The sequence below is a fragment of the Martes martes genome, assembly GCF_963455335.1.
Source record: "Martes martes genome assembly, chromosome: 1".
Classification (NCBI taxonomy): domain Eukaryota; kingdom Metazoa; phylum Chordata; class Mammalia; order Carnivora; family Mustelidae; genus Martes; species Martes martes.
In genome coordinates, this window is record NC_137888.1 from 207,170,272 (window position 1) to 207,226,783 (window position 56,512).

The following is a 56,512-nucleotide window of genomic DNA, read 5'->3' on the forward strand; positions in this document are numbered from 1 at the left end:
TATGGGAGCAGCCAATTACATAAGAAAACTGTTAATCAAGATAAAGATTTATATTGATATGAATACATTAATAGTAGGAGATCTTAACATGCCGCTCTCAGTAATAGACAAATCATCCAAGCAGAAAATCAATAAAGAAACAAGAGTATTCGTCCTTTCTGATGGAAGCATAATACTCCATAGTGTATATGGACCACATCTTCCTTGGACGAATACCCAACTTTTGTAGCAACATGGATGGGACTGGAAGAGATTATGCTGAGTGAAATAAGTCAAGAATAGAGAGTCAATTATCATATGGTTTCACTTATTTGTGGGGCATAACAAATAACATGGAGGACAAGGGTAGATGGAGAGGAGAAGGGAGTTGAGGGAAATTGGAAGGGGAGGTGAACCATGAGAGACTATGGACTCTGAAAAACAGCCTGAGGGTTTTGAAGGGGCAGGGGGTGGGAGGTTGGGGGAACCCGGTGGTGGGTATTAGGGAGAGCACGGATTGCATGGAGCACTGGGTGTGGTGCAAAAACAATGAATACTGTTACGCTGAAAAGAAATTTAAAAATTTAAAAAAAAAGAAACAAGAGTATTGGGACACCTGGGTGGCTCAGTGGGTTAAAGCCTCTGCCTTCGGCTCAGATCATGATCCTAGGATCCTGGGATTGAGTCCCACATTGGGCTCTCTGCTCAGGGGGCAGCCTGCTTCCTCCTCTCTGCCTGCCTCTCTGCCTACTTGTGATCTCTGTTGGTCAAATTAATAAATAAAATCTTTGAAAAAAAAAAGAAAAAAGAGTATTGAATGACACATAGGACCAGATGGACCTCATAGATATATACAGAACATTTCACCCTAAAACAATAGAATACTCATTCTCAAGTGCACATGGAACCTTCTCCAGAATAGACCACATACTGGGTCACAAATCAGGACTCAACCGATACCAAAAGACTGAGATGATTCCCTGCATATTCTCAGATCATAATGCTTTGAAACTGGAGCTCAATCACAAGGAAAAGTTCGGAAGGAACTCAAACACCTGGAAGCTAAAGACCACCTTGCTTAAGAATGCTTGGATCAACCAGGAGATCAAAGAGGAACTTCAACAATTCATGGAAACCCATGAGAATGAAGACACTTCAGTCCAAAACCTATGGGATACAGCAAAGGTGGTCGTAAGGGGAAAATACATAGCCATCCAAGCCTCCCTCAAAAAAAATGGAAAAACCCAGAATACACCAGCTGTCTCTACACCTTAAAGAACTGGAGAATCAACAAAAAATTAAGCCAACTCCACACACAAGAAGGGAAATAATAAAGATTAAAGCAGAGATCAATGAGACAGAAACTAGAGATACAGTAGAATGCATCAAGATATTTCTGCATGTCCATGCTCATAGTAACATGGTTCATATTAGGTAAGATGTGGAAGGAATCCAAATGTCCATCAATGGATAAACATAATGGTGTATACAAAAGCAGTGGAATATTACCAAGCCTTAAAAAGGAAGGAAAATTCTGTCAGATGCGCCAACATGGATGAGCCTTGAGGATATTACCTTAAGTGAAATAAACCATTGCAAAAAGACAAAGGCTACATGTTCTCACTTATATGTAGTATCTAAAATAGTCAAATTCATAGAAACAGAAGATAGGGTGGTGATTTCCAGGAGGCTAGGAGAGGGGATAATGGGGAGTTGTTGTTTAACGTGTTGAGAATTTCAGTTTTACAAGATGAAAAAGTTCTGGAGACCCATTAAACAACACAATAAATATATACAAAATAACTGAACTGTAAACCTTTGAAATGTTAAAAAGGTAAGAAAAATGTATCAAATTTTGTATTTTAAACATGTGAATTTTATTATATATCAATAATACTTCAATAAAGCTACTATAAAAAGATATAACCACAAAAGGGAATGTTACTAAGTTGGGCTTTATTAAGTTGGAGAATTTCTTCTATTCATGAGAAAGAGATAGTTCACAATACCAATATCCTCCAAAGGACTCCAGAATATGTGAAGAACTTCCACAAACAGAAAAGAAACACAACCGAAATGAGAGTGGGGAAAAGATTTGAGTTTCACAAAGGAGGCCATGCAAATGATCAGTATGTGTAACATCATTAGCCATCAAAAAAGTGCAAATAAAAACCACGAAGAACCCTAAATGGGAAGAAGTTTCCTGTATTTCATATCAAAACAGGAAAAGGCCACTAATAGGAAAAAATGGTGAAATCGAGACAAAGTCTATATGTTCATGTAACATACTTCTCGTGGTTTTAATGTTAATTTCCTATTTGTACCAAATGTGTCATAGTTAAGTAAGATGCTAACATAGGAAAAGCTGAGTGAAGAGCATATGGGAATTCTCTATACTACTCATGCAACTTTTCGAGAAATCTAAAATTATTCCAAAATAAAGTCTATAATTTAGAAATTATAAAAATCAGAAAGCACTACACACCCTCTACATACCTGCTGGAATAGCCAAAATTTTAGACAAGAAAAGTAGTAAGCATTATGGAAGATGTGGACACTTAAACTCCTGCAGTGATGATGGAAACATAAACTGGTAGGACCACTTTAATAAAGTGTTTAGCAATGCTACCCAATTATATGTAACCTGTGACCCATCATTTCATTCTTATGAATCCCCCAAAATTGAGTGCCTGAGTGCATCAAAAATGTACAGGAATGTTTATGGAAGCTTGATTTATAATAACAAAAAAAAAACTGGAAATAATCCAAATGATCATGAACAGTAAAATGAATAAATAAATTGTAGGGTTTTTATACAATGGAATACTACCTAGCAATAAAAAAAAAAGCAGACTGGGATGCCTGGGTGGCTCAGTCAGTTAACCACCCATCTTTGGCTTAGGTCGTGATCTCAGGATCCTGAGATGGAATCCCGCATGGGGCTCCCTGCTCAGAAGGGAGTCTGCTTCTCCCTCTACCTCTGCCACTCCCCATGCTTGTGCTCTCTTAAATGCTCTGCCTCTTTCAAATAAATAAATAAAATCTTTTCTTTAAAAAAAGGTTTAAAAATAGGGAACATTAATCTATGGCCTCAGAAATCAAAATAGGAGTGACTTTTGTGGAAAAGAAAGAGAGAAATTGGACATATTTCTTAGAAACCATAATTCATTAAAATTAAACCAAAAAAGATAAAGAAAATTTACAGACCTATAATTTTTTCCAGCTTTATGGAGGTATAACTGACAAATAAAATGCATATACGTCTAACATATACAATGTGATGCTTTGATATAAGTACACATTGTGAAATGTTCACCACAATCAAGCTAATTAACATATACATAAATCACATGGTTCTTTTTTCTTTGGTGAAAAAAATCAAGATCTCCTCTATGAGCAAATTTCTAGAACACAATGCAGTATTCTTTTTTTTTAAGGATTTTATTTATTTATTTGACAGACAGAGATCACAAGAAGGCAGAGAGGCAGGCAGAGAGAGAGAGAGGTGGAAGCAGGCTCCCTGCTGAGCAGAGAGCCCGATGCAGGGCTGGATCCCAGGACTCTGAGATCATGACCTGAGCCGAAGGCAGAGGCTTTAACCCACTGAGCCACCCAGGCGCCCCACAATGCAGTATTCTTAACAATACTTGCCATGTTGTACATTAGATCACCAGGATTTACTCATCTGCATAACAGAAGTCCTATACACTTTAACAAGCATTTCTCCTTTGCCATCCTTCAAGACCCTGCTAACAACTTGCCTACTGTCTCCTTCTCAGAGATCAACATTTTTTTTGTTATGTTTTTTTTTTTTATTTCTTTTCAGTGTAACAGTAGTCATTGTTTTTGCACCACACCCAGTGCTCCATGAAATCCGTGCCCTCCCCAATACCCACTGCCTGGTTCCCCCACCTCCCACCCCCCCTCTCCTTCAAAACCCTCAGGTTGTTTTTCAGAGTCCATAGTCTCTCATGGTTCACCTCCCCTTCCAATTTCCCTCAACTCCCTTCTCCTCTCCATCTCCCCATGTCCTCCATGTTATTTGTTATGCTCCACAAATAAGTGAAACCATATGATAATTGACTCTCTCTGGTTGAATTATTTCACTCAGCATAATCTCTTCCAGTCCCGTCCATGTTGCTACCAAAGTTGGGTATTCCTCCTTTCTGATGGAGGCATAATACTCCATAGTGTATACGGACCACATCTTCCTTATTCATTCATCCATTGAAGGACATCTTGGTTCTTTCCACAGTTTGATGACCGTGGCCATTGCTGCTATAAACATTGGGGTACAGATGGCCCTTCTTTTCACTACATCTGTATCTTTGGGGTAAATACCCAGTAGTGCAATTGCAGGGTCATAGGGGAGCTCTATTTTTAATTTCTTGAGGAATCTCCACACTGTTCTCCAAAGTGGCTGCACCAGTTTGCATTCCCACCAACAGTGGAAGAGGGTTCCCCTTTCTCCACATCCTCTCCAACACACGTTGTTTCCTGTCTTGCTAATTTTGGCCATTCTAACTGGTGTAAGGTGGTATCTCAATGTGGTTTTGATTTGAATCTCCCTGATGGCTAGTGATGATGAACATTTTTTCATGTGTCTGGTAGCCATTTGTATGTCTTCATGGGAGAAGTGTCTGTTCATATCTTCTGCCCATTTTTTGATATGATTATCAGTTTTGTGTGTGTTGAGTTTGCATAGTTCTTTATAGATCCTGGATATCAACCTTTTGTCTGTACCTACCAGTGGAAAAGATTAGCGAGTCCAGATATGGACCCTCAACTCTATGGTCAAATAATCTTCGACAAAGCAGGAAAAAATATACAATGGAAAAAAGACAGTCTCTTCAATAAACGGTGCTGGGAAAACTGGACAGCTATATGTAGAAGAATGAAACTCGACCATTCTCTTACACCGTACACAAAGATAAACTCGAAATGGATAAAAGACCTCAACGTGAGACAGGAATCCATCAGAATCCTCGAGGAGAACATAGGCAGTAACCTCTTTGATATCAGCCACAGCAACTTCTTTCAAGATATGTCTCCAAAAGCGAAAGTGAACTTTTGGGACTTCATCAAGATCAAAAGCTTCTGCACAGCAAAAGAAACAGTCAACAAAACAAAGAGGCAACCCACGGAATGGGAGAAGATATTTGCAAATGACAGTACAGACAAAAGGTTGATATCCAGGATCTATAAAGAACTCCTCAAACTCAACACACACAAAACAGATGATCATATTAAAAAATGGGCAGAAGATATGAACAGACACTTCTCCCATGAAGACATACAAATGGCTACCAGACACATGAAAAAATGTTCATCATCACTAGCCATCAGGGAGATTCAAATCAAAACCACATTGAGACACCACCTTACACCAGTTAGAATGGCCAAAATTAGCAAGACAGGAAACAACATGTGTTGGAGAGGATGTGGAGAAAGGGGAACCCTCTTACACTGTTGGTGGTAATGCAAACTGGTGCAGCCACGTTGGAGAACAGTGTGGAGATTCCTCAAGAAGTTAAAACTAGAGCTTCCCTATGACCCTGCAATTGCACTACTGGGTATTTACCCCAAAGATACAGATGTAGTGAAAAGAAGGGCCATCTGTACCCCAATGTTTATAGCAGCAATGGCCACAGTCGCCAAACTGTGGAAAGAAGCAACATGCCCTTCAATGAATGAATGGATAAGGAAGATGTGGTCCAAATACACTGTGGAGTATTATACCTCCATCAGAATGGATGAATACTCAACTTTTGTAGCAACATGGACAGGACTGGAAGAGATTATGCTGAGTGAAATAAGTCAAGCAGAGAGAGTCAATTATCATATGGTTTCACTTATTTGTGGGCCATAACATATAACACGGAGGACTTAGGGAGGTGGAGAGGAGAAGGGAGTTGAGGGAAATTGGATGGGGTGGTGAACCATGAGAGACTATGGACTCTGAAAAACAACCTGTGGGTTTTGAAGGGGTTTGGGTGGGAGCCAGGTGGTGGGTCTGAAGGAGAGCACATATTGCATGGTGCACTGGGTGTGGTGCAAAAACAACAAATTCTGTTTCGCTGAAAAGAAATTTTAAAAAAACTGAAAAATCCAGAATACACCAGCTATCTTTATACCTTAAAGAACTGGAGAATCAACAATAAATTAAGCCAACCCCACGCACAAGAAGGAAATAATCAAGATTAGAGCAGAGATCGATGAGATAGAGACTAGACAGACAGTAAAATGCATCAACGTAACTAGTATCTGGCTTTTTGAAAGAATCAATAAGATCGATAAACCATTTGTCAAACTAACTCAAAAGAAAAGAGCAAGGACCCAAATTAATAAAACTATGAATGAAAAGGGAGATATCCCAACTAATGCCAAGGAAGTAGAAACAATCCTCAGAACTTATTATCAACAGTTACATGCAAATAAGTTAAGCAACCTAGATGAAATAGATGCATTCCTGGAAAACTATAAACTTCCAAAACTGAATCAGGAAGAAATTGACCACCTGAATAGACCGATATCTAGTAACGAGAATGAAGCAGAGATCAGAAACCTCCCAAAAAACAAGACCCCAGGACCTGATGGATTCCCTGGGGAATTCTACCAAACTTTCAAAGAAGAGATAACAGCTATTCTCCTGAAGCTGTTTCAAAAAATTGAAGCAGAAGGAAAACTTCCAACTCTTTTTATGAAGCCAGCATTACCCTGATCCCAAACCCGGCAAAGACCCCACCAAAAGGAGAATTTCAGACCAGTATGACTGATGAATATGGATGCTAAGATTCTCAACAAGATCCTAGAAAATAGGATCCAACAGCACACTAAAAAGATTATCCACCATGACCAGGTGGGATTCATCCCTGGGTTGCAAGGAAGGTTCAACATTCGCAAATCAATAAATGTGATAGAGCAAATCAATGAGAGAAGAGAGAAGAACCACATGGTCCTCTCAATTGATGCATAAAAAGCATTTAACAAGATACAGCTTTCATTCCTGATTAAAAAGCTTCAAAGTATAGGGATAGAAGGAACATCCTCAACTTCATAAAAGCAGGGAAGAATATCCAGTGGAAAAAAGACAGACTCTTCAATAAATGGTGCTGGGAAATTTGGACAGCTATTTATAGAAGAATGAAGCTTGATCATTCTATTACAACATACACAATGATAAACTAGAAATGGATAAAAGCCCTCAGTGTGAGGCAGGAATCTATCAATATCCTAGAGGAGAACATACGCATTAACCTCTTGGACATCGGCCACAGCAACTTTTTTCAAGACATGTCTCCAAAGGCAAAGGAAACAAAAGTGAAAATGAACTTCTGGGATTTCATCAAGATCAAAAGCTTCTGCACAGCAAAGGAAACAGTTTAAAATAAAGTTTAAAAATAAATAAATAATTAATTAAAAAAATTTTTAACAATCAAATGTGTAGTTATATAATTTGTCAATGAAAAGCTATCTTAAATAAATATTTTAAGTCATTTAACTGGAATATCAAATCAGGTATATTTATCTGGGAATTATAATTTGGGGACAACTCAGTAATTTTAAGGAACTTCAAAAAAAGAAAAAATTAATAAGGGTAATATAATGATGAAATAATGGGAATAACAAACATTTGCATGATTAACTTTCACAAAGGAAGATATAAAGAATGTTGTTTGTTAGGTATTTCCAGTAGACCATGTAATGTGTCATGTGGTTTACCTCTTTTTTTTAACATCTTAATTTATTTTTTCTCAGTGTTCCAAGATTCATTGTTTATGCACCACATGCAGTGGTCCATGCTTTACCTCTTTTATCTCATTGAATGATCCCAACACCTTAGTGAGAGTAAGTATTTTCAACTTACAAAAATCTTAAGGAGTATATGTGCCTGGTATCATATAACTAACTAGTAACTATAAATTTGGCAGCCTTCCCACCTCTAGGCATTCTTGTTTGATTGGAGTCACTAGAGTGAAAGCAATAAAGAAAATTAAAAATGAAGAAGAGTAACCTATATGGCTCAAATCTCAGGTTGTAGAAGGTACTGAGTGGTATTAGCCAAGCAGTGGTCTTATTCAATAATCCTGAACTGCATCATTGGCCAGGGACTAGCAGATTAACTCTTCTAGAAAGACCCTCTAAATAGATTCACCATCACTCACTCTCATCATTAGAAATTAGGAAACATCAGCAAGGAGGCTGGCAGTGCAAGAGTGGTAATACCAGGCAAAGAATAAAAAGCAGAACAGGGAGATCTGGTAATTTTAAATTGGTGGGAAAAAGGGGAAGAAAGCATTCAGGCTAGTTGTTTGCCAAGTCAGTTCTTCTAGGGTACATATTTTCTTCAACAGGAAATATTATTAGCCCACATCTCAAGTTCAAATTCCCCCACTGCTGAGGCTTCATGTTTCTGTACCATGAGGGGCAGGAATTTTGCATTTCATTCAGGTAGGTAGAATTGTGAGAATCTTCAACTAAAACCATTTTAGTGTTCCCTGTGCCTTTGGAGAAATGTCTTTTTCCTCTGCTTGATTCACAGCTTGTTCTTGCACTATTCTCCAGAAGGATTATTACCAAAAAAGACTTTTTTTTTTTCAAGAAGGAAGTGGTTTGAATTTGCAACCAAGGGAAAATTTGGGGCTTATTTTGGTATTTCTCAATTTATGATTATATTTTTTGTTATTAATACCTATAAATAATTTTGTTCTTAGAATAAATCATATGAAATAATATGGTGTCTTTAATTTGCCCCCAAATTATCCAGTGGGGGCAGGGACCAAGTAAAGGTTTGGATGAAATAAAAGTGACCATAAGTTTATGATTATTGTAGCAGGGCAATTAATACACACAGGCTGACTTGACTGTTTTTCTATATTTTACTGTGTTTGGAATTTTCTATTAAACTGAAAAAATATTTTATTATGTTATGTTAGTCATTATACAGTACCTCATTAGTTTTTGAAGTACTAAAAAAAATTTAAAATAAAGATCAACCTGCACAGAGCCAATGAGTGGCAGAACTAAAATTCAAATTTAATTACATTCAACTCCAAGACCAGGGATGTACTCTCAGGCCAGCTAGGAAGTGAAAATGGATTTAAGCCACTTCAAAAGAAGAAAGATCCTGACTGTAAAAAACTAGTATCTAGTACAGACAGATCTGAAATTTTCTTCATAACGGGTATGTCATAAAATGGATGGGAAAAGAGGTTCTAAAACCTGTGTCTATTACTTTCTATCTGTGCAGATTTTGATCCCTATACCAAAAGCTGCTGCTATCAATTCCTCAGGAGACTTCTGGAAGATAAAAGGGAGAGAAAACATATGCCCCCCTAGGTCCTCTGGGAAAGTCTAGGAGACTGTCCAGAAGGAAACACTGGACTGCTCTAAAAGCCATGGAGTCATAAGGGAGAGTTGCCTTACCCATGTTGTAGTAGCTATTTCTGTGGATGGTTTGAATTTCATTTCTCAACCATACTTACCTTCTCTCTCTGTTCTAGGGCTTTGTGTCCTGCTAATATCACTGGGAACTATTGCTAACAAGAACAGAAGTGAGTATGTGTAACAAACCCCATCCATAACCTGAAGCTGAGGAAAGGGACTTCACACTAGCAAAAGTCTTTTCTTCAGAATAGTCTTTTTCAGCTTTAAGAATTTGACCCTGCTTCTCCCCCAAACTTCAAAGACAACTCCTTGTATGATGACAAGCATTGCATCCTTCTCTTCCTTCCATCTCCTGTTCTCATCTGGGAGTTGGCATCTTCTGAGGGCCTTCAAATCCCTATATCCATTCTCCACAGCTCCCTGTGCTCGATGCCCACAGAATGCCCACTGCACCAATGCCACTTCCTGCCGCTGTGATCCTGGATTTGCTTCTCTGTCTGGAGAGGTCATCTTTAGCACCCCCTTGGAGGACTGTACAGGTAAAAAGACTGAGATACTGTAGAGGGGGTCATCAGAAGGAAGTCACCTGGGGGTGTCCAGACTCCTCAGCCCTTGAAGCAACACTGAAGTTCTTTGCCAAGGGCAGGAGATGAAAGCCAAGAGATGAGCAATCATGTCTCATGGTCAAGGAGTAGTGTTAAAAGCTTACGATTTGGAGCTGAACTACCTGAATCCCAGTATGTGAGTCCAAGCAAATTGTTTCATCACCCATTGCCTCAATTTCCTTATCTGTAAATAGGAATAATGAGATCAACCTATTTAGTTATTATGTGCTTTAAATCAATGAATGCATATAAATGGAATCCATAGAAACAGGAAGCAAATTGATTGTTGTCAGGTGCTGGGGGAGGGAGGAATAGGGAGGGGCTACTTAATTGGGTAAGGGGTTTTCTTTTTTTTCAAGTTTTTTATTTTAATTCCAGTATCATTAATATACAGTGTTATATTAGTTTCCAGTGTACAATGTAGTGATTCAACAACTCTCAGTGGTTCACAATTACTCAGGGCTCATCATGAGAACCATACTCTTAATCCCCTTCACCTAAGGGGGTTTTCTTATGGAGTGATAAAAATGTTTTGGAACTAGACAGAGATGGTGGTTGCACAACATTGTGAATGTAATAAATGCCAGTGAGTTGTTCACTTTAAAACAGTTGATTTTTTTCTATATCCTTTTTTTTTAATTTAAATTCAATTAGCCAACCCATGGTACATCATTAGTTTCAGATACAGTGTTCTTTTGTATGTGAATGCTACCTCAATAAAAATAAATAAATGATAAATTAATACATGTAAAATACTTAGAACAGTGTGTTGCACTTGATAAGAAACCAATACATTTTACTTTTGTTGTTAACGGTCATTACTTGGTCAAAGACAGAGGTAGCATGTTGAAGGGGGTGGTCAGGGAGGGCCGGGCAGCCATCAGAGATTTGGAATGTTCTACCAACCCTAGAATTAACTTGCTGGAAACTCCCATAATCTCAGTTCCTCCATCTAAAAATAACCACATGCAAGGATGGTCATTTGCCATTTGTAAAACCCTATTTCCAAAGTTAAAATTAATTTAAACCACCTAACAACCAGAAAAGTGGATATTGCTATTACCCCTGATTTATAGGTAAGAGAACTGAGACTTTAAGAGGTGGTTTGCTCACACTCACAACTGGTCATATGGCTGGAATATGGATAGGGAAAATTTGAAATCCACCAATCTCTGAAACAAACACTGTCCCCGGAGAAATTCAGATCAGCCCCTTGAGAAAGTCAATGTTGGTGCCATATTGTAAATGAGGAAACTGAGCCTGGAGAGGGGAAGCCACTTGTCCAAAGTCACACAGCTAGGATATGGAAGACTATGGACCCATAGTTCAAACTGTAACATTCTGATGTCTGTCCAGGTGGCCATGATGTCTGTCCAAGGTGACCCTTGGATAAAATATGAAATATTCCTACCATGGAATATCTATAGGCATTAAAATTATTTTTTATTTTGATGTGGAAATGTCATAAAATATTTAAAGTCCTGGGAGAATTTGTATATATCAAAAGGTGTGAAAAAAAATTTTAAAGCTGTGGTGTGATGCCATGGGAAATTGATGAAAAAATAATAGTGTTATCTTCATAACTGGTAATGCTGGGTGACAAGTACATGTGGAGTTATTATACTGTTCTCCATTATTAAAAAAATTGTTGCAATCCCAGTGGTTGGATATTTATGTATTCCTTGCATTTTCTGATTTCCTAATTTTCTACTGTAAACATGTAATTTCATTTGGAAAGAAAACGCAAGGGGTAAAATCACTGAATCTGATTGCTACTGATCCTACCAGAATTTTGGGAGTTCTTAGCAGTTGCCACTTATGTTCCAGATGTCAACGAGTGTGGCCCACCTCTATACATATCTTGTGGAGGTTTTGCACACTGTCACAATGTCGAGGGGAGTCACTACTGTGAATGTGCCTCTGGATATGAGCTCCTTTCTGGGGGCACCAAATTCCAAAGTGAGAAGGAGAACACTTGTCAAAGTAAGTAGCTTCCCATGTCACACATTTATCCCACTTCCACAACCAATCTCATGTTGTCAATTCTGAAGACCGTCTTGGAACCATTATACCTTATGTTAGAGAGTCCAAGAGAAAGCATCCTTGATCAGGAGCTCATTCTTCCAATTTCTTGTTCTTGTTTAGACTTAGAATGCCATGTTAAGGTATATCTAGAAGATAATTTACTACAACATCATATGCAATACTTAAAGATTGGAAACATATGACTTCCACTAATGGAAAATAGTTTAACATACTATGGTACCATTATACAATAATAAGCTTCAGAGCCTTTTTTTTATTTAACTTTTTCAGTGTTCCAAGAGTCATTGTTTATGCACCACACCCAGTGCTCTATGCAATATGTGCCCTCCTTAATACCCACCACTAGGTTCATCCATCCCACCACCCCCCTCCCATCCAAAATACTCGGTTTTCTTCTCAGAGTCCACAGTCTCTCATGCTTCATCACCCCCTCCGATTTCTCCTAATTCACTTTTCAGAACCTTTTTATCAACTTGTTTTTCTCTTTGATGGGCAGTTCTATGAATTTTTTAAAGATTTTTATTTTTAAGTAATCTCTGCACCCAAAGTGGGATTCAAATGTACAACCTCGTGATCAAGAATCATGTGTTCTTCCAACTCAGCCAGACAGGTACCCCAAAGAGTTCTATGAATTTTCACACATGTACAGATTTGGGTTATCACCACTACATTCAGGATCCAGACCCATTACTTCCATTATCTTGAAACACTCCTTCCTTCTGTTCCTTTATAGTCCTTTATAGTCACCCCACCCCTCTGCCCTGGCAGCCCCTAACCTACAGATGTTTTCTTTCACCTGTAGCATTGTCTCTTGAAAATTTTATATGGATGGAATAATACAATACATAGCCTTTTGAGTCATATTCCTTCCACTCAGTGTAACATTTTTGAGGTTCATCCATATTGTTTTGTGTATCAATAGTTTATTCCTTTTTTCCTCCATTTTTGACGTTTGTATTTTCCAGAAAGAAAATTGTCTGCAGTTAGCTTGGCTTTACAATGGCCTTTACAATGACTGCTTTCTTCTCCTATTTATCTGGATCTTGGGTTTGGTTAATAGTACAATTGCATAAAGTTATTTCCCTACGTGGACTGCAAAATTCTAATCTGTTGCTAGATACACACATCACTTTACTCCACAGACCATTGTTTTAGATAGATGGATGTAGTAAACCTCATTTCTGGCTCTTTGGTATAATCATCCTGTATTTTTAATAATATAGATGCCTGGACCATCCCTACCTGAGATATACTGAATCATGCTTAGACATGGAGCCCAATATGTGTATTTCTTTAAAGTTCCAATGATAATTTGGGTGATTAGTTCATTCATTTTTATTGCTAAGTAATATTCCATTGTACAGCTGTACCACAGTTGGTTTATTCATTCATCCATTGAAGGAACGTTGGATTGTTTCCAGTTTGGAGTGATCAAGAATAGAGCTAAATGACCAAACTATGGAAAGAGCCTAGATGTCCATCAACAGATGGATGGATAAAGAAAATATGGTGTGTATATGTATATATACATACATACACACACACACACACACACACAATTGAACACTATGCAGTCATCAAAAGAACAAAGTCTTGCCATTTGCAAAGACATGGATGGAACTAGAGGGATTAGGATAAGTGAAATAAGTCAATCAGAGAAAGACAATTATTATATGATCTCACTGATATGAGAAATTTGAGAAGCAAGACAGAGGATCATAGGGGAAAGGAGGGAAAATGAGACAAGATGAAACCAGAGAGGGAGATAAACCACAAGAGACTCTTAATCTCAGGAAACAAACTGAGTGTTGCTGGAGGGGAGGAGGATGGGAGGGATGTGGTGGCTGGGGTATGGACACTGAGGAGGGTATGTGCTATGGTTAGTGCTATGAATTGTGTAAGACTGATTAATCACAGACCTGTACCCTTGAAATAAATAATATATTATGTTATGTTAACATAATATATTATAATAATATATAAAATATATATTATAATATATAATATATATAATATATATTATAATATAATATATATAATAATATATAATATATAATAATATATTGTTATGTTAACATATATTATGTTAATTTTTAAAAAAGAAAGAAAAAGATGAAAGAAAGAAAGAGAGAAAGAAAGAAAGAAAAGAGCTAAATGAGATATCTCTTGATGAATTAAATTAGATTGCTTTCCAAGTTGTTTTAAATAGAAAAGCATGCTGTGGATGGTACCTATAGTACGCCAGTGGCTTTTTCTTCTCCCTTATCTTCCTTTTTTATTAATCTCAAACATGTTTCCATAAGTTTATTTTAATCTTAAAACTTTTCAAGTACTGGTCCAAAAAGTAAATACTACTTTTTAGTAGTATTTAGACAATAATTTCATCATAAGCATAATTTGATTGTCTACCACTGCTCTGAGCACTATGACAAGCACTATTACTCCAACACTAAACAATGCATAGGCTCTGTCTCCTGGAGATTTTACTCCAGTAGACAGACAGACCTGTAGGCAAATGCAGTATAAACCAAAGGTTTGTGAAAAGTAATAGTCACTCTTCACAAACCATCCACTTCATGGGTAAACAATGTCTTTCTCATCACTGTACCCCAGTGCCTAGCACAAAGAAGGCACACTGGAAATATTCATAAATCAATAACTGGAAAGAGCTGTGCCACAGTGATCAGAGCTGTGGTCACACTTTGGTGCTCACAATTGGCCTTGATTTTGACCTAGTTTTTACAATCTCTGGTATTGGTTTCCTCATCTCTAATTCAGGAGCAATAATACCTGAGATTAAGAGATTAAGTTTTTATTTAAACTTGAATATTAAGTTGTTTATCTTATAAAACTAAGTGCAATTCACTTTAGATGGAGAGGAGAAGGGAGTTGAGGGAAATTGGAAGGGGAGGTGAACCATGAGAGACTATGGACTCTGAAAAACAACCTGAGGGTTTTGAAGGGGTGGGGTGGGAGGGTGGGGGAACCAGGTGGTGGGTATTAGGGAGGGCACAGATTGCATGGAGCACTGGGTGTGGTGAAAAAACAATGAATACTGTTACGCTGAAAATAAATAAAAAATTTAATTTAAAAAAAAAGAAAAGCTTCACAGACTTAAATTACTTGAGGACTTATTAATCCATTATTCATTTCCAACACTAACCATTTTTTTACATAGTTGTTTGACCAATGTTTGAGAGTATTCAAATGGCTAAGAGACAAGGGGTAAACATTTAGTAACCACGAAAAGAAAAGTAAAATATTAAATCTTCCAACATTGAGAAATGTGATAGCAATGTATTTGCTTTGAAATTGGCTCACTGTTTCAAAGATTTTATTTATTTATCTGAGAGAGAAAAAAAATCATGTGTGAGTGAGGTGAGGGGCAGAGGGAGAAGGAGAAGCAGATTCCACACTGAGCGGGGAGTCCAACATGGGGCTCAATCCCAGAACCCTGAGATCAAGACCTGAGCCAAAGGCAGATGCTTAACCGACAGAGCCACCCAGGTGCCAAAATGGGTTCACTTTTTTTTTCTCTTTTCAGTGTAACAGAATTCATTGTTTTTGCACCACACCCAGTGCTCCATGCAATACATACCCTCCTTAATACCCACCACCTGGCTCCCCCAACCTCCCACTCCCCACCCCTTCAAAACCCTCAGGTTGTTTTTCAGAGTCTTAAACATAAATCTTACTGGGAACATGATGCTGTTTATAAGCTACTTACCATCCCTAAAGAAGAAAATTTTCTGATCTTAAGAGAAACATCTCTTACCTCACTGTCTAGGTTACAAACAGAAAAAAACTCTAGCAAGTATAGTCCAAATTCCACCCTCTTGGTTTGTAAGTCAACAAAAGAGTATCAAATTTCTCTTCTAATTAGAAAAGAAGGAAAGTTAAGTTGGGAGGCAAGTGGATGTGAAAACACCCACACTTATTCAGTGCTGTGACCACAATCACACTCCTTCCTCATTTTTCACTCACAAACTGCTCAGAGGAGGAACTTCCTTTGGGTGGGGAGATATCAGGGATGCTGGAGACATTCTGGGTCAAAAACAAGTTCCCTCTGGGTGTGGCACTTAGAACAGACCTCCAACCTCCCCCCCACACAGGCTATAGGCATTACAGAGGGCTATGTGAGCCCCAAGCCCTAAAGGGTAGAGCTGTGGCTGGAGCCATAGAAAATTGACAGGTGGCATTAAGCAGTGAGGTTAGAGGTTTTGTGAGCTGTCTAAGCCGATCTCCAGATTATCCGTCAGACTCTTGCAGCAACATGAGGGGCTGATAACAACACTACTTGGCTGGAAGTTGGCTGGATTCCCAGGCTCCTAATTGGACCACTGTTAGTTTCCTATTGCTGATATAACAAACTTAATAGCTTAAAACAGTATAAATATATTCCCTTACAGTGTTGAAGGTCAGAAGTTTTAAATGTTTCCTTCTAGAGGCTTGAAGAGAGAATTTGTTTCCTTGACTTTTCTGGCTTCTAGAAGCTGCCTGCCTCCCTTGGTACAGGGCTCCTTTCTCCATTTTCAAAGCCAACATCATACGCATCATCTCCTTTCTTCTCTGATCGTCCCTTTTATAAGAACCTTCGTGATTACATTAGAAACACCCAGATCATCAGAATATTCCCCCAACAAAATTCTTAATCACCAAGTTCAAAATTTCTTTTTGACAAAAGCTAACATAATCACAGGCTCCAGGCATAAGAACTTGAACATCTTTGAAAGGGCCATTATTTTGTCTACCATATTCACCATCCACCAAGCAGCTCTGACCTGAAATATCACACACTCACACATATATAAGAGTTCCCATCTTGCCAACTTTCCTTGAATGTAGAGGCCAGCCAGCTCCTCATGTGAAGGGCCTCATAGTAAATATCTTCGGTTTTGTGGGCCAGAAGGTCCCTGTCACAACTACTCAACTCTGCCATTATAGTATGAAAGCAGACATAGACAACACATAAATGAATAGGAGTGACTGCATTCCAGTACAATTCTGTCTATGGTTAATAAAATTAGAATTTCATGTAATTCCCATATGTAGAAACAGGCAACAGCTGGGTTTGGCTGTGGGCCATAGTTTGTCAGTCCCTGCTCTGAGGTGGTTCATGAGTTGGGAGTGCTGCCACCAGATGGTATAAATCCGTTTCAGCTATGATGGACTCCTGCATTGAGGAAGGTAGAGGGTGGTAACGCTGGAGTTAATGAGAAGAGGAAAGGCCTGAGCTGAGATAGGGGACTGATCCTCTCTTTTATGTCTTTAGATGTGGATGAGTGTATCTCTGGAAAACACCAATGCCACAACTCTACCCATTGCATCAATGTGAAGGTAAGCTATAGATGCTACTGTCACCATGACTGGGTGGCCAGGTCAAAGCCTCCGCATGGTCTGAAGCTCACCATCTGTGAAGGTATATAGTCCTGACACACATACGTACATGCACACTTAAGTATAACATGCATGTTCATGTGTGTGCACATATACTCTTACACGTGAACATGTGTGTGCATACGTGCATTCACAACACAAAAGCAAGCACATACATGCATTCAGCATGTACATACACACACGTGTGCGTGCACGCACACACACACACACACACCAGCAGTGCTTCTGCTTTTCCCTGCAGAGGTCCCCTTCTCCTCATGGACATCACCTTCTGGAGTCACCAGCCAGGTGAGTGAAATTTCAGCAGAAGACCAGAAGCAGAAAGATGTTCACCAACCATCTTGTGTCCACCCTCTTCAGGCTTTCTGACTCACTCCCATATCCCCTTTCCCTGGAGTCTCTCCCACTTCTTTGACAAAGTCCAGCAGTTATCCCAAGACTTCAAACCAGCCTTGGCCAAGAACACCATCCAGATAAAATTGGAAGCAAGAAAGAGAAAAGATATGAGAATCCCATAGAGATCTTTGATAGGAGTGGAGAAAAATCCTCATGTAGTGGGCACTGCAACTGGTCCCTCAACCATGGTGGTGAGAAGACTAGGGCACTCAGATATATAGAAACAATTTTAAAGACATCCAGGTGCACTAATTTATTTATCTACTTCCCTATTGCTTGTTCTGTGCTTCAGGATTTTGTCAATCTTGGAATTTTTGACCTGAGTTGACCTATAAGTAGCTGAGACCTAAGCAGCAAGAACCATTCTGGAAATTTCATTCAGTGCCAAATACCCAGTCTCTAGGGTCTGTTCTCTAGGGCTGAATGGACTTTGTGAAACCCCTTTGATCTATTTCCCACTGGCTCTGTATCTGCATCCCCCTAGGACCTCATGAAGGAAGTAGGTGAGCTGCTGGATACCCCAGGGGACCTGAAGACCCTGCCTCCCTCAAAGCAGCACTGTGTGGCCACTCACCTGCTCGTTGGCCTGGAGGATGTCCTAAGAGTGCTAAGCAAGTTCCTGGCCAATGGGCCGTTGACTGTGCATGCTCTTGCAGGCACAGGTAAATACACAAGTCTGTATCAGTCTCCTGATCTCCCTGTTCACCTTCTCACTCCTTCTTCCTAGAGACTGCCCCACTGGAGCCAACTGACCACACTCACATCACAGTATTTTATTTAAAAGAACTCATATTGAGAGACTGTGGACTCTGAGGAAAGAAAACTGAGGGTTTTGAAGGGGAGAGGGGTGGGGTTTGGGAGGGCCTGGTGGTGGGTATTAATGAGGGCACATATTGCATGGAGCACTGGGTGTGGTGCATAAACAATGAATCTTGAAACACTGAAAAAATAAAATAAAATTTAAAAAAATTAAAAATATTAGCAACTCTTCTGAAAATTAGCTAAATAAAATCAAGTGCAAGTCTAATCAGAAAAAAAAGAATTCATATCATTTTTAATAACGTGTTAAATTGCCTTTTATTTGTTTTAAGCACAAAAGCTTAAGATTTTTTAAATGATAAACAAAAATAAGCATACACAAACATCAGTAAGTCTATCATTACATCATTGATATAACATAAAACTGCAACAATTAGATAAAAATAAGGTATTTAAAAATAAACTCAACACTACATGGAAATGAAGAAAATGCAATGAATCTTGAAAAGTTGAAAATTACGTAATGTGATTTGATTTTTTTAAGTACAATCTTGTATTTTATTTTATTTTTAGTGTTCCAAGATTCATTGTTTTTTTTGGTTTTTTTTTAATTTTTATTTATTTTCAGCATTACAGTATTCATTGTTTTTTCACCACACCCAGTGCTCCATGCAATCTGTGCCCTCCCTAATACCCACCACCTAGTTCCCCCAACCTCCCACCCCCCGCCCCTTCAAAACCCTCAGGTTGTTTTTCAGAGTCCATAGTCTCTCATGGTTCACCTCCCCTTCCAATTTCCCTTAACTCCCAAGATTCATTGTTTTAAGTACAATCCTAAATAACATTGTATCAATGATTTTATTGTTGAAACACAACTGATTTCTCTTTGCAGTTTTCCCAGTTCTTTCAGCACCCATGCTACCCAGGAGATGGTAAGAGAGAATTAAAAGCTGGCCACAAATATTTTCCTCTAATTCCTGCATCCTCAAATAGTCTGGTCATTGTTTAATAATTTTTCATTGTTGTGGACTTCTTTGCACGCATTTTGAAAGAACTACAATCATTTTGTTGATGGTTTTATTTTTGTCTCAAAGAAAGTATTTTCAAACTAATTTTTTATTTGATTTTATTTTTTCTGTGTTCCAAAATTCACTGTTTATGCATTACACCCAGACTAATTTTTTAAAGATTTATTTATTTATGTGAGAGAGAAAGAACAGGGAGGGGAGGGGCAAAAGGAGAGGGAGATAGAATCCCAAGATCCAAACTGAGCTCAGAGCTTATATCAGAACTTCATTTCTTTTGATTGACAAATAGTATGCCTTCATAAGGTAATACACATTTGATTTATCCATTCATCAGTTGATGGACATTTAGGTTGTTTCTGCTTTGAGGCTATTATGAATAACACAGCAATTGACATTCATGTACAAATCATTGTGTGGATGTATGCTTTCATTTCTTTTGGGTAGATACCTAAGAATGGAATTTCTGGGTCATATAGAAACTCTACGTTTAACATTTTGAGAAATTCCCAGACTGTTTTCCAAAGTGGATGGACCATTTACATTCCCACCAGCAATGGATAAGCATTCTAATTTCTCCGCATCATTGCAAACACTTGTTATTTGGGAAAGTTTTGATATTATAGCCATCCCCGTAGGTATAAAGTGGTGTCTCGTTCTGGTCTTAATTTTCATTTACTTAATAACCAATGATGTTAATTATATTTGCATTTGCTTGTCAGCATTTTGTATATCTTCTCTGGAGAAATGTCTATTCAAATCTTTTGCCTATTTTTAATTTTTTTTAATTTAAATTCAACTAGTCAACATATAATACATCATTAGTTTCAGAGGAAGAATTCAACAATTCATCAGTAGTTTATGACACCAGTGCTCATGACATCATGTGCCCTCCTAAGTGCCCATCACCCAGTTACCCTATGCCCCCACCCAGCTTGCCTCCAATAACCCTGTTTGTTTCCCATAGTTAGGTCTCCCATGGTTTGTCTCCCTCTATGATAACTTCCCATTCAGTTTTCCCTCCCTTCCCCTTTGATTCTCTGCATTGTTTCTTATATTCCACACATGAGTGAAACCATATGATAACTGTCTTTCTCTGATTGACTTACTTTACTCAGCAAAATACCCTCCAAGTCCATCTACATCAATGTCAATGGTAAGCATTCATCCTTTCTGATGACTGAATAGTAGTCCATTGTGTGTGCATGCACGGGTGTGTGTGTGTGTGTGTGTGTGTGTGTGTGTGTGTGTCACATCTAAATGCTCCACATCACTTGGCATCAGGGAAATACAAATCAAAACCATGAGATACCATCTCAGAAGCTGGTACAGCCACTCTAGAAAACAGTATGAAAGCTCCTCAAAAAGTTAAAAGTAGAGTTACCCTATGATCCAGCAATTGCACTACTAGGCATTTACACCAAAGATACAAATATAGTGATCCCCAATTTTTATAGCAGCAGTGTCTACAATAACCAAACTGTGGAAAGAGCCCAGATGTCCATAAACAGATGAATGGATAAACCAGATATGGTATATATATATATATATATATATATATATATATATATATATATATTATCCACCTAGTTAACATACAGTGAAATATGAGTTTCAGGTGTACAATACAGTGATTCAGCATTTCCATACATCACCCAGTGCTCATCACAACAAGTGCCCTCCTTAATCCCAACACCTATTTCACCCATCCCCCCACCTCCCTTCTGGTAATCATCAGTTTGTTCCCTACAGTTGCATCTGTTTCTTGGTTTGCCTCTCTCTCTTTTTTTCCACATGACCACTTGTTTTGTTTCTTAAATTTGACATATGAGTTAAATCCTTTGGCATTTGTCTTTCTCTGACTGATTTATTTCACTTGGCACTTATTTCACTTGGCATAATACTCTCTAGCTCCATCCATGTCGTTGCAAATGATAAGATTTCATTCTTTTTTTTTTATTAACATATAATGTATTGTTTGCTTCAGGGGTACAGGTTTGTGAATCATGAGTCTTACACAATTCACAGCATTGACCATAGAACATACCCTCCCCAATATCCATAACCCAGCCACCATATCCTTCCTCCCCCCATCCCCCAGCAACCTTCAATTTGTTTCCTGAGATTAAGCATCTCTTATGGTTTGTCTCCCTCCCTGGTCCCATTTTGTTTTATTTTTTCCCTCCCTACTCCCTGCAACCCCTTGCTCTCCCTCTCAAATTCCTCATATCAGAGAGATCATATGATAATTGTCTTTCTCTGATTGACTTATTTCACTTAGCGTAATACCCTCTAGTTCCATCCATGTCATTGCAAATGGCAATATTTCATTCTGATGGCTGAGTAATATTCCATTGTACATATAAATAACATTTCCTTTACCCATTCATCAGTCGATGGACATTGGCCTCTTTCCATAATTTGGATATTGTTGATAATGCTGTTATAAACATTGGGGTGCATGTAGCCCTTTGAATTAATATTTTGTATTTTTTTGGTTTTTTAATTGGGTTATTTGTCCTATTATTGGGTTGTTAAGAATTCTTTATGTAATTTGGATACCAGAACTTGTGAGACTTTGAGCTGCAGATACCTACACCAGCTTTAACAGTAGTGTTGTATATATTCAAATTTATAAAATCTTTCAACTAGAATTAGAATTATCATAGCAACAGAAGACTTGCCTTGTCCATTAACATTTTTTCTCTTTTCTGGACATTATTCAAGTTTAGTAGGAAACTTTCTAAATAAGGGCAATCTTTGGAGACCCTTTGGTTTTCAGCTTTCAAAAATGCTCAAATAACAGTATTAGCCCAACCACATTACTCTCACATCAGTACTTAAAATTCCTATGGCTTATCAGCATATCAAAAAATCTAATCCCAATACTGTGAGCAGTAACCTGACTTCTCCCATCCTTCACCACCACCACAGAACTGTCCCTGAAGGTGCAAGAGCTAGGAATTGGGGAAGTCACCTTGGGCCAGAGCCATGCAAAGATGCAGCTGAACTGGGATGTGGCACAGGAGTCCAGCGAATTTGGTAATGAGTAAAATGGGGACTGGAAGACCATTGAGACCTTGCGATGGGGCAAGATGGCCAGGATATGCCACACACAGAATTAAAGATTAAAGGAAAGTGTAAATTTGTGGAACATAAGGAAGAACACAGAGGACATGGGGAGATGGAGAGGAGAAGGGAGTTGGGGGAAATTGGAGGGAGAGATGAACCATAAGAGACTGTGGACTCTGAGGATCTAACTGAGGGTTTTGGAGGGGAGGAGGTGGGAGGTTGGGTGAGCCTGGTGGTGGGTATTATGGAGGGCATGGATTGCATGGAACACTGGGTGTGCTGCATAAACAATGAATTCTGGAACACTGAAAAGAAATTTTAAAAATAAATTTTAAAACTTTTTTTAAAAAAAGGAAAGTGTAGGGTGGGTGGGGCTACAGAGGAAAGTCCATCTGAGGAGGAAGGGGCCCTGTTGGGCACCACAACATATAAACATTGTCCTTTTCCTACAGGTCCTTCTGTGGTGGGCCTCATCTCAACTCTAGGGATGGGCAGGTTGCTGGCTGGGGATCCCCTGGTCCTGGAGCCTGAGAATCAGGAAGTTCTGCATGGGGCACACAAGGGTGTGTTGCGAGAAGTCTCCCCTGTCCTGCTCTCAGATATCAACTCCATCTTTATAAGCAACAGGGACACTGAGAACCTCAGTTCCCCCATTACCTTAATCTTCTCCCACCACGTAAGTGCTGGTCAGATGGGTATATTCTATACCCACAGGATATGCCTGGGTCCTGGGCACAGCCTTGCTGCTCAACTCAGTCTTGGGGCTCTGGAGAGCTCCCCTGACAGTGATTGCCTCCACAGTAAAGTCAGCCCTTCCTGAGTCAGCCCTGAGTCAGCATCTCTGAGCACCAGGACCACCCACCAGCTCACACCTATGCCTTGTTCCTACAGTCAGTGGCCCCTGGGCCAAGGGAGGAGGTGTTCTGCGTCTCCTGGGAGCACAGTCAGAATAGATACGGTCACTGGTCCACCACGGGCTGCAGGATGGTAGACACCAGAGACACCAGCACCACCTGCCAGTGCACCCACCTCAGCAGTTTTGCCATCCTCATGGCCCACTATGATGTGCAGGTGAGAGCCCAGAGAGGGCCCATGGAGACAAGGATGCTAGGGACCGTAGGCACTATACAAGAACAGATGTGATGAGAGAGGTCAGAGGGGAGCCAGGGAGAGCAGCGGCATCAAAGCCAAACCGTCGTCCTCTCCTGAACGGGTGACAGTGTTACTTCTTCAGGGGACACAAAGAATTGAGATTCACAAAGGTGACAGCAGGTAAGGATCTACATGGAGATAAGAATGATAACTCTTTTAGTTAAATGGCTGGGCCTCAAGGAAATCCAGACAAATTCAAACAGCACCCTCAAAACAGTGTGTTTCCTCCTGCCACTTCACTGAAGAAGAGAATGAGTTGTACAAGTTTTTCCAGTTAAATTTTTGAAAAGATGAAAAATATGGTTTAAAATGCAAAAGGAACATGACCCCCAGTGATCAGAGTCTTTTTTGGAAGAAATCTCAGTTTCCTCTGAGCCCTTTTAGAGATATTCTATGAATAAACAAGCAAATACATACAGTATACAGTTTTATTTTCACTCAAGCCATTGCCTACCATTTTCACCCTTATGCATTTTACTGCTTAAAATACTTGTGAGATTCTATATTGATACATTAAAAAGTTTATTATTCATTTTTACATCTACATAACTTTCTAGTCCGTAGATTTGACTTTTGTTTTTGAAAATATGTCTTGAAATCTGTTTTTCAATATTCGCTCTCTTCATTGGTTGGGTTTTCTTTCTCTTTTTTAAAATTTAATTCTATTTTTTCAGTGTTTCAAGATTCATTGTTTATGCACCATACCCAGTGCTCCATGCAATAAGTACACTCCTTAATACCTACCACCAGGCTCTCCCAACCCTCCACCCTCCTCCCCTCCAAATCCCTCAGTTTGTTTCTCAGAGTTCACAGTCTCTCATGGTTCATCTCTCCCTCTGATTTCCCCCAACTCACTTCTCCTCTCCTTCACCCAATGTGCTCTGCGTTATTCCTTATGTTCCACAAGTGAGTGGAACCATATGATAATTGACTCTCTCTGCTTGACTTAGTTCACTCAGCATAATCTCCTCCAGTCCTGTCCATGTTGATACAAAAGTTGGGGGCTTTCTTCATTGAATGCATACAATGGCTCTCATTTGCGTTGTTCCCATATTTCTTTCTCCTCGGATTTCCTTTTACTTTTCTCCATTATTTCTCCTAAAATAATGTTTTATTATTATGTTCAGTTACCCAACATATAGCACATTATTGTTTTTGATGTAGTGTTCAATGATTCATTAGTTGCATTTAACACTCAGTGCTCATCACAACACATGCCCTCCTTAATACCTATCACCTTGTTACCCCATACCTCCATCTCCCTCCCTTCCATAACCCTCAGTTTGTTTCCTGGATTTCTTTGACAAGCATCCTTCAACTAACATCTTCTTTCATGAAGATAGAAGTGTTTTCTTTTTTTAATTTAAATTAAAGTCAGTTAACATACAGGGTATTATTAGTTTCAGGGGTAAAGTGTACTGACTCATCACTTACATATAACACCCAGTGCTCATTACTTCACATGCTCTCCTTAATGTCCATCACCCAGTTACCCCATCCCCCCACCCACCACTCCTCCAGGAACTCTCAGTTCATTTCCTAGAGTTGAGAGTCTCTTATGGTTTGCCTCCCTCTCTGTTTTCATCTTACTTATTTTTCCTTCCTTTCTCCTGTGTTCTTCTGTTTTGTTTCTTAAATTCCACATGAGTGAAATCATATGGTAGTCTTTCTCTGACTGACTTATTTCACTTAGCATAATACCCTCTAGCTCCATCCACATCATTGCACATGGCAAGATTTCATTCTTTTTGATGGCTGAGTAATATCCCATTGTATATTAACTTAATTTTGTCCATTTTTTTTTCATTCCTTTTCTCTATATCTCTTAAACTGTGCTTCAATAGAATCCATTTTTAATATGACCTCTTTACATTTTACCTTCATGACTATAGGGGTTTTTTTTTCTTCCATTTATTTACTGGGCTTTTGTAACACACAACTTCAGAAGATTTCTTTTCTTGATGCCTTATATCTCTGCTTCCACTTCTTGATTATAAAGGCAAGCACTTGCTTCCACATTTTGATTCGGGGTAAATAATGTCACAAATTTCAACTACTCCATGTTGACAATTATTTCATGAGTAATCCTTGCTGACATTTTTTTTCCTTCTTCCTCCTTTATTTTGTGATGTTTTGTATAGATCTTGTGTTTGTTCCTTTTGATCACTTATCATTAAGGTGGATGGTGTTTCCCAGAGGAGTGAGTTCCAATATAAGTATGTAAAAAATGTTCAGGACTATATTACAGGTTTTCATGGTTTTTATGTAAGTTTTTAAAATTCATCTAAGCAAAACTAAAAGCCAACAGTGGGGTTTTCATATACAAAACCAGTTTTTCTCCACAACTAGAGCCAAACTTCATCCTGCAAATATGGTCCTTTTGTATAATTAAACACTTAGCTTCAACTCCTCTGAAACTCAGAAGGATACTCCTGCCCACGCCATTCCCACTATTTTAATCATGAAACAGATTATTCATGTTTCCTCTGATCTGCATTTCCATCAATTTTCTCTGATTTCAGCATCTCTTCCAATTATTCCCTATTTTCAAAGAAAGTGGAAATGATGTTTTTGGTTTTCATTACACTTGTGACATTTGAATTATTTCCAAGAACAGGTGCATGTGTGTGCATGTGCAAATTTTGGACCACCATTTCCAGTACCAAAATAATTAACTTTTTCTTTCAAACAAGGATTTTCTTTAAAACTTGGTAAGTACTAGGATTTGGAATGAATCATTAACAATGCAAGGGGAGTCAGGTAAATATATATTTTTTCCCAGCCCAAGATTATAATTATTTTTTAGCTGAGCTGGTACAAATACTCATGAAGGTGATCTCAGGTCGTTGGGATGGGTAGAACTGAAGTATCACTTCCAGAAGAACAACATGTAAAACTAATAAACTTAGTTTCAGCATCAAAATGAAACCCTAATATTCAAAGCCTTGATTATCTTGAAGGAGGAATATCCTGTCACACAGGTACTGCTGAGTTTCTATGAGATTCACTTCTCTTCTAGACATCAGACCTTCCAGTAATTCATTTTGTTAAAAATTGACCTTATTGGGGTAAATATTATTGCAATAAAAATCAGATTATAAGTGTACACATCATGAGTTTTCCCAATTGTAAACACTCTGTACAACAACTCTCACTGAGCTATAGAACCCTTCCATCACCTCAGGAAGCCCTCAGTATACTCTCAGTGTTCCTATGCCTACCCACAGAAAACCACAGATTTCATTTTATTGCTATAGTTTACTTTTGACTCTCCCAGAGTCATTCAATAGAGCAGAATTATTCTCATTTGTGTCCAAATTCTTTTGCTCAGTATTCTATGAGATTCTCCCAAGTTACTGTGTGTAACTGTACTTCATTCGTTTTATTGCTATATAACATCCCAATATATGACTATTCCACAAATTGTTTATGTGTCCTCCAGTTAATGGACATTTGCATTGCTTGCAGTTAGGGTTACGTTGAATAAAGATGATATGAAGATTCTTAAACATTGTTTTTGTGGACACTTATTTTCATTTCTGTTGGGTAAATACCCAGAAATGGAATTGCTGAATCCTATGATAGGTGTATTTTAGCATTAGCGTATGTTTAACTTTATTTTTTAAAAATCCCAAGCTCCATTCCAAAACAGTTGTTACCTTTTATATTCTAAGAGAGCAGTGTATGAGAATTCCAACTGCTCCATTTTGCTGGCATTTGGTACTATCAGGTTTTTTTTAAGTTTTGCCATTTTAGTTGTGCTTTTAAAGATGTGACTGTGATTTCCTCATTGATGTGTCCCAGGAGGAGGATCCCATGATGGCGTTGATCACGTACCTGGGGCTAGGCCTCTCTCTGCTCTGCCTCCTCCTGGCAACCCTCACCTTCCTGCTCTGCAAAGCCATCCAGAACACCAGCACCTCACTCCACCTGCAGCTCTCAATCTGCCTCTTTCTGGCCCACCTGCTCTGCCTCATGGCCATCGACCGGACTGAGATCAAGGTACTGACATTGTTACAGAGGAGCCCCTGCACCCTATGGGATGATCAGTTCATGGAGAATTGATAAAGACAGCCTTGGGTGCTGGGGATGTTAGCGGGGTAAGTAGCCTATTTCACATTGACTAATGAACTAGAAGACAAATACTCTCCTGACAACTTGACCATATATATAAGTGTTCTCTCCAATGGCAAAGTATGGCAGAGGTCCTGGGGTCACCCTCCTCCCTGACAGTCCCCCCTCATGATACCTTTCACCTCCCCCAGGTGCTGTGCACCATCATTGCGGGTGCCTTACACTATCTCTACCTGGCTTCCTTCACCTGGATGCTGCTGGAGGGTCTGCACCTCTTCCTCACTGCACGCAACCCTACTCCAGTGTGAGCAGGGTAATGAAGAAGCTCATGTTCCCTGTAGGCTATGGAGTCCCAGCTATAATTGCCGCCATTTTTGCCTCATCCAGCCCTCACCTTTATGGAACACCCACCAAGTAAGTGCAAATTCCCACTGTCTTTCCCTTCTCCAGCATGACCATGGCCAACATAGAACCAATAGATATTCAATTCTAAAAGAACATGATAGACAGAAAAAAGTCTGTGATCTCTCCAAGGATTTCTACCTGATGGAAGATTGCAGTCATTGAAGTAACTGTTTTTATTTAAGTCCTTAAGATTTAATGATTTTTTACTTTCTTTAATTTTCTTTTTTTTAATTTTAATAAACATATAATGTATTTTTATCCCCAGGGGTACAGGTCTGTGAATCGCCAGGTTTAAACATTTCACAGCACTCATCATAGCACATGCCCTTCCCAAGGTCCATTTTCCCACCACCCTCTCCCGTCCCCCCTCCCCCCAGAAACCCTCAGTCTGTTTTTTGAGATTGAGTCTTTTATGGTTTGTCTCCCTCCCAATCCAATCTTCTTTCATTTTTTCTTTTCCTACCTCCCCCCAACACCCCCACATTGCATCTCCACTTCCTCATATCAAAGAGATCATATGATAGTTGTCTTTCTCCAATTGACTTATTTCGCTAAGCACAATACCTTCTAGTTCCATCCACATTGACGCAAATGGCAAGATTTCATTTCTTTTGATGGCTGCATAGTATTCTATTGTGTATATATACCACCTCTTCTTTATCCATTCATCTGTTGATGGACATCTAGGCTCTTTCCACAGTTTGGCTATTGTGGACATTGTTGCTATAAACATTCGGGTGCACGTGCCCCTTCGGAGCACCACGTTTCTATCTTTAGGATATATACCCAGTAGTGCAATTGCTGGGTCATAGGGTAGCTCTATTTTCAGTTTTTTGAGGAACCTCCACACTGTTTTCCAGAGTGGTTGCACCAGCTTGCATTCCCACCAGCAGTGTAGGAGGGTTCCCCTCTCTCCGCATCCTCGCCAGCATCTGTCATTTCTTGACTTGTTAATTTTAGCCATTCTGACTGGTGTGAGGTGGTATCTCATTGTGGTTTTGATTTGTATTTCCCTGATGCCAAGTGATGTGGAGCATTTTTTCATGTGTCTGTTGGCCATCTGGATGTCTTCTTTGCAAAAATGTCTGTTCATGTCCTCTGCCCATTTCTTGACTGGATTACTTGTTCTTTGGGTATTGGTTTGATAAGCTCTTCATAGATTTTGGATACTAGCCCTTTATCTGATATGTCGTTTGCAAATATCTTCTCCCATTCTGTCAGTTGTCTTTTGGTTTTGTTAACTATTTCCTTTGCTGTGCAAAAGCTTTTGATCTTGATGAAATCCCAATAGTTCATTTTTGCCCTTGCTTCTGTTGCCTTTGGCGATGTTCCTAGGAAGAAGTTGCTGCAGTTGAGGTCAAAGAGGTTGCTGCCTGCATTCTCCTCAAGGATTTTGATAGATTCCTTCCTCACATTGAGGTCCTTCATCCATTTTGAGTCTATTTTCGTGTGTGGTGTAAGGAAATAGTCCAATTTCATTTTTCTGCATGTGGCTGTCCAATTTTCCCAGCACCATTTGTTGAAGAGGCTGTCTTTTTTCCATTGGATATTCTTTCCTGCTTTGTCGAAGATTAGTTGACCATAGAGTTGAGGGTCTATTTCTGGGCTCTCTATTCTGTTTCATTGATCTATATGTCTGTTTTTGTGCCAGTACCATACTGTCTTGATGATGACAGCTTTGTAATAGAGCTTGAAGTCTGGAATTGTGATGCCACCGACTTTGGCTTTCTTTTTCAATATTCCTTTGTCTATTCGAGGTCTTTTCTGGTTCCATATGAATTTTAGGATTATTTGTTCTATTTCTTTTAAAAAATGGATGGGATTTTGATAGGGATTGCATTAAGTGTGCAGATTGCTTTAGGTAGAATAGACATTTTCACAATATTTGTTCTTCCAATCCATGAGCATGGAATATTTTTCCATTTCTTTGTGTCTTCCTCAATTTCATTCATGAGTACTTTATAGTTTTCTGAGTATAGATTCTTTGCCTCTTTGGTTAGGTTTATTCCTAGGTATCTTATGGTTTGGGGTGCAATTGTAAATGGGACTGAGTCCTCAATTTCTCTTTCTTCTGTCTTGTTGTTAGTGTAAAGAAATGCGACTGATTTCTGTGCATTGACTTTATATCCTGACACTTTACTGAACTCCTGTATAAGTTCTAGCAGTTTTGGAGTGGAGCTTTTTGGGTTTTCCACATATAGCATCATATCATCTGCAAAGAGTGAGAGTTTGACTTCTTCTTTGCCAATTTGGATGCCTTTAATTTCATTTTGTTGTCTGATTGCTGAGGCTAGGACTTCTAGTACTATGTTGAACAGCAGTGGTGATAACGGACATCCTTGCCATGTTCCTGACCTTAGAGGAAAAGCTTTCAGTTTTTCTCCATTGAGAATGATATTTGCGGTGGGTTTTTCATAGATGGCTTTGATAATATTGAGGTATGTGCCTTCTATCCCTACACTTTGAAGAGTTTTAATCAGGAAGGGATGCTGCACTTTGTCAAATGCTTTTTCGGCATCTATTGAGAGTATCATATGGTTCTTACTCTTTCTTTTATTAATGTATTGTATCACATTGATGGATTTGCGGATGTTGAACCAACCTTGCAGCCCTGGAATAAATCCCACTTGGTCGTGGTGAATAATCCTTTTAATGTACTGTTGGATCCTATTGGCCAGTATTTTGGTGAGAATTTTTGCATCTGTGTTCATCAAGGATATTGGTCTGTAATTCTCTTTTTTGATGGGATCCTTGTCTGGTTTTGGGATCAAGGTGATGCTGGCCTCATAGAATGAGTTTGGAAGTTTTCCTTCCATTTCTATTTTTTGGAACAGTTTCAGGAGAATAGGAATTAATTCTTCTTTAAATGTTTGGTAGAATTCCCCTGGGAAGCCGTCTGGTCCTGGACTTTTGTTTGTTTGGAGATTTTTGATGACTGTTTCAATCTCCTTACTGGTTATGGGTCTGTTCAGGTTATCTATTTCTTCCTGGTTCAGTTGTGGTAGTTTATATGTCTCTAGAAATGTATCCATTTCTTCCAGGTTGTCAAATATGTTGGCATAGAGTTGCTCGTAGTATGTTCTTATAATTGTTTATAGTTCTTTGGTGTTGGTTGTGATCTCTCCTCTTTCATTCATGATTTTATTTATTTGCGTCCTTTCTCTTTTCTTTTTGATAAGTCTGGCCAGGGGTTTGTGAATCTTATTAATTCTTTCAAAGAACCAGCTCCTAGTTTTGTTGATTTGTTCTATTGTTTTTTTAGTTTCTATTTCATTGATTTCTGCTCTGATCTTTATGATTTCTCTTCTCCTGCTGGGTTTAGGCTTTCTTTGTTGTTCTCTCTCCAGCTTCTTTAGGTGTAGGGCTAGGTTGTGTATTGGATACCTTTCATGTTTCTTGAGAAAGTGTTGCACCGCTATATATTTTCATCTCAGGACTGCCTTTGTTGTGTCCCACAGATTTTGAACCGTTGTGTTTTCATTATCATTTGTTTCCATGAATGTTTTCAATTCTTCTTTAATTTCCTGGTTGACCCATTCATTTTTTAGAAGGATGCTGTTTAGTCTCCATGTATTTGCATTCTTTCAAATTTCCTCTTGTGATTGAGTTCTAGCTTCAGAGCATGTGGTCTGAAAATATGCAGGGAATGATCTCAATCTTTTGGTACTGATTGAGACCTGATTTATGACCCAGGATGTGGTCTATTCTGGAGAATGTTCCATGTGCACTAAAGAAGAATGTATATTCTGTTGCTTTGGGATGGAATGTTCTGAATATATCTGTGATGTCCATCTGGTCCAGTGTGTCATTTAAGGCCTTTATTTCCTTGTTGATCTTATGCTTAGATGATCTGTCCATTTCAGTGAGGGGAGTGTTAAAGTGCCCTGCTATTATTGTATTACTGTCAATGTATTTCTTTGATTTTGTTATTAATTGATTTATATAGTTGGCTGCTCCCATGTTAGGGGCATAGATACTTAAGATTGTTAGGTCTTCTTGTTGGACAGACCCTTTGAGTAGGATATAGTGTCCTTCCTCATCTCTTATTATAGTCTTTGGCTTAAAATCTAATAGATCTGATATAAGGATTGCCACCCCAGCTTTCTTCTGATGTCCATTAGCATGGTACATTGTTTTCCACCCCCTCACTTGAAATCTGGGGGTGTCTTCGGGTTTTAAATGAGTTTCTTGTAGGCAGCATATTGATGGGTTTTGTTTTTTTATCCATTCTGATACCCTGTGTCTTTTGATTGGGGCATTTATCCCATTAACATTCAGGGTAACGATTGAGAGATGTGAATTTAGTGCCATTGTATTGCCTGTAAGGTGACTGGTACTGTATATTGCCTCTGTTTCTTTCTGATCTACTACTTTTAGGGTCTCTCTTTGCTTAGAGGACCCCTTTCAATATTTTCTGTAGAGCTGGTTTGGTGTTTGCAAATTCTTTCAGCTTTTGTTTGTCCTGGAAGCTCTTTATCTCTCCTTCTATTTTCAATGATAGCCTAGCCGGATATAGTATTCTTGGCTGCATGTTTTTCTCGTTTAGTGCTCTGAATATATCATGCCAGTTCTTTCTGGCCTGCCAGGTCCTGTGGATAGGTCCCCTGCCAATCTAATGTTTTTACCCTAGTATGTTACAGACTTCTTTTCCCGGGCTGCTTTCAGGATTTTCTCTTTGTCGCTAAGACTTGTAAATTTTACTATCAGGTGACGACATGTGGACCTATTTTTATTGATTTTGAGGGGCGTTCTTAGCATCTCCTGGATTTTGATGTTTGTTCCCTTTGCCATATTGGGGAAATTCTCTCCAATAATTGTCTCCAATATGCCTTCTGCTCCCCTCTCTCTTTCTTCTTCTTCTGGAATCCCAATTATTTTAATGTTGTGTCATCTTATGGTGTCGCTTATCTCTTGAATTCTCTCCTCGTGTTCCAGTATTTATTTGTCTCTCTTTTACTCAGCTTCTTTATTCTCTGTCATTTGGTCTTCTATGTCACTAATTCTTTCTTCTGCCTCATTTATCCTAGCAGTGAGAGCTTCCATTTTTGATTGCACCTCATTAATAGCTTTTTTGATTTCAACTTGGTTAGATTTTAGTTCTTTTATTTCTCCAGAAAGGGCTTTTATCTCTCCAGAGAGGGTTTCTCTAATATCTTCTATGCCTTTTTTGAGCCCAGCTAGAACCTTGATAATTGTCATTCTGAACTCTAGATCTGTCATGTTACCAATATCCGTATTGATTAGGTCTCCAGCCTTTAGTACTGCCTCTTGTTCTTTTTTTTGAGGTGAGTTTTTCCGCCTTGTCATTTTGTCCAGATAAGATTTGCTTTCTCCTGCTGTGGAATTCCGCTGTTCTTGGTGAGCGAAGTTGGTTTTGGCTGGGTTTCTTGTTGATCTTCTGGGGGAGGGGCCTGTTGTAGTGATTCTCAAGTGTCTTTGCTGCAGGCGGAATTGCCCCGCCCTTGCCAGGGGCCCGGCTAAGTAATCCGCTTGGGTTTGCTTCTGGGAGCTTTTGTTCCCTGAGCGCTTTCCGTAGAGTTCTGGAGGACAGGAATGAAGATGGCGGCCTCCCAATCTGTCGGCACGGAGGAGCCGAGAGCTTGAGGATCCGCTCCTCAGTGCACCCTCAGAGAAAAGCGCCCAACCGCCCTGCCTCCCTGGCCTGTGATTGCGCCTTGAGGAAAGCAGTCAATTGCTGGAACCTGGAGAAAAGTGCCTGGTCACTTCCGTCTCCATGGCCTCGGCCGTGCTCCGAGCCCACCCAGCCTGCAACCGGCACAAGGTAACGCGGGGGTGAGAACTCACTCCTTGGCATTGTCACTGTAGCCAGCTTGCTCTAATACCTGCGAGCTCTGCGGCACTCAGACACCCACGGTCCTTCTGTGACCCCGCGGGACCTGGGGTTATGCTGACCCCGCCTGGGTTTCCCCCCGGTTTAGCCTCTGGAGTGATGTCTCCCATTGGAGCAGACTTTTAAAAGTCCCGATTTTGTGCTCTGTTGCTCAGCCGCTTGCCAGGAGCCGGCCCTTCCCCCCGTGGTCTATCTTCCCGTCGCTTTGGATTCACTTCTCCGCAGGTCCTACCTTTCAGAAAGTGGTCGGTTTTCTGTTTCTAGAATTGTTGCTCTTCTTCTCTTCAATTTCTTGTTGGATTTGTAGGTGTTCACCATGGTTAGATAAGCTATCTAGCTGATATCCTGCTACCCGATGTTGTCTCAGCCTGCTACTTCTCCGCCATCTTGACTTCTCCAGTTTCTTTAATTTTCATCTCATTTTTTATTTTATTTAAATTCAATTAGTCAACTTATACTACATCATTAGTTTCATCCCATTTTATTTTTTCTTCTTCAATTTTTTAAATTTAAATTCCAGTCAGTTTACATACATCATTAATAGTAGTTCCAGGTTAGAATTTAGTAACTCACCACTTCCATACAATACCCGTGCTCATCACAAGTGCCCTCCTTAATCTCCATCACCCATTTAACCCAACTCCCTACCTACTTCCCTCCATCAACCCACAATTTGTTCTCTATAGTTAAGAATCTGCTTTCTGGTTTGCCCCTCTTTTTTCTTTTTCCCACTATGTTCATTTGTTTTCTTTCTTAAATTCCATACATGAATGAAATAATTTGCTATTTGTCTTTCTCTGATATGATTTGATTATTTTAAATATTAATTATGAAGAATACTATAATTGTGTAGTCTAAATTATCTTTTATATTAATAACTATATATAAAATATTAATAATTATAAATAAAATATAATGATTATAGATGAGTGACTATTTTATATCTTTTAGATTTAATTATTTCATTTTTTGTGGGATAGAGAGGCTTATTTTTTTTTCTTTGTTTCATGGACAGAATTTCATGATTCATCAGTTGCATGCAACACCCAGTGCTCATTACACAAGGTGCTCTTCTTAATGCACATCACACAATTAACCCCCCATCCTCTGTTCCTCCAGCAACCTTCACTTTGTTTCTTTTCTTTTACTTTAAATATTTTTTGAAGGTTTATTTATTTTTTTAATTTCTTTTCAGTGTTCCAGAATTCATTGCTTATGTACCACACCCAGTGTTCCATGCAATACATGCCCTCTATAATACCCACCACCAGGCTCACCCAACCTCCCACACCTAGCCCCTCCAAAACGCTCATAATGTTTCTCAGAGTCAACAGTCTCTCATGGCTCATCTCCCCCTCCAAATTCCCCCAATTCACTTCTCCTCTCCATCTCCCCATGTGCTCCGTGATATTCCTTATGCTCCACAAGTAAGTGAAACCATGTGATAATTGACACTCTCTGCTTGACTTATTTCACTCAGCATAATCTCTTCTAGTCCCATCCATGTTGATACAAAAGTTGTCTGTTCATCCTTTCTGATGGAGACATCATACTCCATAGTGTATATGGACCACATCTTCCTTATCCATTCATCCGTTGAAGGGCATCTTGGTTCTTTCCACAGTTTGGCGACTGTGGCCATTGCTGCTATGAACACTGGGGTACAGATGGCCCTTCTTTTCACTATTCCTGTATCTTTGGGTAAATACCCAGTAGTGCAATTTCAGGGTCATAGGGAAGCTCCATTTTTAATTTCTTAAGGAATCCCCAACTATTTTCCAAAGTGGCTGCACCAACTTGCATTTGCACCAACAGTGTAAGAGGGTTCCCCTTTCTCCACATCCTCTCCAACACACGTTATTTACTGTCTTGTTAATTTTGGCTATTCTAACTGGGATGATGTGGTATTTCAATGTGGTTTTGATTTGAATCTCCCTAATGGCTAGTGATGATAAACATTTTTTCATGTGTCTGTCAGCCATTTGTATGTCTTCATTGGACTAGTGTCTGTTCATGTCTTCTGCCCATTTTTTAACATGATTATCTGTTTTTTGAGTGTTGAGTTTGAGAAGTTCTTTATAGATCCTGGATATCAACCTTTTGTCTATACTGTCATTTGCGAATATCTTCTCCCATTCTGTGGGTTGCCTCTTTGTTTTGTTGACTGTTTTCATTGCTGTGCAGAAGATTTTGATCTTGATGAAGTCCCAAAAATTCATTTTTGCTTCTGTTTCCTTTGCCTTTGGAGATGTATCCTGAAAGAAGTTCCTGTGGCTGATATCGAAGTGGTTACTGCCTATATTCTCCTCTAGGATTCTGATGGATTCCTGTCTCACAATGAATCATTTATCCATTTCGAGTTATCTTTGTGTACGGTGTAAGAAAATGGTGGAGTTTCATTCTTCTACATATAGATGTGCAATTTTCCCAGCACCATTTATTGAAGAGACCGTCTTTTTTCCACTGGATATTTTTTTTCCTGCTCCGTCCAACATTATTTGACCATAGAGTTGAGGGTCCATGTCCGGGCTCTCTACTCTGTTGAACTGGTCTATGTGTCTGTTTTTATGCCAGTACCATGCTGTCTTGGTGATCACAGCTTTGTAGTAAAGCTTTAAATCCAATGAATACTGTTACGCTGAAAAGAAATAAAAAATTAAAAAAAAAAAAAGCTTGAAATCAGGCAACCTGATGCCCCCAGTTTTGTTTTCCTTTTCAACATTTTCTTAGCAATTCGGGGTCTCTTCTGGTTCCATACAAATTTTAGGATTGTTTGCTCCAGCTCTTTGAAAAATGCCAGTGGAATTTTGATCAGAATGGCATTGAAAGGATAGATTGCTCTAGGCAGTATAGACATTTTAACAATGTTTATTCTTCTGATCCATGAGCATGGAATGGTCTTCCATCTTTTTGTGTCTTTTTCAATTTCTTTCATGGGTGTTCTATAGTTCTTCGAGTACAGATCCTTTACCTCTTTGGTTAGGTTTATTCCCAGGTATCTTATGGTTCTTGGTGCTGTAGCAAATGAAATCGTTTCTCTAATTTCGCTTTCTGTGTTTTCATTGTTAGTGTATAAGAAAGCCACTGATTTCTGGACATTGACATTGTATCCTGCCACGTTACTAAATTGCTGTTTGAGTCCTAGTAGTTTGGGGATGGAGTCTTTTGGGTTTTCCATATAAAGAATCATGTCATTTGCGAAGAGAGAGAGTTTGACTTCTTCATTGCCAATTTGGTTACCTTTTATTTCTCTTTGTTGTCTGATTGCTGTTGCAAGGACTTCTAATGCTATGTTGAACAAGAGTGGTGAATGTGGGTGTCCTTGTCCTGTTCCTGATCTCAACAGGAAGGCTGTGAGCTTTTTCACATTGAGGATGATATTTTCTGTGGGTCTTTCATAGATAGATTTGATGAAGTTGAGGAATGGTCCCTCTATCCCTATAGTTTGAAGTGTTTTAATCAGGAACGGATGCAGGATTTTGTCAAATGCTTTTTCTGCATCAATTGAGAGGACCATGTGGTTCTTCTCTCTTCTCTTATTGATTTGTTCTATCACATTGATTGATTTGCGAATGTTGAACCATCCTTGTAACCCAGGGATGAATCCCACCTGGTCATGGTGGATAATCTTTTTAATGTGCTGTTGGATCCTGTTTGCTAGGATCTTGTTGAGAATCTTAGCATCCATATTCATCAGTGATATTGATGTGAAATTCTCCTTTTTGGTGGGGTCTTTGCCTGGTTTGGGGATCAGGATAATGCTGGCCTCATAAAAAGAGTCTGGAAATTTTCCTTCTTCTTCAGTTTTTTTTTTTAATTTTTTATTTATTTTCAGTGTAACAGTATTCATTGTTTTTTCACCACACCCAGTGCTCCATGCAATCTGTGCCCTCCCTAATACCCACCACCTGGTTCCCCCAACCTCCCACCCCCCCGCCCCTTCAAAACCCTCAGGTTGTTTTTCAGAGTCCATAGTCTCTCATGTTCACCTCCCCTTCCAATTTCCCTCAACTCCCTTCTCCTCTCCATGTACCCTTGTCCTCCATATTATTTGTTATGCTCCACAAATAAGTGAAACCATATGATACTTGACTCTCTCTGCTTGACTTATTTCACTCAGCATAATCTCTTCCGGTTTCATTGATGCTTTCTACTGTCTGTCTAGTCTCTCTGCTCTAATCTTGATTATTTCCCTTCTTACTTGGGGAGTTGGCTTAATTTGTTGTTGATTCTCCAGTTCTTTAAGGTGTAAAGACAGCTGGTGTATTCTGGATTTTTGAGGGAGGCTTGGATGGCTATGTATTTCCCCCTTCGGACCTCCTTTGCTGTATCCCATAGGTTTTGGACCGAAGTGTCTTCATTCTCATTGGTTTCCATGAATTGTTGAAGTTCTTCTTTGATCTCCTGGTTGATCCAAGCATTCTTAATCAAGGTGATCTTTAGCTTCCAGTTGTTTGAATTCCTTCCAAACTTTTCCTTGTGGTTGAGCTCAAGTTTCAAAGCATTGTGATCTGAGAATATCCATGGAATAATCTCAATCTTTTGGTATCAGTTGAGCCCTGATTTGTTACACAGTATTTGGTCTATTCTGTAGCAGGGTCCATGTGCACCCAAGAAGAATGAGTATTCTGTTGTTTTAGTGTGGACTGTTCCATATGTATCTATGAGGTCCATCTGGAGCAACGTGTCATTCAATGCTCTTGTTTCTTGATTTTTCTGCTTGGATGACCTGTCTATTACTGAGAGTGGTGTGTTAAGATCTCCTACTATTACTGTATTCATATCAACATGACTCTTTATGTTGTTTAACAGTTGTCTTATGTCATTGGCTGCTCCCATATTGGGGGCATAAATATTTACACTTGTTAGATCTTCTTGGTGGATAGTCCCTTTAAGAATGATGTAGTGTCCTTCTGTATCTCTGAATACAGTCTTTAGTTTAAAATCTAATTTATCTGATATGAGAATCGCTACCCCAGCCTTCTTTTGAGGCTCATTGGCATGAAAGATGCTTCTCTATCCCTTCACTTTCAGTCTGGATGTATCCTTAGGTTCGAAATGGGTCTCTTGTAGACAACATATGGATAGGTCTTGTCATTTTATCCAATCTGCAACCCTGTGTCATTTAATGGGCACATTTAGGCCATTCACGTTGAGAGCGATTATTGAGAGATTCATTTTTATTGACATCGTGTTACCTGTGAAGTCTTTGTTTCTATAGATTGTCTCCATATATTTCTTTTCAATTATATTCTTGGGTTTTTTCCTATTTTATACAACCCCCCTTAATATTTCTTGCAGTGCCAGCTTGGTGGTCACATACTCTTTTAAACCTTGCTGGTCGTGGAAGCTCTTTATCTCTCCATCCATTTTGAATGTCAGTCTTGCTGGAGAAAGCATTCTTGGCTGCATGTTCTTCTCATTTAGTGCCCTGAATACATCAGCCCTTTCTGGCTTTCCAGGTTTCTGTGGACAGGTCTGATGTTATTCTGATTGGCTTTCCTCTGTATGTAAGGAATCTCTTCCCCCTAGCTGCTTTCAAGAGCTCCTGTCTACAATTATGATTCATCATTTTCACAATCAGTGTCTCCAGGTCTTTCTAGATTCCATGATCTTGGGGGAGACCGTTCTGCCTCTAGTACATGAATGCTGGTTCCATTCGCCAGATTGGGAAAATTTTCATGCAGAATTTGTTCAACTATATCTTCTAGTTTTCTTTCTTTCTCCTCCCCCTCAGGGATTCCAATAATTCTGACGTTGGATCATTTCATGGAGTCATTTATTTCCCTAATTCTGTTTTCATGTCTTCAAAGCTGTTTGTTCCAGGCTTCCTCCTGATCCTTTTTCTCTATCAGTTTGTCCTACAGATCACTAATTCTATTTTCTGCCTCAGTTACCCTAGCTGTTAGAGAATTTAGATTGGATTGGAACTCATTGAGAGCATTAACATCATCTCTTTTGGCTTTCACTTCTGCCCTAATCAATTCTATTTTGTCCTCAAAGGCTTGCTCCAACCTAGCTATTGTCTGGATAATTGTTAGCCTGAATTCCCTTTCAGACATACTGTTTATGTCCATATCCAATAGCTCTGATGGAGAGAGCCCTGAATTTTTTCTCTGTTGGGCATTCCTCCTCCTAGTCATTTTGGGAGAGATGGCTGAACGAATGTGTAGCTGAATGTATCAACCATGTTACAGGCAAGGTGCACTCTGGAATGTTTCTGAGCAATGAAGAGTCCCTGCCAAAAAGAAAGAAAAAATAAAAAGAGAGAGAGAGACAGGGAAAAAAAGAAAAAATAGAAGAGAAGACACATCCCAAATGGACCCCAAAGGTTAGATTTATAAAGTATACAACCAGAAACAGACAAACAAAAAGACCAAGAAAAGTAGGTGACAAAAAAAATATAGAAAGAAAGAATCCCGTCAAAATGAACCCCAAGTATAAAATTTATATACTACCAGAACAAAAACAAATTCATACAAACACGGACAGAAGAAAAAGATGAGAGGGTTCTTATAAATTCTCAGTGTGGGCAAGGAAGTTTATTTTGGTTTTTCTTGGATGTATCTTAATATCTTTGTTAAAGGACTCAACTTTCCTGAGTTAAAGGGGGATTAAAACTGGTTTACGTATAGTGGTAGCATTGACTAGGGAAAGGGTATTACCTTGAAACTTAGCTCTATATGAATATTTTTTAAAAAAATAAAATAAATAAAAAAATAGAAAAGCAAAAGGAAAACACAGGTATATGTATCAAAAAAGTTAAGGTTAAAAGGTTATGGAATTTGATGTACTGAATATCTCTTTGTGATGGTAAATAGGCTAAAATTATATTAAAAAATGAAAAGAATGAGAATAGTAGGATCGAATTAAAAATAAAATATCTATGAAGTAGTGGTGGTTGTCCTCTTGTTTTTTGTTTTGTTGTTTGTTTTGTTTTGTTTTTTGGCTGGCTTTCTGGGGGAGGGGAATGCCAGGTGTTTGTTCAGGTAGTCCTGCTAGAGTTGAGTCCTCCTACCCCCAACAAAGCGTTGGGCTCTGAGGAAACCGGTTTTTCAGGCTTTCATTCTCTGGAGGGTTTCTTTGTTTGTTTGTTTGTTTTCTCTCCTTGGCGGCTTTTGGCAGTTCTTTGGCGGTTTAGAGGAAAGCAAACTGCACCCAGACCTCCAGCTCAGAGAAAAGCCTCAGTCTGTTCCCCTCTGGATGCTCAAGAGCACACAAGTTCCCCCTCTGTCACTGTTAGAGCACATCCCCAGTCACACTCTCTGGGGTCACAGGAACTCCTGCTTGTACCCAAAACCACAATAGCCGCGGCTACCTGGCCAGGGAAGTCCCAACCAGAAATAGCCCTCTGAGATTTTCATGCTGGCCCAGGCTGGGAGTGTTCAGAATCTCCCACTCCTAGAGAGCACCAGCTAGCACCTGCACGGACCTCTCTCAGGGAAGGGTGTGGAGCGAGACATAGACACTGGTCATGCAGCGTGCATGCAGAGTGCAAAAAGCTGTTGTTCTAGAGAGCGCAGGCTGACGTCCACACCAGATTCCCTCATGGGCGCTGCCACCCTGACGCTCTCAGGCACACCAATGGCTCAGGGACCAAGAACTGGCTTCTTCGCTGCACTCTCTGGTTCCACGACAGGGGTGGCCATCCTGGGTCTGTGGGCTTAGGTCCCAGTCCCTAACCACCCAATTCCACCAATTTCCCCTTAAGAGCTTTTGCTCTTTTTGAGTGCTTTCTACCAGACTCCAAGTTAATTCTGGTCCCCAATCACAGGGCACTCTCGTATTGGGGTATTACTTTCCAAAGGGTCGCTTCTGGTGGCTCCCTCCACTTTTGTTTATCTCCAATGTCAGTCCAATATTCCCACTCCGCTTTACCTGTCCACTGGCATCTTCTGCCCCCGTAGAGATCCAGAAGTGTATTATTCTAATCTCAGGCTGATTTCATGGGTGATCAGAGTTCTTTGGTAGGTAATCAGCTCACTTTAGGAGACCAGATGAAACAGCACCTCCTACTTCTCCGCCATCTTGTCTCCCCCGTTTAAGTTTGTTTCTTGTAGTTAAGAGTCTTATGGTTTGCCTCCCTCTCTACTTTTATCTTATTTTACTTCTTTTTACCTTACCCTATGTTCATCTGTTTTGTTTCTTAAATTCCACATATGACTGAAATCATATGGTATTAGTCTTTCTCTGACTGACTTATTTCACTTAGCATAATACCCTCAAGTTACATCCATGTTGGTGCAAATGACAAAATTTCATTCTTTTCAATGACTAATATTCCATTGTGTGTGTGTGTGTGTGTGTGTGTGTGTATTATCCACTCATTCTTCAGTGGATCTCTGGGCTCTTTCCATAGTTTGGCTATTATGGACATTGCTGCTATAAACATTGGGATACTAGTGCCCCTTTGAATCTCTATGTTTGTATCCCTTGGATAAATACCGAGTAGTACAATTGCTGAGTCATAGGGTAGCTCTATCTTTAACTCTTTGAGGAAATTCCATACTGTTTTCCAGAGTTGCTGCACCAGCTTGTATTCCCATCAACAGTGTAAACGGGTTCCCCTTTCTTTCCATCCTCACCAACTCTGTTGTTTCCTGAGTTGTTAATTTTAGACATTGTGACCAGTGTGAGGTGGTATCTCATTGTTGCCTTTCAGTTTTGTTGTTTCCTTTGCTGTGCAAAACACTTTTTATCTTGAAAAAGTCCCAATAGTTCATTTTTGCTTTTGTTTCCATTGCCTTTAGAGATGTGTCTAGCAAGAACTTGCTATGGCTGGGATCAAAAAAGTTTCTGCTTGTGTTCTCCTCTAGGATTTTGATCAATTTCTGTCTCACATTTAGATCTGTCATCCACTTTGAGCTTGTCTTTGTGTATGGTGTAAGAAACTGGTCCACATTCCTTCTTCTGCATGTGGCTATCCAATTTTCCCAACATGGTTTGCGTAAGAGACTGTCCCTTTTCCACTGTATATTCTTTCCCACTTTGTTGAAAAATTAATTGACCATAGAGTTGAGGGTCCATTTCTAGGTTCTCTATTCTTCAAATACTTAAAATATTCAGTGTATATTATATAAATGACTACGTATTAGTCATGTACTAATTTACTAGTCATTAATCAATTAATAATGACTAATTTACTAGTCATTAGTCAATTACTATGTATTAGTAAACATTAATTGAATCTCATATATTCCTATTAATAAAATATTCATTGTATTAATTGAGGGGGTTATTTTAAAATCCAGAAAACAAAATTGACATAAAGACAGACAATGATTTGTGTAAATTCCTTCTCTGTCCTAATTTAAAAAAAAACAAATGGTCATTTGGATGGCAAAATAACTGTGACCACAGCTAAGATTCAAAAATCACTTCTGATGTATAATCACTGTACTAAATATTTTTCACGTGTCAGCGCATATCATCCCCCCAACAACCTGTGCAGTAGAAACGTATTGGACCATGTGACAGATGAGGAACTGAGGCACAAGGAGATTAACTAACATGGCCGAGGTCACACAGCTGGTTGGTGGCAGAACTGGAGTTACATCCAGCCTGGCACTCACACTATGTGCCTATCTTGATGACACAAGTGCTCAGCTGCATCAGCAAGCCCTGGCCATCTGGCGTCCCTAGGGAGTTAGCATAAAGGTCAGCAAACTTTTTCCATAAATGGCCAGATAATCAATATTTCCAGCTTTGTGGGTCCTATGGTCTCTGTGGCAACCACTCAGCTCTGTCCTCAGAGCATAAACAAGGCCATAAACAGTTTGGGAGGGATGAGTGTGTGTTCCAGTAAAACCCACTTACAAGAGTAGACAGCAGCTGCTTTCTTTGCCAATGCCTAGCTTCGAAGCTTCCCTTTGATGCTTCCTGGTGGGTCCATTTGACCCTCTCTGACACTTAACTATAGGAAACAGATGTAGGGCTGCTGGAGAGGAGATGCGTGGGAGTATGGGGTAATTAGATGATGGGCATTAAGGAGGGCACTTGAAGTAATGTGCACTGGGTGTTTTATGAAACTGATGAATCACTAAATTCTACCTCTACAACCACTAATACAGTATACACTATATTGAATTTAAATAAAAATTTTCAAAAACAATCAAAGCAAAAAAATTTCAGTTCCTTCAGGAAAACATCTTCCAACTATTGGGATCTCCTATACCCCAAGTAGATTATGGATCCAGCTACATATCCTCACAGATCCTTATACATGATCATAAAGTTCATCATCTTTATGTTGTCTATTCTCTAATTGTTGATCCTCCAACTTCATTGGTGTCCCCCGAGGACTAAGACCACTCTAACCTAATCACATCTGGGTCTTCAGAGCCAACTACAGATCCTGACACAGAGGTTACACTTCATATTTGTCCAAAATATATTTTTACTCATTTGATTCCTTTTTTACATATATTTTTATTTTTTTTAATTTCTTTTCAGTGTTCCAGAATTCATTGTTTATGCACCACACCCAGTGCTCCATGCAATACCTGCCCTCCATAATACCCACCACTAGGCTCAGCCAACCTCCCACCTCTCTTCTCTCCAAAACCCTCAGTTTGTTTCTCAGAGCCCACATTCTCTCATGGTTCGTTTCCCTCTCCAATTTCCCCCAACTCACTTCTCCTTTCCTTTGCCCATGTCCTCCATGTTATTCCTTATGCTCCACAAATAAGTGAAACCATATGATAATTGACTCTCTCTGTTTGACTTATCTCACTCAACATACTCTCCTCCAGTCTTATCCATGTTGATACAAAAGTTGGGTATTCATCCTTTCTGATGTATACATAGTATACATGGACCATATCTTCTTTATCCATTCATCCATTGAAGGCCACCTTGGTTCTTTCCACAGTTTGGAGACTGTGGCCACTGCTGCTCTGAACATTGGGGTACAGATGGCCCTTATTTTCACTACATCTGTATCTTTGGGATAAATATCTAATAGTGCAATTGCAGGAAAAATTCACTTATTTCTGCCAACATGTTTAAGTATGTTCAGCTTATTCCACGCGAATCATTCTGTAGTAAAGTTGTTTTTAAGAAACATAAATTCCTTTCAAGGAGCTCTTCTAAGTCTTGATCTTCAGAAATGCTGGCAAAAAAAATCATTTATTTCTTATGTCAAGCAGAGAGAGTCAATTAACATATGGTTTTGCTTATTTGTGGAGCATAAGGAATAACACGAAGGATATGAGGAGATGGAGAGGAGAAGGGAGTTGGGGGAAATTGGAGGGGGATATGAACCATGAGAGACTGTGGACTCTGAGAAACAATCTGAGGGTTTTGGAGAGAAGAGAGGTGGGAGGTTAGCTGAGCATGGTGGTGGGTATTAAGGAGGGCAGGTATTGCATGGAGCACTGGGTGTGGTGCATAAACAATGAATTCTGGAACACTGAAAAAAAAATTGAAAAAAGAGGGAGAGACAAGATGGCAGGGAGGTAGGAGGAGGCGCAGTTTCAGCCTGTACCCTAAAGTGAGCTGATTACCTACCAAAGAACTCCGATCACCCATGAAATCAGCCTGAGATCAGAATTATACACGTCTGGATCTCTACAGGGGCAGAAGACTCCAGTGGGCAGGTAAAGCAGATTGGGAACATCGGACTGATATCGGAAGATAAACAAAAGGGTGAGGGAGCCACCAGAGGCGACCGATTGGAAAGGAATACCCCAATACGAGAGTACCCTGTGTCTGGGGGCCAGCTTTAACTTGGAGTCTGGTTGAAAGCACTCCAAAAGTGCAAAGGATCGCGGGGGGAAATTGTGGGAATTGGGGAGGTTAGGGACAGGGGCTTAAGTCCCCGGAACCAGGACAGCCTCCCCTGACGCTGAGCCAGAGAGAGTGCGATGGAGAAACCAGGTCTTGGTCCCTGAGCCACCAGCGCGCCCGAGAACCTGTGGAGTCTGGCTCCCGTGAGGGGCTGGGAGCCACGCCAGATGGCAGAATGCCGCACTGTGCTATCAGAGGCTGAGACGTGTGCACCCCACACCCTCCCCTGAGAGAGGTGCGCAAAGGCCCAGCCTGGTGATCTCGGACCTGCACCGTGTTATCAGAGCCTGAGACGCGTGCACCCCACACCTTCCCCTGGGAGAGGTGCGCGCAAGCCCAGCTCTCTTAGACCCTGAAAGACCAGGCACTCCCAGCCCAGGCCAGCAGGAAAATCTCAGCGTGTGATTGCTGCTAGGAACCTCTCTGGAGGTCTGGAGCTGCCCAGAGAGCAACCACTGCCATGGTTTTGGATACAAGCAGGAGATCCTGCATCACCACAGACCATGACTCAGAACCTGCTCTGCCAGCGGCCAAGGGGGAATTTATATGGGCTCTGCAGCACACACAGGGGAGCAGACTGAGGCTTCTCTCTCTGAGAGGGAGGTTGCGGTGCAGTTTGCTTTCCTCTAAAAGTCAAAAAACCATCAAAAGCTGTCAAGGCGAGAGAAAAGAAGTGAACAAACATAAAAACGTCCAGAGAACAAAAGCATGAAAGAACCGGTTTCCTCAGAGCCCACCCGCTTGAGGGGGGTGGGAGGATTTACCTCAGGGAACATCATTGACTGAAAACCCACAAAGCAAGCCCCTCCCCCAGAAAACCAACCAGGAAAGAGAAAAAAAAAAAAAAGACTACAAGAGAACAACCACCACTACTTCATATATACAACATTTATTTTTAACTTGTTCCCACTATTCTGGTTCTTTTTTTTTATATATATAGATAATTTTTTAACCTATTTACCATTCACAGTGAGATGTCCAATACATCAAATTCCATAATAACCTTCTAACCTGAACATTTTGATACATACACCTGTGTTTTTCTTTTGCTTTTCTATTTTTTTATTTTCTTTAAATTTTAGTTTAGTTTAGTCTAGTTTATTCCTTTTTTATATTTATTTTCTAATATTCATATAGAGTTAAACTTCAAGGTAACCCCCTTTCCCCAATCAATGTTACCCCTATAGGTAAACCAATTTTTAATCTCCCTTAATCTTAGGAAAGGTGAGTCCTTTAACAAAGATATCAAGATACATCCAGGAAGAATCAAAATAAACTTTCTCGCCCACACTGAGAATTTGTAACCACTCTCCCATCTTTTTCTTCTGCCAGTGTTTCTGTGTATTTGTGTTTGTCCTGATAGTATATAAATCTTATATTTGGAGTTCTTTTTGACAAGTTTCTTCCTTTTTTGCATATATATATATATATAGTTTTCACTTGTCATATATTTTTATCAGTCCTTTTATTTGTCTGTTTCTGTTTGTATACTTCATAAATCTTATCTCGGGGCCCATTTGGGCTGAACCTTCTCTTTTATCTTCCCTTTTTTTTCCTCTCTCTCTCTCTCTCTTTTCTTTTTCTTTTCTTTTTTCTCTCATTTGGGTGGGGAATTCTGATTGTTCAAAAGCATTCCAGGGTGCACCTATACTGCACCACAGTCGATACATCCAGCTACATCCGTTCAGTCATCTCTCACCAAAATGACTAGAAGGAGGAATGCCCAACAGAAGAAAAATACAGAGGATGGGCCTTCTTCAACAGAGCTAATGGCTATCAAAATAGACGATACACCGGAAAGAGAGTTCAGGCTAACAATTATCCAGGCAATAGCTAGGTTAGAGAAAGCCATGGATGACCAAACGGAATTGAGTAGGGCAGAAATGAAAGGCACCAGGGATGATGTTCACAATGTTAAGGCAGAACTGAAAGCCACCAGGGATGATGTTCAAAAGGCTCTCAATGAGTTCCAATTGAATCTAAATTCTCTAAAAGCTAGGGTAACTGAGACAGAAGATAGAATTAATGATCTGGAGGACAAACAGATAGAGAGAAAGGATCAGGAGGAAGCCTGGAACAAACAGCTTAGAAGCCACGAAAACAGAATTAGGGAAATTAATGATGCCATGAAACATTACAACGTCAGAATTATTGGAATCCCTGAAGGGGAGGAGAAAGAGAGAAGTCTAGAAGATATAGTGGAACAAGTTCTCCATGAAAATTTTCCTAATCTCGCGAATGGAACCAGCGTTCATGTAATAGAGGAAGAATGGTCTCCCCCCAAGATTATAGATTCCAAAAAAACATCAAGACACCTGATAGTAAAATTGGGAAATCGTAATTGTAGATACAATCTCTTGAAAGCCGCTAGGACAAAGAGGCTCCTTACGTACAGAGGAACGTCCATCAGAATAACGTCAGGCCTGTCCACAGAGACCTGGCAACCCAGAAAGGGTTGGCAAGATATATTCAGAACACTAAATGAAAACAACATGCAGCCAAGAATACTTTATCCAGCAAGACTGACATTCAAAATGGATGGAGAGATAAAGAGTTTCCAAGACCGGCAAGATTAAAAACTATGCAACCACCAAGCTGACACTGCAGGAAATATTAAGGGAGGTTCTATAAAAGAGAAAAAATCCTAAAAATATCATTGAACAGAAATATGGAGACAATCTACAGAAAGAAAGACTTCAAAGGTAACACGATGTCAATAAAAACATCTCTCTCAATACTCACTCTCAATGTGAATGGCCTAAATGCGCCCATAAAATGACACAGGGTTGCAGATTGGATAAAACGACAGGACCCATCCATATGTTGTCTACAAGAGACCCATTTTGAACCTAAAGATACACCCAGACTGAAAGTGAAGGGATGGAGAAGCATCTTTCATGCCAATGGGCCTCAAAAGAAGGCTGGGATAGCGATTCTCATATCAGATAAGTTAGATTTTAAACTAAAGACGGTAGCCAGTGATACAGAAGGACACTACATAATTCTTAAAGGGACTATCCACCAAGATGATCTAACAATTGTAAATATCTACACCACCAATATGGGAGCAGCCAATTACATAAGAAAACTATTAATCAAGATAAAGAGTCATATTGATATGAATACATTAATAGTAGGAGACCTTAACACACCTCTCTCAGAAATAGTCAGATCATCGAAGCAGAAACTCAATAAAGACACAAGAGCAATGAATGACACATTAGACCAGATGGACCTCATAGATATATACAGAACATTCCAACCTAAAACAACAGAATACTCATTCTTCTCAAGTGCACATGGAACCTTCTCCAGAATAGACCACATACTGGGTCACAAATCAGGGCTCAACCGATACCAAAAGACTGAGATTATTCCCTGCATATTCTCAGATCATAATGCTTTGAAACTGGAGCTCAATCACAAGGAAAAGTTCAGAAGGAACTCAAACACCTGGAAGCTAAAGACCACCTTGCTTAAGAATGCTTGGATCAACCAGGAGATCAAAGAAGAACTTAAACAATTTATGCAAACCAATGAGAACGAAGACACTTCACTCCAAAACCTATGGGATACAGCAAAGGCGGTCCTAAGGGGGAAATTCATAGCCATCCAAGCCTCCCTCAAAAAAATTGAAAAATCGAGAATACACCAGCTGTCTCTACACCTTAAAGAACTGGAGAATCAACAACAAATCAAACCAACTCCACACGTAAGAAGGGAAATAATCAAGATTAGAGCAGAGATCAACGAGGTAGAAACCAGAGATACAGTAGAACGTATCAACGAAACTAGAAGCTGGTTTTTGGAAAGAATCAATAAGATCGATAAACCATTGGCCACACTAATCCAAAAGAAAAGAGAGAAAGCCCAAATTCATAAAATTATGAATGAAAAGGGAGAGATCACAACTAACACCAAGGAAGTAGAAACAATCATCAGAAGCTATTATCAACAGTTATATGCCAATAAGCTAAGCAACCTAGATGAAATGGATGCATTCCTGGAAAACCATAAACTCCCAAAACTGAACCAGGAAGAAATTGACAACCTGAATAGACCGATATCTAGTAATGAGATTGAAGCAGTGATCAAAAACCTCCCAAAAAACAAGAGCCCAGGACCTGACAGATTCCCTGGGGAATTCTATCAAACTTTCAAAGAAGAAATAACATCTATTCTCCTGAGCTGTTTCAAAAAATGGAAGCAGAAGGAAAACTTCCAGACTCTTTTTATGAAGCCAGCATTACCCTGATCCCCAAACCAGGCAAAGACCCTACCAAAAAGGAGAATTTCAGACCAATATCACTGATGAATATGGATGCTAAGATTCTCAACAAGATCCTAGCAAACAGGATCCAACAGCACATTAAAAAGATTATCCACCATGACCAGGTGGGATTCATCCCTGGGTTACAAGGATGGTTCAACATTCGCAAATCAATCAATGTGATAGAACAAATCAATAAGAGAAGAGAGAAGAACCACATGATCCTCTCAATTGATGCAGAAAAAGCTTTGGACAAAATCCAGCATCTGTTCCTGATTAAAACACTTCAAAGTATAGGGATAGAGGGAACATTCCTGAACTTCATCAAATCTATCTATGAAAGACCCACAGAAAATATCATCCACAATGGGAAAAAGCTCGCAGCCTTCCCACTGAGATCAGGAACACGACAAGGATGCCCACTCTCACCACTCTTGTTCAACATAGCATTAGATGTCCTTGCAAGAGCAATCAGACAACAAAGAGAAATAAAAGGTAACCAAATTGGCAAGGAAGAGGTCAAACTCTCTTTCTTCGCAGATGACATGATTCTTTATATGGAAAACCCGAAAGACTCCACCCCCAAACTACTAGAACTCATACAGCAATTTAGTAATGTGGCAGGATACAAAGTCAATGTACAGAAATCAGTGGCTTCCTTATACACTAACAATGAAAATACAGAAGGGCAAATTAGAGAATCGATTCCATTTACTATAGCAAGAAGAACCGTAAGATACCTGGGAATAAACCTAACCAAAGAGGTTAAGGATCTGTATTCAAGGAACTAAAGAACACTCATAAAAGAAATTGAAGAAGACACAAAAAGATGGAAGACCATTCCATACTCTTGGATAGGAAGAATAAACATTGTTAAAAATGTCTATACTGCCCAGAGCAATCTATACTTTTAATGCCATTCCGATCAAAATTCCACCGGTATTTTTCAAAGAGCTGGAGCAAATAATCCTAAAATTTGTATGGAATCAGAAGAGACCCCGAATCGCTAAGGAAATGTTGAAAAACAAAAATAAAAGTGGCGACATCACGTTACCTGATTTCAAGCTTTACTACAAAGCTGTGATCACCAAGACAGCATGGTACTGGCATAAAAACAGACACATAGACCAGTGGAACAGAGTAGAGAGCCCAGATATGGACCCTCAACTCTATGGTCAAATAATCTTTGACAAAACAGGAAAAAATATCCAGTGGAAAAAAGACAGTCTCTTCAATAAATGGTGCTGGGAAAACTGGACAGCTATATGTAGAAGAATGAAACTCGACCATTCTTTTACACCGTACACAAAGATAAACTCAAAATGGATAAAAGACCTCAACGTGAGACAGGAATCCATCAGAATCCTAGAGGAGAACATAGGCAGTAACCTCTTTGGTATCAACCACAGCAACTTCTTTCGAGATATGTCTCCAAAGGCAAAGGAAACAAAAGAGAAAATGAACTTTTGGGACTTCATCAAGATCAAAAGCTTCAGCACAGCGAAGGAAACTGTCAACAAAACCAAGAGGCAACCCACGGAATGGGAGAAGATATTTGCAAATGACAGTACAGACAAAAGGCTGATATCCAGGATCTATAAAGAACTCCTCAAACTCAACACACACAAAACAGACAATCATATAAAAAAAAATGGGCAGAGGAAATGAACAGACACTTCTCCCATGAAGACATACAAATGGCTACCAGACACATGAAAAAATGTTCATCATCCCTAGCCATCAGGGAGATTCAAATCAAAACCACATTGAGATACCACCTTACACCAGTTAGAATGGCCAAAATTAACAAGACAGGAAACAAGGTGTGTTGGAGAGGATGTGGAGAAAGGGGAACCCTCTTAAATTGTTGGTGGGAATGCAAGTTGGTGCAGCCACTTTGGAGAACAGTGTGGAGATTCCTCAAGAAATTAAAAATAGAGCTTCCCTATGACCCTGCAATTGCACTACTGGGTATTTACCCCAAAGATATAGATGGAGTGAAAAGAAGGGCCATCTGTACCCTAAAGTTTATAGCAGCAATGGCCACGGTTACCAAACTGTGGAAAAAAACAAGATGCCCTTCAACAGACGAATGGATAAGGAAGATGTGTTCCATATACACTATGGAGTATTATGCCTCCATCAGAAAGGACGAATACCCAACTTTTGTAGCAACATGGACAGGACTAGAAGAGATTATGCTGAGTGAAATAAGTCAAGCAGAGAGAGTCATTTATTATATGGTTTCACTTATTTGTGGAGCATAACAAATAACATGGAGGACATGGGGAGATGGAGAGGAGAAGGGAGTTGAGGGAAATTGGAAGGGGAGATGAGCCATGAGAGACTATGGACTCTGAAAAACAACCAGAGGGTTTTGAAGTGGCGGGGGGTGGGAGGTTGGGAGAACCAGTGGTGGGTATTAGGGAGGGCACGGATTGCTTGGGGCACTGGTTGTGGTGCAAAAACAATGAATACTGTTATGCTGAAAAGAAGTAAAAAATTTTTTTAAAAATTGAAAAAATCTTTTTTTTAATTTCTCTGATTTCTGCCAACATTTCTGAAGGCCAATACCTAAAAGAGCTCCTTGAAAGGAATTTATGTTTCTTAAAAACGACATTATTACAGAGTGCTTCACATGGAATAAGCTTAACATACTGAATGTATACAACCTAATGCTTTTGGGGATAAGTATACACCCATAGAACAATGACCACTCTCAAAGGTGTATACAAAGTTTCAGTATTATAAGATAAATAGGGTCGAGATCTCAATTATAAACAATTGTGACTATAGCTGATAGTACTGTATTGTATGCTGAAATTCTGTTATGAGGATAGATCTTATGTTCAATGTTCTTACACAACAACAGCAACAGTAAAATAATACTAACTAATAACAATGATGAAGGCGGCAGGAGGAAACATTAGGAGGGGAATAATTGTTTATTTATCAGTCCTTTATCCATAAAGGCCCATGTTTTCTTGCGTCTCTTCCTATCTTTCTCTTAGATGCTGGCTCCACACAGACAAAGGATTCATATGGGCCTTCCTTGGCCCCATCTGCTCCATCTTCTCTGTGAGTAATGGATGACATCGGAGCAGCCCACTTGCCCAGCTGAGGGTCATTCAAAAATCAGGTGTATCAGGAGGGTGACGGACTGGGTGAGAAATCATTCCAGTTGGCCCAGGATGGATGAGGGGCTCTCAGGAGGTGGGAATTCCCACTGTAAAACCAGGAATCAGGTGTTTCCTGAGATGTAGCACTTTCAGTGCTAAAATTTGGAATTCCCATGCAAACTGAATTGAAGTGGTCACTGAAGTTACAGGACAAACATGGGCCTGATTTAGGGGGTGTTTGGTCTGCTTCTCTAGGACTGTTATGAAACACAAAAGCTTCTTCCCTGCCACATTAGCAGCTGGGCGAGCTAGGATTTTCCAAATGTGGAGTGTAGTTAAAATGCCTGTGAGTTTTCTGCAGATTAATTTGGGGTTTTTTTCTGATGATCTTCTGGATTGTGAAAAACAAGCTCTCCTCACTCAACAGTGACGTGTCCACCCTCCAGAACACAAGGTGAGGATGGGTCACAGGGGCACACCATGCCCAGACAGAATATTGTCCTCACGTCTCCAAGGCTCTGGTGTCCCTTCATAGGACTCCTGAGGGGACAGAAAGAGAGAAGGGCAGCAACCCTCCTTGGCAGGCAGCTCAGATTCTGTGGTTTGCTGCTGACACCCATACCAAAAACATTCCATCTGTGCACAACCTCAACAAACTATTTCAGCTACAGAGACAATTGACTTTGTTCTGATAAGTAGAGATTGCTATCAGGGATCTATGAAAAAGATCCTGTGAACATTCGTATCCTTATAACACACTCAAGAAATAACATAACAGTTATTTTCAAGAAATAACATAACAGCACACCCTACCATGCCCACGCCTTCATGCATGCTCTGCCCTCTGTTTTCCTCTTCTCTTGCACCTGGTGGACTCAGCTTCATCATCCTCATATCACATCCTCTATGAGTTTGGGTATGTCCTCTGCTTTCCTCAATGTTACACAAAATCAATGGCCTCTATTCCGGGCAAAGCATATCCTGGCTCAGTTCATGGAGAGGATGAGGACAGGAACAGCCCTGGATGGAAAGAAGTACCTCGCTTCGCAAATGTTATAGGTGATCATTTGTTCTTGTCTTTCCACCAGACCTTAAGGTCTGTAAGAACAGATGTCTTGTTCTTTGTTCTTTTGAATGCCCTAGCCCCAGCCTAGATCCAGGTGCATAGAACATTCTCAGTAAAGTCAGTTGAACAAAATTAGGGATCTTCATGAAACATCATGATCCTTTTGAGACTCACATTCTTGAGTGTCAACATTATCCTCAGCCCTAGTCAAATGCCATCCTGGACCCAAATAGTGTTTCTCTTTAGGGAATCATTGACAACAAAGGTCAAAGTTGATCACAACTCAGTCAGAAGCATCATGGAGTGGACATGAAACCAGCCCTGGATGTGTTGCACTGGATGCGTCCTGACCTCCTTCCTCCTCCTACCCAGGATGCTAACATTTAAAGCCACAGCTCAGCTGCTCATCTTGGGCTGCACGTGGTGTCTGGGCATCCTGTAGGTGGGTCCAGCTTCCCACGTCATGGCTTACCTCTTCACTATCATCAACAGCCTGCAGGGCGTCTACATCTTCCTGGTGTACTGCATCCTCAGTCAGCAGGTACTACTTCCCGGTTCCTACCCAGGACCCTTCCTATCCTCACTCCCATCAGTGAGCTGAACCAGGCATTCTCTGACTCTACAGGTCCAGGAACAATACAAGAAATGTTTCAAAGGGATCAGGAAAACAAAACCTGAGTCTGAGAAGTACATGCTCTCAAGTGGGACCATGTCTGATGCCTCCAAACACAGTGTGGTAAGATTATGCAGTGTTTCCAGAACACTTCACTAACAAGTCCTCTTAAGAAGCTCATGCCTGCCTCACTGGACAACCTGGGTATATAGCAGGCAATTCTCTTGGATGGTTCACTCTTAGTTTACCCTTGGACACACCTGAGGTCACTTCCCTGTCTTAAAAGGTTGTCTTCCTATACTTACACTTACTGAGGTTCTATGCTCACATTGACCCTTGCATAAGACTGCCCTCTTTCCCCAAAATTGTAGAGCATCCACTTTGTGTGACATGTTGCATATGGTTTCTAATTGTACTTGGTTAGAAGATACAAAAGACAGATACTTATAAGCAGAGAGGGAGGCTTGGTCAGCTAAATAATTAGGAATTAATGATCTGGAGCAGTAATGCACAAACTGCACAGTCACCGCCCATTCTTTATTCCAGATCACTCTGGAAAGAAAGTTAGACTCAGAGGGTTTATGTCAATTATGCGAGGTCTTCAGCCTCCCTTACTTTTTCCCATCTTCAGTGCCCCCCACCCACCCTGGAAAATCATCTGCCCATCTCTGCACCACTTGCTTGTCCTCCTTCTAAAACTGTTCCTTCCCAAAAGCTCTACTCATCAAAATCTCATCCTTCAAACTCTTTCCTCTTCCCAGCAGATGTTCTTACTGACTTCTTCATATAGAAAACATGAGTCAGCAGTAAGAAACAAGGTTAATTTTGAACTCTCAAAAACACCAGCCATTTGGCATCTTGTTCATTGTCTCCTCATTCCACCTTGTCACCACAGACAAAATATGCTTCCTACATTTTATGGCTAATCCCTCCACCTGCACTTCTCCTGACTTCTCAGTAAGTTGACATTACTGATCACACACTTTCTCTCTAATATACTTGGTCTAATATACATCTGTTGCTATTGTGTTTGTTGTTCTTTATTCTTTTATCCCTGTGAAAATGGATGTTCTTGCTCTGGGGTAATATTTATCTCTTGACTTTTCAAACTAGGAAGTTTCAGTATTCCCTTATTTACCAGAATAACCTTAGAGGCCTAAAATTGTTGGTAGTTTCCCTTCCAATTTAGCTGCCCCTCGAATTCAAGTGAATATTTTCTCTTCTTCCTTTACCCTTCTCCAAAAATAAAGCAGGTGACAAGGTTTTCGGGGAGGGGGAAATATTTATGTTGACAGAAGACACCATATTCAGAGTCTGAATGCATGTGATGCAATAAAAAAATTTTGAATTATTTAACAAAAGACATATAGATATAGATACATATATACACACATATGTATTCTTAACGCCTTAAAGTCAGTAAGAAAAATAAAGTGGGGGTGCCTGGGTGGCTGAGTGGGTTAAGCCTCTGCCTTTGGTTTAGGTCATGGTCTCAGGGTCCTGGGATCT

General features: G+C 39.7%; 1 protein-coding gene across 1 annotated transcript; it reads left to right on the forward strand.

Annotated features, from left to right (window-relative positions):
- Nucleotides 1-10,039: 10,039 nt before the first annotated feature.
- LOC308352905 (adhesion G protein-coupled receptor E2-like) lies at nt 10,040-55,392 on the forward strand (the record flags this gene model as incomplete). Its single annotated transcript, XM_080819422.1, is given in 17 exon segments — nt 10,040-10,103; nt 11,799-11,954; nt 17,290-17,354; nt 18,295-18,472; nt 22,529-22,636; nt 23,119-23,342; nt 23,558-23,737; nt 27,623-27,820; nt 28,084-28,183; nt 28,186-28,306; nt 53,217-53,283; nt 53,686-53,694; nt 53,696-53,778; nt 54,763-54,829; nt 54,833-54,931; nt 55,016-55,126; nt 55,375-55,392. Coding segments are annotated over 17 exon segments (1,848 nt in total).
- Nucleotides 55,393-56,512: the final 1,120 nt, after the last annotated feature.